A 72,089-nucleotide genomic window follows, 5' to 3' on the forward strand; every position below is an offset into this window, starting at 1 on the left:
AGTTATCATTTATAATTATAATAATATTAATTATTGGATAATTAAATCTTTTTCTCTAATAACCAATAGAGTGTGAGATTATTGGTGGTTTCATGATAATCGTGAGATAAAAGGAAAATTGTTTTCCTAATATTAGTAAGTTTTGAAAAAGTCAATTTGAGATTCTCTCTCGGAAAATAATCTCACAGAGGTTGTCAAGTAAATAGGATTTACTAAGCGACAACTTGGAGTGAGCTAAATGATCGTTTAGTGTTTATAGGTGATAGACACACAGTAAGTGATAAGCTAAACAATCTCTTAGCTTTTGCTAGGCGATCGCTTAGCTTTTGCTAAATGATTGGGCATCGACCTATGCAATAGGTCCAACCTTCTCCCACTTGCTCAATCGTTTACACGATTGTTGTTTCCTCTGTCGTCTACCTCAAACCAAGTCTACACAGAGCCCACCCCTGGATTCTCACACCGAGAATACGAAGATAGCCTTCTTGGTGGTGTCATACTCAACCCGACACCGTCGAGGTTCTGTGGAGGTTTTTCCTACTGTTGGGGTGTTCGTGACCTAGGCGATCGCTGAGTTCTAGTGTGCGGTGTTTGTGTTGTGTAGCGGTCGTGTTGGATGAGCGTTCGAGGTTGTTGTCTTCGAGAGTTCATGATCAAGGAGCGTGGAGATGAGTCTACAAATTTGTGTAGAGTTTCTTTTTTATCATTTGTAGTTTCATGTTGTAGTTTTATGCTGTAATTTCTGTAATGAATGCATAACCATTTGTTTCTGTTTTTTATTGTAATTTGTAAAGTTCATACATGATTATAATTTAGAATGATCTTTCCACTGCTCATGGAAATCCTCGTAATCGATTTTCTTCACAATCAAGAGCCAATTATAAGAATTACAATATAATCGAAGAGAATTCAATGCCAAAACTCAGAAAAACTATATCAGTTCACCATTTTCATATAACTTATGAAAAACACCCACCAAGCCAAAATTAACATGAATTGAGTGCTTAAATGATGCTCTGATACTAATTGTTGGTTTACAGAAACACACAGCAGAAGAAAACAGGATCATTAAATATCCTAATTCCTCAATTATGACTTCAAATTAAGATTGTTCATAGGGTATCAAAAGGGTTTCATTACATATCTTTGAAGACCCTCTTTTTCAACGAAATACAACTACAATCTTCTCCTATTTAGGTCGTGGACCACCACTAGAGCTTTTCTACTATTTTCTAGGCGCCTTAGATTGAGTTTTGAGACTCAAAACAAGCTTGAATTTGGGAATTGAGAGGAAAAAACACATTGATTCAGCACTGTTGAAGAACCTTTCTTCAACCTGAAGAACACAACAAATACCACTTATTTGTATAATCTTTTCTACTCAATCAAGAGTGGTTTTATTCAGGCAATTCATTTAACCAAAATGCATGCATGGATTCCAGCTCCTTCAAAATTGAGCTAGAAAATGTGGTGCAAAGATGACTAAAGTGTAAGCTTGAAAATGGGAAAATCCCACCATTAGATTTTTCTCAATTTTCAATTTCTTTTTTATTTTGAATTTTGATTTTCAAAATCAAACTTTTTCCAATTTTAATTCTTAAATAAAAATTGAAGTTTTATTAATTTTACATTAATTCAATAATCAAAATTTCTAATAAAATTAATAATTAATAATTAGTTAAATAGTTTAATTAATTCTATTAATTTAATATCAAATATTAAATTAATTTATCATCAATTTCATCACCATGAATCCCTATCCATGAAATTAATATTTAAATGATATTTATATACTAATTGATTCTCCAATTATGTTTAATTCCAAAATTAAACATGTAATTATATCACATATAATTACTAATTCCCTTAATTCGAATTTGAACATTTCAAATAAACTTATCACGCTATTCTAAGGCTAATTCTTTTTATGAACTAGTAGGGGGACCTCATGGACCTACAGAACTCCAACAATCCGAAATTAATTGGCTAAACTCTTTACATCGAATTAACCCCCATTTGTTAACTACCAGTCACTCCACTAAAACCCAATAGTTGCACTCCCCTCACTAATATATTGTGTCTACTCGATATAACCATAATTAGTAAGTTAATCCTTTACAGGTTGTTTGTAATAACAGTTTGGTCAAAAGGCTGTTTTACCCCCGAGATTACCTCTTGTTCTTTAAATCCCACTAATCATCTAATGAACAATTGGTTTGTGATTCGATCATTAAACCATGTCCCTCTTAAGCCAATGAGAGGGTGGGCCTCTTGTTCAAGACCTGGAGTCAGTAGTTAAGGGAACAACCTCTCTACTATCCCTGAAAGCAGGTAGGAGTGAGTTCCATCTTTCACCCTATGTCTCCAGCTATCTACTCAGTCTTACCCTTGAAATGAGAGGCTTATTGAGCAGGCGTCGTTGAGCCAATCGTCACCTATACAAATTTAAGGATAATCCCGAATAAACAGAAGTTCATAGTTAGCTCAGGATTAAGGTCAAGTTACGTAGGTCATCACTTTGAAATAGTCAGTCTTAAACAGTAAACAACGTTATAAAGTAAGAGTGACTTAATTCTTGGTCCGATCTCATGCAAACTCATTGCATAGGACGTTCTCGCTCCTCATGTCAATACATGAATGAATGAGGATCACTTCATTTGTAGCACTTTACAAAAAATTGCAACAACTACAGAATGGGCCGCATCCAATAGTGTTATCAGAATAAGGTACCCAACCTTATTTCTATAGTATAGATCATTTTGACTATTTACTCGAACCTGATCCACTCTTATGTCTCCATATAAAGTTCAAGTACTCATGTAATAGTCATGGATCTTTTAGTTTATTGGATTTATTTCTGAAAACGAAATAAGCTATTCATATATTCAATAACAACTTTATCAATTTACAAAATGACTTTATTGTTTACAAACCATGATTGTTACGACATAAAACCCAATACTACTGGGACCAATCAAATGCTTCCGCTCATGTTTTCATTATTTTTCTATGTTTTAATTTCTTAGTTTGACATTTAGAACTCATAGTTTTTGTATTTACATTTTTTACTTTTAAGAAAGTTTTCCAGGTTTGTTTTATAGTTTTTTATATTTGAATTTCAGTTGTTTAATTTATTTACTTATGTTATTTGTTTGGTTTTACTCAGTTATGAAAAGATGTCGCTTTGAATTTCATGCATGCATATCTATAGTAACAGCCTAGCTTGAGTCCTAGGGAGTCGGATCGTTATAAATACAAAGTGTGTAGTCATTGTTTAATATGATGTATTTGCGTCATATGTCAAAATGTGACTTATTTTAATTGTTTATAAGTAGAAGGCATAAACGAGAGTTTGTATAAGAAAAGTTTTAACTGTTTATAGGAAGTAAGTATTTGAAAGTTATTTTTTGTTTACATAAATTTTAATTTCCATGATTATTGTCTTTGTGGGGATACTTTAAATATGATTTGGTGAAAGTATAGGTGGTGGTTGTTTATATACCTGCATTTGGATTTTCTGGCATGGTTGTTGATGGAGTGTTTTTTTTTTTTTTTTTTTTTTTTTTTTAACTCTTTCTTTTAAATTGAGAGATCTTTTTTGGTTATATATTTTTTTTAATCGAAAGATTTTTTTTGTTATATTCTTTTTTATGGAGAATATTTTTTTGTTATAATTTTTAGGAATGAAGCTAGATATTAAGATGATTTTCTAGTATTTTTTAAAGTTAAAGTAGTTAGATAATTAGATTTTGTTTAGGTCAGTAGATTTTATTTTTAAATATATAGGGATAAGATGGGGCATACTTTCAGTTTTTAAATTATGAAATTGACCATAGTCTTTTGGTCATTTTTACAAGTAGAAACTTTGTTGACTATATTATAAAAAGCTCATAAGGATTTGGTCATTTGTCCAAAGATCCCGATTTTCTGCAACATAAATAGTCCTTATTAAAAAAATAAACTCAATTCAACCAAGAAATATTCGAGTTAGGTTGGTTTAGGTTAATCAGATCATTTATTTAAATTTTGGATTCTTTGGATAAATAGCCAAAACAAAATAGACTTTTTAAAAAATGACCACCATATTTTTCTTTGAACAAATGGCCAGATGATTGTTTAAAATTTATAATAGGATTTATCAAATATAAAATATACCACTTAACAAAATATCTAACTAAAATACTAACAAATTTAACATTTAGATAAAAAGAAACTAATCTTTCAAATCAAGGAAGGTTGATGATTTATGTTAGTGAACAACATTTGAAAAAAAAATCCTAAAAACGACTTTTAAAATCAAGCAAAAAAAATTGTTAGTAACAATAGATTAAAAAAGTATCACCTAACATAAGTTAGAAGATAAAAGTTTCAAAAATTGTGAGGATTATAATATCTAATTTTGGATGCAAAAATACTATGTATGTAACGAATACTAATTTGGATTTTCCATCATTAACCATATAAATTCATTTTCTCTACAAACATCCTCAGATATATATTAATTACCTGTTTTCCATAACTAGGGTATTTGTGTTTTGTACTATATTCTCAATTCTTTTACTTCATATCCATAGCATCTCCACATGTATCTCCTACTCGTAAAAGAGCTAGAAATTTTTCACACACATACCTTATACTAAAACTACTTATAATTTTTATTAGACTTTTAATAACGTATACCTAAGACAACTTAAAATCCTATACTAAGTTTTAAACCTTGTAACAACTAAGAAAATACCTTCTAATAGCTAAAATATAACTAAAGTGGGTGATCTAAATATGTCTCTTGTACTAGATTGTACCATGTAAATACCTTGTATTAAAAACAACTAAAATCCAACTTGAACTGGCAGAATGCATAGATGGGGTCATTGAAGCACTAAACTTAAAAATGAAAATTTTGAAGAATTTGTTGGCCTTGAATGTAGAAATTCATGGACCTAACCACAATGGAGATAACGAAGGAAATACATTCGAACTGTTCAAGGTGGATTTATTCAATACATTGTATTTGTTCTTATAAATTATGTTTGTTAAATAGGAGACAACCGACTTCATTAGGGAGTTGGATAAATTGGAGCGAGATCAAGAAAAAAATGAAAAAGAAAAAGAAATTGACGATGGAGATACAAATGACAAGTAATTACAGTTTTAGAAAGACGACAAAAAATGATGATTACCCCAATATGTAACTTCATAGTGAATTGTCGAAAATTGGCATCAATCGAAATATGCAAGCAAGAAACCTTAAAGTTGTTATATTATTTGTTGTCATCCCACACGCCCCCATATAAAATTGTGATCTTTTGAAGAGACATTTGGTTGAAAGATGAATGAAGAACTATAATTACAATGTGGTTGAGATGAACAAACAAATAAAATATGAACAATTCAAAGTACCTATCGCAAAAGAGAAGATTCTATTGTTGTATACCTATGTTTGTTGATTTACCATTCACATCTGTGTTTCTGCATATATAGTGAATATTTAATACACATTTAAATCATAACTGTTGTAATTCTAAACTTTTTCCTATTTTTCTTGTGATTTTACAAGAGGGAGCAACCCTTATATATACAACTATGTTAGCCAACTATAGAAAAATTTATAACGGAAAAAATGTACATATCGTAAGAATAAGAATAAATGCAATTTACAGGGAATAAAATCCAACTGGGTAAGGAAAGTAGAAGGCTTTCCATATTCAACACTCCCCCTCAAGCTGGGCTATATATGTTGATCAAGTCCAGCTTGTTTTTTAAGTCTCCAAACATATTTTTGAATAGGGCCTTTGTAAGTATGTCAGCAATTTGTCTCTTGGTAGGTATGTAGTTGAGAGATTTTAAGTCCACATGTTTTATGCGATCATGATGGACAGGGTATTTGGCGATACTTATAGTAGCTTGATTATCACAGTGTACTTTCATCTGTTCTTTTGTTTTGATTTTAAATTCAGATAGAATGCTTTTGAGCCACATTCCTTCACATATTCCTTGAGCTAGAGCTCTTATGCAGCTTCAGCACTACTCCTAGACACTACAGATTATTTCTTACTTCACCAGGTGACTAAATTCCCCTAAACAAAGGTGCAATATCTGGAAGTTGATCTTCAGTCTATTATTTAGCTTGTCCAATCGGCATCTGTGAAGATCTTAATGTTCCTCCTCCTAGATTTTTTGAAGTATAATCCCTCTCCTGGACATAGCTTGCATATTGTCTTCTGTTGGACTGTTCATAAATTGACTTACAAAGCTGATTGCAAAATAGATATCAGGTCTTGTGTGAGTTAGGTAAATAAATTTTCCAACTAGCCTTTGATACTGATCTTTGTTAACCATTGTGTGATTGTTTTCTTTGATTATGTGATTGTTTGTGTCAATTGAGGTATTAGCGGGCTTGCATCCAAGCATTCCAGTTTCCTTTAACAGGTCAAGGACATATTTTCTTTGAGAAATGCTCAAACCTATTTTTGAGCGGGCCACTTCCATCCCTAGGAAGTATTTAAGGTTGCCTAAGTCTTTTACTTCGAATTCCTTGGCCAAGATAAGCTTTAGATTTCTTATTTCTTCTTCATGGTCTCCTGTAAGGATAATGTCATCTACATACAATGATAATAGCTATTTTACCCGTGTAAGAAAGTTTGACAAAGAGAGTATGGTCAGATTGACATTGTAAGTACTAGTTTTTCTTTACCACTCTTGAAAATTTATCAAACCACGCCCTAGGGGATTGTTTTGGGCCATAAAGGGATTTTTTGAGTTTACATACCTTATTTATGGTTTTAGTAGATTCTATATCAGTAGGTATATCTATATACACTTCTTCTTCTAAGTCTCCATTAAGGAAGACATTTTTTATGTCTAATTGGTGAAGAATCCAATCATTATTCACAGCTAGGGAAAAAAGGACACGAATAGTATTTAATTTTGCCACCGGAGCAAATGTTTCTTGATAGTCAATGCCATACGACTGGGTGAACCCTTTGGCGAGGAGTCTAGCTTTGAATCTATCTATTTCTCCGTTAGCTTTGTATTTGATGGTGAAGATCCATTTGCATCTTATTATTTCTTTCCTGGAGATAGGTATGTTATTTCCCATGTGTTGTTCTTTTCTAAGGCCTTTATTTAGTCTAATACAACTTGCTTCTAATTAATATCCTTGAGGGCTTCATAGACATTGTTTGGAATGTGTACTTGGGATAGTGTAGTTGTGAATGCTTTGAACTTGGGAGAGATATTTTTGTAAGATAGGTAGTTTTGGATGGGATGCATCGTACAGGTTCTTACCCCTTTCCATTTTGCAATGGGAAGATCAATGTCTTCAGTGTGTATTTCTGCTGTGGAGTTGAAGACATGATTTTCCTGTATTTCGATTGGGTTTTGATTGAGTACTGGTTCATGTCCAAGGGTGTTCTTACCGGATATGAGGATCGAGCTAACTTTGCCATTTCATAAGACTCACATTGAAACACCTGAGAGCTTTTATTAAAAATATCTTGAAACATTCGTTTCAAATATAGAAAATTGGGATGTCTTAAACGATTATGCCATAACATTATTGTACTATCATAATTGTCTTTAGAAGCAACAAAAGTAGATGTACTAACATAATTATCTTTATAAGCAACAAAAGTAGATGTACTATCATAATTGTCTTTAGAGATAAAAATAGACTTGTTAAGACCTAACTCCTTGACTTGCGACTTAAGAGCATTTAGTATATAGAGACCCGAGGTTTCCTTAGCATTGCCAATCATTTTTTCCGAATTCAAATCTTGAAATATGCAATTATGTGAGTAAAAAGTTGCATTGCAATTTTTCATAAACGTTAGTTTGCTTATGGAAAGGAGGTTGCATCTAAGATTTAGGACATGCAACACATTCTCTAACACTAGATCTTTAGATACAAACACATTCCCAATTTCCATTACTTTAGAACAGGTACCATCAGCAATCTTTACAGTGATTTGACTATTACATTATATGTAGTTAGTTAAAAGTGAGATGTCACCTATCATGTGATCTGATGCACCAGAATCAATAATCCAAGTACTACAATTTCATTTGGTTGCATAAAAGAAGTTACCTGATTGTGTCATTGTTGCTATACTGGTTTCTGATGTTTTTTTTTAGTAGGTTTCAGTTGGCCAAATATTTTTTGGAGAAAGTCTAACTGCTCCTTAGTAAACACATTATGTTCAGGATTGAAGTTACCTTCTGATGATATACTTGTTTGATAGGCCTTTCCATATCTGTCTCCAGCACATTTGTTGGGCTTCCAATCTGGAGGTTTACCATGAACATCCCAACACACTTCTTTAGTGTATCCTAGGCTTTTACAGTGTTCACACCATGATCTTGGTTTCGTTACCGATTCTCAGTTCCCATGTAGTTCTGGTTTCGATTGTAATGGTTATCATGAGTATTTATACGTACCTCATTACCAAGATTTCGAGCAAGTAAGATTGATCCTTCAGTTTCAAAACTTGCAGTTACTCCTAACATTAGTTTCTTCCTACTTTCTTCTCTTCTTACCACTGCAAACACATCTATGATGTTAGGTAATGGTTTAACAGCTAAGATTCTACCACGTACCTCATCGAGTTCTTTATTAAGGCCAAGCAGAAATTTGAACATTCGTTTTTTTTCAACTATCTTTTTGAATGTAGCTTCATCTGCAGTGCATTCTCACTTATGGCTTTCAAATACATCCAGTTGTTGCCAAAGGTGAGATAGTTGAGTGAAATAGTGAGTGACTTGCATATCCCCTTGCCGAAGCTCATGAATTTTTCCTTCAATTTCAAATAACTCTGCGGTATTTTCTTAGTCAGAATAAGTTTCACGAGCTGCTTCCCAGATTTCGCTTGCAGTTGAGAAGAGTAAAAATCCTTCACCAATCTCTATCGTCATGGAGTTGATTAGCCATGACATAACCATATTATTTTTCGCTTTCCATGTCTTGTATCTTTGATTAGCTTGGTCTGGGATAAGATTTTTGCTTGACAGGTAGTCTTCCTTTCTTTTTCCACATATGAACATCATAACTGATTGTGACCAATGTAGATAATTCCTTCCATTTAATTTGTGATTAGTGATTGGAAGTATGGTTCCTTCAGTATTGTTAGAATTTATGGATGCTATAGAAAAATTATTGATTTGCAATACAAGAAATTAAGGACAAAATAGAAAGAAAAAAAAAGGAAAATTATAAAAAAAAACATTCGAAACCCGAAAAACCGCTCTAGACCCGATCCGAATGGGTTAAAAAACACTTCAGACCCGATTTTGTCAAAGAGTCGCTCCAGACTCGATCTGATTGGGTTAAAAAAGAATCACTACAGATTCGACTCGATCCGATTAGGTTTCTGCCAAAAAATTGCTCCATACCTGATTTTTAACATGATCCGACCCACGGAAAGTTTACCGATTTATTGACCCGGTTCAGCGATCCACATACCAGCAATTGGGCGATCGGCATTCAGCACCTACGATCAGCAAACACCCACGATCGGAGACGATGCTTACGAAAATCGGCACCCACGATCATCAACTTTCGGTTGATGAACGAGCTTCGTGGTCGTTGCTCGAAGAATGGGTTTCTGCCGGGAATGCTTTGATTACTTCGCGATTCACTATTTAAATGCGATTTAATATGTTTCAGCCGACCGTTCGTGATAGTTGGAGTACGAATTTGCTTTGAACGTGAAGCTCCAAGGAATCTATGGAGGTTTCTCTGATGCATTGCTTCAAGGAAAATGGTACATTTGAGATTTCAATGTTCTGTTTTTCTTTTCTAGGGTATCGGACGTGAAACCTATAGAAAAGATTCAGAGAGGGCGCTTTGACACCATGTTGTAATTCTAAACTTTTCTCTTATTTTTCTTGTGATGTTACAAGAGGGAGCAACCTTTATATATACAACTATGTTAGCCAACTATGGAAAAACTTATAACGGAAAAAATGTACATATGGTAAGAATAAGAATAAATGCAATTTACAGAAAATAAAATCCAACTAGGTAAGAAAAGTAGAAGGCTTTCCATATTCAACAATAACTAACCATTCTCAACTAAATCTCCAAAATTTCCCTTCAACAACTTAAATCATGTCGTTATCTTCCTAAAAACCTGGGAGGCATAAAGGGAGAGAATAGATATGGAACGTTGGAACGGGGTAGAATCAGAAAAGGAAATATGAGGTGGGTCTCTACACTTGATGAATTTGGCCATAAATCATACAATTAAAAGAATGACCATTTTTCTAATTGCATATCTGAATTTGGTCATTCTACGCAATTACTTAAATTTTTATTCTAAAAATGAGTACAACATTAATACGTAAAAAAAATTTATTTAATTATTTTCATACATTGAATTAAGATTAACAACGTAGCCTCTTATCATCCCAACGCATGAGCAGCCTTTGTCATGTCAATGCCTGGGTAGCGCCTTATGCCAACACTTAGGCCAACTTGCTTCCATACCTTACAAGCTCACGTGTGGCTGTCCTTGGCTTCAACACTTAATCCCTTACAACCTCTACAAACTTGGCCTCATTAGAGCCTTATGCGTTAATGCTCTCTAACACCAAACACATGGTTTCTTTTTGGCTTTGTACTTAGTTAAATTTTTACTAGTTAAGGGCTCAACTCAAAACTACTAAAAAATATATTCAATACTTAGAATTTTCTTCTCTTCAACATAAGATTTAACTTATACTTGGTTAATTTCCTTAATTACCTACTTAAGTAGGAAAATTGAGATTCGGGTTTCACAATTACTTCCCCCTTAAGAAAATTTTGTCCTCAAAATTTACTTGGACTAAGGTTTCACAACAACCTTTGTCATAAACTCTTATAACTTTGTATTTACTACGCTTCCGATGCGCTACTCTGATGTTAATTTCCTTAATTTGTCCAATGATACTTCTCTTAGCCATCTCTTAGCTAGTCTTGAACCAACTATCTACAAATAACTTTTCTATCTCAAATTCTAATTGAGAATAACTTAATTCATTCTTACCTTCCTCGATGGATCTTCAGGTAACGTTGTGAGTTCCAGCTCAGGTTGTCTGCTAGGTCTGCCACTTCCGCTATTTCTCTTAGTCTCACATTGACTAATTCCTAGGTTTCTCTTTAAACCTATGGAATTTACTGTGCCACACATCTCTCTGGTTTTCCTGAATACAAACTTCAAGTTTCCCAAAAATTTATGCTCTGATACCAACTTGGTGTCGACTCAATCTTTACACTCAACCTTTCGAGGTTTACATAAACCTTTGCTCTGATACCAACTTGTCACTGTTGGGTTTTATGTCCTAAACCTCGCAGTTCGTAAAATGATAAACGTTTTCTATAGTCACTACACTTATTATTGATTTTATAAATTGCATACATAAAAGTCTAAATCCAATAAACTAAGATCCATGGCTATTATATGAATACTTGAACTTTATGTAGAGACATAAAGATGGATCAAGTTCGAGTAAATAGCAAAAACGATCTATAGTACATGATTAAGGTTGGGCACCTTATTCTGGTAACACTATTGGATGCAGCCTACTCTGTAGCTGTTACAAAGAGTAAGTGCTACAAACGAAGTGATCATAATTCGTACATGTTATAACATGAGGAGTGGGGGCATCCTATGCAATGAGTTTGCATAAGATCGGACCAAGAAATAAGTCACTCTTACTTTATAACGTTGTTTACTATATAAGACTGATTATTTCACTTAGATGACCTAGGTAACTCGATCTTAATCCTGAGCTAACTATGAACTCCTGTTTATTTGGGATTATCCTTATATTTTCATAGGTGAGGGTTGGCTCAACAGCGCCGGCTCAATAAGCCTCTCATTTCAGGGGTAAGACTAAATAGATAGTTGGGGACATAGGGTACAAGATGGAGTTCACGCCTACCCAATTTAGGGATAGGAGAAAGGTTGTTCTCTCAAGTACTGAATCCAGGTCATAAACAAAGGGCCCCGCCCTCTCATTGGGCTGAGAGAGTTTTGGTTTAGTGACTGGATCACAAACCAATTGTTCATTAGAGGATCAGTAGAAACTTAAGGAACAAGACGTAATCTCGGGGGTAAAACAGACATTTGAACCAACCCTTATTACGAACAACCTATGAAGGGTAGACTTACTAATTATGGTTAAATCATGTGGACATAATATATCTATAGTGAGAGAAGTGCAACTATGGATTTTAGTGGAGTGACCCATTAGTTAACGAATGAGAGTTAATTTGGCGTATGAGTTTAGCCAATTAATCTCGGATCGTTGGAGCCCATGATCTGTAGCTCCATGAGGTTCCCCTACTAGATAATAAATGACTTAGCTTTAGAGTAGCGTGATAAGTTAATTTGAAATGTTCAAATTAGAATTAAAAGAATTAGTAATTATATGAGATATAATTACACGTTTAATTTTAAGAATTAAACGGAATAGGGGAATTAATATTTAAATATGATTTAAATATATGAACGTGGATTTGTGTAAAATTAATTTAATATTTGATATTAAATTAATTAGAATTATTTAAATTGATTAAATAATTATTTATTAATAAAATTAATTTTATTAATTTTATAAAATTAATAATATTTTCAATTTTAGAAATGAAATTTATTTTTGAAATAATTTTGGAAAAATTGAAAAAGTTTGAAAAACACAAAAATGGAATTTTGGGTTTTTCTATTACACCTTCAAAGTAGCTCACACAAAACCTACTTCATTTGGCTTCAATAACTCCAAGCATGAGTTGCATCTCATGCAACCATCTTCTTTGCATGATAGCCTGCAATATATTGAGAAGATTGGGTGGAATTGGGGCATGCAAATATAGAGTTTTTACTGAAAAATTCGTGTGGAATAAGGTGTTCTTCAAGTGGGTGGTAGCAGTGAGCTATTCTCCAAGTTCCCTTCATTCAAACTTATTTTGAGTCCCATAACTTAATCTAAAGCTCTAAGAAAATAGTGAGAAAGATCTTGAGGTAGTCTACAACAAGATTCAGAGAAGTTTGCAGTTAAGAATCAAGATTTGAAGAAGTTCTACAAAGGTATGACTTGAAACCCACTTGTTACTGTGTTAGCATGCTTTAATTACTATCAAAATTAATGAATTTAGAGTGCTTATTGATCCTTGTTGCTTCTGTTGCTTGTTGATATACTCCATCAGTCACACCCCCTCCTGAGCTCACCTCTAGAACCCGAAAGGAGGCGTGAGGACGGTAGATAGCACCTTTTTGTGATACCTACCTCCCATCTGAACCTTTTTCACTCATTACTCTTTAAGCCAAGGTTATAAACAACAACTGTTTAACTAAACTCATTTTATTACAAACAGTATAACATTTATACAACTTCCAGAGTTAACTATAAAGTTTACATCAACAACTCTAAAACCGGAAGTATGGCTGTGACGTAGTAGACCTTGACCTTAGCAGCACCCTAGAACTCCTCATCTTTCACTACCTGGGAAGAAAAATATGAAAGAAACGAATGAGCTTCAAGAAGCCCCATGAGTGGTAAGAAACTTCTAGAGTCTTTTCCAACTCAAAATAATACAAACATATCATAACTACAAGGTAAACATTCAAACCTCTGCCTCAAATGAGTTTGTTCTCAACCTTACCTACACACACGGTAGATAGTTAAACTGATACTAATCATAAATGCATACTCTCCTATGTTTCCTATATGCACATAGATCCCCACTTATGGGCTCAAAAGCTAGGCCTGTCGGTCCTCTAACTATCCCATACGAGGTTCCTCTCCCAGGCTCAGGAACTAAGCCTTATGGCCCCCTGACCATCCCGTGAGATTTTACTATAGGCTTAGGAACTAGGTCTATTGACCCTCTTACCATCCCGCCCATATATTCTCATTCTCATTCTAATTACTCATTCACAACATAAACATATATCATAAAAGATATTTTTTAAGACCATAAAGGAAATACCACTCACCTTGATTGGCAGAAACTTTTCTCTTTCCAAGTTCTTTGGTTTCCTCGGGCTCCCTTTCGAACCCTAAATTCTAGATTCATTTCGAAGCTCAGATTACTCAACATTCCAAACCTCATTTTGAGATACTTCCTTCTACAAACATGTTCTAAGTTATCTAAGATCTTAGCTCAGAACTCCTCATGGTTTGGTTGGAATCCTCAAATCATCAAGATTGACTCAATCTTACCCGAGAGATTGACCATTTTATCTTTTCGTCACTCTCCAGCTTAATTCCTTTAAGCTTCTTCTTCGGCAGCCCTGCCTTGAAAACTAGACTCTCAAAGCTTTCAAGAGGCTTTGGAATCACTCAAAATGCACGAGAAGTTTGAGAGAACTCCTCATTCTAAGTTGATGCTACTTCATGATCTCACTGTCCAATATCATCTCCTTCTCTTGGAACCACTTGATCAACGCATGGTCTTGTTATCAATGCATGCTCTTCATGATCAATGCAAAACTTCTTCCGAATCTGTCCTCAAACACTCTTCCTAACGTTCTTTGAAGAGGATTTATGTTAAGAACTGAAGAAAAGCCTTGTGGTGGTATCTATAGGCTTTAGGAACCAATCCTCATCATCTCTTGAGGCTTCCAACGCATGACACTTCCTACTTAGAAACTTTTGGAGTGTCTGCTCCTTGCTTTGTCACCACCTACTTCCATACCATTCACCTACTTTCATGCCACCTCCTAAGTTGTCTTCCTCATGCATAAGCCTTCCTTGCATGAAACCCCATTTATCCACCTCCTTCTAACTTAAGCTTAACCTCTTCTCGATTTAGCCACTTATCCGGATGAAACTATTAGCCCATAGCTCTCTCATCACCACATCACTTGTGCCATACTAACCTCAAGGCATCCCAAGTCATTGCTTGGTTACATACCCTTCTCCTCACATGGCTTACCCTTGGCACATGCTTTAACTAGGACTATGACCATCACATTCTTCCGTCGTGTTCTGCTAGCCTTGTCATATATGTGCACATGCCCTTGAATGTCTTTGGCGCATAACTCAGCCTTAACACATAGCATATCATCACCGCATGCCAACCTTTGGGTCAAACTAGGTCTCAAGTCAATACCTCATGGTTTGTCTTACCATTGCCTAGCCTCTTGCTAACGCATACCTTATGACTAATGCAAGCATGCCCTTGTTGATTGCCAATGCCCATAGCCTCGTGCACAAGACAAACGCATTCACCACCTAACCTCGCAAGCCCCATCAACGCATTCAACACATATGCGCCCATCGTAGCTTGACCCATCGCCTAGCTTGTTGCTTGCTGCTTTAGCGCACGTTGTTTTACTCCAGTGCATAGCTCTAGCGCACACCGGGTAGCCAGCACCTTGCACTCAACGACTATGCTGGCCCGCACGCACGCAAAGCCTAAATCGTCTAGCTTTGCATTCATCACATAGCTCATCGTTTAGCACTCTCACTCTTGTTCATCATCTAACGCTCTCATTCACGCTTATTGTCTAGCGCTTGCGCCCATCGTCTAACGATCTCGTTCTCGCTTATCGTCTAGCACTCTCGCTCTTGCTCATACAGGCTCTTATTATCCCAACGCATGAGCATCTTTTGTCATGTCAACGCTTGGGCAGCGCCTCATGCTAACACTTCGGCCAACTTGTGTCCATACCTTACAAGCTTAATGTGTGGCTGTCCCTTCAACACTTAATCCCTTATGACCTCTAAAAACATGGCCTCATTAGAGCCTTATACGTTAATGTTCCCTAACACCAAGCGCATGATTTCTTTTTAGCTTCATACTTGGCCAAATTTTTACTAGTTAAGGCTCACTCAAAGCTACTCAAAAAATCTATTCAATACTTATAATTTTCTTCCCTTCAACATAAGATTTAACTTATACTTGGTTAATTTCTCTAATTACCTGCTTAAGTAGAAAAATTGAGATCCGAGTTTCACATTATAGAATTATATACAAATGTGATCACATAATATAATTAATTTCATATTTTTTTACCACGTTGTTGCATTTTCCATGATTTTTCCTAATTGTTTTAGATAAAAGAGATAAAATAACTTGTATTTCTACAAGTTATCACACGTGCACGCGACTTACCCATAATTTTCACGCAATCGTCATCGTGTTAGTAATTGATGGAAAGTGACGACAGTAACTGACGGCATATCCAATTAGTGCTGCATACTAAATTTTCCCTTAATTAGGTCATATCCGATTGGGCTTTCTATATAGATAGTCTTAATTGTAGGTCAATATTACACTAATGTCTTACTCTCAATTTATTTTACAGCTCAATAGACTAATTTAGGTGTCTATTTACTATTAAGGTCTCATCCATGATTTTCATAAAAATAAATAAATAAATATTTTTAGGGTTTTGCATATCTTTCCCTCATGCGTAGCTAGAGCTTCCTCCACATTGATTTATTTTTTTAAAAAGAAAAAAATTGTTGGTATCCTATATTCTTCCTCCTTCTTTCTTCCAGTTCTTTCTTCCTCCTCCCTTTCTTTTCTTCTTCCTGGCACTGCGAGTTGTAATGGCTGGCGACGGACAACGACAGCGTAGCCATTGAACAAATCCGACACCGGGGGAATCTAGGCGCCGAACGACCATCTGCAATCCTCCCCCCAAAGAAACAAACACAAAAACCTTCAAATCAAACCTTCCATGGGAACGCTGAGAGACTTCTCTGAAGATTTATCGGGAGCTTGTGAATAAAGTACGAGGAAGGAGAAGGCAGCTCAGATCCTTTGTTTTGTGTCGAGGTGTATCAATTTTTTATAGTTAACCTTAGATTTTCTATCAAAGTTGGCAAGCATCTAATGGTTAATTAAATTAAACTCTTCCCAATTTTTTAAATTCAATATTTATTAAGTTTACCCATCTAACCTTGGTTGTGTTTTTAGCAATTTTTCAATATGTACTATGACATATATATTCGTTTTCGATATATATTGTGATATATATCTTCGACCTTTTATTTAGACTTCCTGTTTTATGATATACGCTTATATATATTAATAATTAAGTCCATCTATAATTTATATATTGTGGTAGATAGTTTTATAATCATGAAGTTTTAAAATGAATTTGAATTGGTCATATTAATTGAGAATTGGTGATTTTTGTTAGGGAGCTTATGTTAAATTTTGATTTATTGGGATTTTTTACCACTTAAATTGGAATTTAGTCAATCTTACCGGTGTATTTCATATATTAGTTAGAATATTTGCAAACATCTAAGACAATGTTCTAACGTACATTTAAAAATAAAAATAACCATGAATCTAAACTATGGACCTATGGTATATATGAGATAATAACACAAAACTATGAAACTATGGTATATATGAGATAATAACACAAAATATAAACACACTCAAATAAGTCATATCACCATATAAAAATTGCATTAGAATGACATACATATTAGACATTGGAGGAATATACTACAAGCACACAAACGATATCTAATTAGAAGTGCATATATATCATAATACATGGGATATATATACACCAAATAAACAATGGAATATATTAGGTAAAAATAATAATACTCAACACAAATAATGAAATATATCACATAATATCAAAAATCAAACATGAAAAATGATTAAGGCATTAGAAACCAACAAGTTGTCATGAAATAGAAAATAAAATTATATTAAATGTATTTTCTCCTTTTAATTGAAAATGGAAAAAAATTTATATTAAATGTATTTGCTCTCCCAATCGAAAATAGGAAAAATCATATTAAATGAATTTCTTTCTTCATAATAAATGTATTTTCTCTTTCTATTATAAAGGGAGCTTCCTAAATATGAAAATATATATGATATGAATAAATAGAAAAAAAGGGTAAAATTGTCCAAAATTAACACAGAAAGTCTTCTAGATGATTTTTATGTCATTTATAAGGATATTTAGGTATACAGTAATAATTATTCTATCATTTGAAAAAATAGCAAAAGGTAGGATATTTTTGAATTGTAGTACAACACATGAATGTCACGTGAGTCTAATTTTTGAAAATTTTAAAATGCCCTCATCGTCCCTTTTAATTGTAGTGTAATTAATCCGACATCTTTATTAATGAGACTGTAATTAATTGTTAAAATATATATCCCAGCCGACTTTCAATGTCAACTAAGATCATATAATTTTCCATAAACCTCGAGATTTAATATTTGTTTTGAATTTTCGAATTAGAGTTAATAGTTGTTTTGAATTTTTTTAATCTTGTACATCCACTAATTTTCAAAAGTTGTTCTGAAATTTAAAATATCATATTATATTAATTACCCTAACTGAGATTTGTTATTTAGATTATACTTTTTGTTAATCTTAACCTAGATTCACGAGTTTAAAATTATTTTAACGTGATATTTATTATCCTTTTGTTTCCATCTATCACTACTATATATTTTGTTCCTCATACATTTACAATTTTAGTCACACTGTAACTATCCCTACTTAACATTTTCACATCCCTTTGTTACAACATAAACTGTGGACAAAATATTGCTTTTTAAAATTTGTTCTGTCATGCTCTTTGTGTTTCTATCTTAATGAAGGAGTAAATAATAACACTTTACTTGTTTTTTGTTTTTTGTCATGGAATTTATGAATATAGTTTTTGTTTCCTCAATTGTTTATGTTTTTTCTCATTCATTCAATCATTATGTGTATATGTCGATTGTATTTTTACATAATTTTAAAACGTTGTACAATGTTATAAAATATTGGTTAGCATTCTAAATTCTAATGATACATAGTTATTTGTCGAATCAGATCGTTTACTTTAGTTATCATTTTTTACTAATGGTTATTTATCAAATTCAACTTAATTTCTTATCAATATATGAGAATGACTAGATATGTAAAAAAAATTACACAATTTAGTTTGCTTCATTTATAGAATTAAAAGGAAACAGGATAAAGCAATCATAAAATGCATTAACTGAAAACATAAATTTAGAAGTTCAAATTCTATGAAACGTTAATCCAAAATGGTATATTTACCAGTGATCACTTTCTTTTACACCTGACTCAAGTGAAGTCAAATGATGGGTCATTCTCATCAACATATTATATATATATATATATTTGGCATTTTGCACTTTGCTGCATCAAACCATATGGTATATTTTATAACATCCCTCAATGGGGTTGATTTTGCGACTTAACGTCGATCCATTTCCTTTCTTCCCTTTTCTAGTTCTTCTATAGTCGTCTCTAACTATTAACAATTAATAATTAATTTAGTCGGTGTAATATTGTTATTTGTTGAGTATCACTTGTATAAAATTACACTTTAATTATAAAGACTTACATGTCAAAAGATGATTTGTATTGACTTATTGACTTTCTTCTCACCTTTGATTTTCAACAAATAAAAATTATATATTAATAGGATACAGAATCTTCAAGTTTAATACAATACTCCTATTATAGTTTAGACCAGATCTAATCCAACGCACTGGGAAGACTGGTAATTGCGACTTACAAGTCGACGCGTCGATTTTGAATGGTGACATGTCGTAGACTCGTGGAAAAATAGAAAGGGAAGAGGGGTAGAACGGTCATCTTGTTGTTACATGTTGCGCTCTCTGCCGAACAGAAAAGCGAGCGAAACCACCTGCTCCTGAATTCTACCTTCGAGTTTGAGTCCTGTTTGGCTACCTGTACAATGGTTCTAGTTTTCATTTCAATCATCGAAATTTTCGTACGATCACATCGCCAAATTGATGCGAATGGATTGAGGTATTTCTCTTTATTTCGATCGGTTACCTTTTCTTTGCCAGTAACGTTTTATGATGGAGAATTTTGACTTCTCTTCTTTTGGTCGTTGTTTTACTTCGATGTTCGTCCGTTTTTCTCTTTCGAATGTTGTGAACTTTTATTTTCGCTTCTTGCTCTTTCATTGGCGTGAGTGTTTTCGGCAACTCTCCGGAGGAAAACATCGTTATATGGATTTGATAGGTTGCTAGTGCAACTCTTGAGCGTTCACTAGAGGCTATATGGTTATTTTCGCAGGTGTTTTTTTTATGAGAAGAACGTTGATCGTGAGGTGAGAGTAGTTTATGCGTTTGTTTCCGGTTGTAGGAGGTCGTTTCTTCTTCCATGTAGGATTTACTTGAGGAAGCCGTGTAAAAGGTCATCGTGGAAGTTTCGTCGATGACCTCTGGTTTTCTTTGCAATCACACTTGAGATAATGAGCATTATGATTCAGTAATTCTAGGTTATGGTCATATTTTATTTATTTCTGGTATTTTTTTAGAGTCGCTGAGGCGTTTGATCACGATTGACTTACACAGGTTCATTACGTTCTCAGTATTTAAGGAATAGAATTTTCAAATTATATTTTATTAATGTTTGTTAAACATGAAATAAGATGCTTAGAAAAGGAGATACTCTTCTTTTCCCTTCATTAGTTTCCCTAAGGACAAGGAGACATTGCCAAACCATTTTAAATAGTTTTCACCTTGGTTCTACTTCAATTAAAATTATCACACTTACATTTTTATGTATTCAATTTGTTTTTAGTGAAAAGGTCGCTGTTCTAACCTGTGGCCATTCCTGCAAAATTGTGGTATTTTATCAATTTGTTTAGGAATGGATTTCCAATTGGAAACCTAGTGTTGGAGTATCCCTATATATTTGATATGGAGTTAGGGCATATGATTGTAGAAACTACTAAATGTATGATCGATCTTCTCTTTTTTAATGGTGATTTCAGGTGAATACGTATTGTTCAAAGAAGTTCCATGAATTATTAGCAGAAGAGTGGATTAGAGGGGATTCTGATATTGGTCAGAATGGGGGGTGGGAAATGGCATTGATAAAGTCCTATGGGAGGGTTGATGATGCCTTCAAGGACAAGACTCTGGCACCATACTTGGTTGGATCTACAGCTTTGGTTGTTCTTCTGTCAGCTTGCCAGATAATTGTTGCCAACTGTGGTGACTCTATAGCATTGCTTTGTCTGTCCTGACGGCCGACCACCAGGTTCAATTAGAATTATTTATCTGTCCTGCTTTATGATGCCAAAATCTCATAGTTGGCCACAATTTAATAATTTAACTTCATTGTTAGATAGAATTTTCAATTATCGTACACCATATGCAGTAAATTATTCATCATCAGTTTTTTAGTTCTCCCACTTGTCTCCTCCGAGGAATGGATGAGAAGTTGGAGTCACTCTAGTTGATGGATGCCATTGTAGAGCTTAATGTCCTTACCCTTTACGAAGTGTTTTATTATGTATAAATCTGTTGACATGTTCTCTATCTTTGACATGCTCATACCCAATTGAGTTATAGCCTCATTTCTGAAATTGGTAGGTGAGAGTAATGTCTGAAGCTTTGGAAGGATCAAATTGTATACAAACTGGGTATACCAGATTATGTTTCTTTTCCATTCAAGTTTTCATTTGTTGATCGCACTTGTAGTTATTAAACCATGAAGGTTCTTGATTTTGTATCCTATTGCAGATGATGGTTGTCAAACGCTTTAGGCTCCTAAGTTTAGTATTTTCTCAATAGCGATTGTGCCTTTATTTAAATTATGCTTTGTAATCTTTTTATTCAAATTAAGTAAAGGCCAATCATACGTATGCTTTCGGTGCACAAATTTGCACAATATTTTTAGCTGATATTACAGGTCTCGTATTTCCCATCTCTGATGCAGATCAGTAGGTCAGACGAATATGATAGACTTGTAAAGGGAGGAGCGAGAATTTTGTTTGTGGGCTGCCCTAGGGTTGACGGAGTACTGACTCTGACCAGAGCAATAGGTTGCTTCTAACCTAGAGAATCATATTATCCCATCTAATCCTAATTAATTGGGGTTCTGTTTATTTTCTGACACTGAACACTTTGAAGAGTCAAGTTAATAATGGTTCTAGTTATCATCGACCAAGTCTTGCAAGCTTCTGATAAATAGCATTTAAACTAGCTAGGAAGAAATATGTTATGTTGCCCTGTGATTCCAAGTTTTATTACTATTTTAATGGGTTCCAGGTTCTGTTCTTGTTGAACACAATCATTGTTCACTAAGCTCATCTTCCTTCTACTCATATAGTATCTTTCACCGTTGTCAAATATTGCTATTACTTATTTTTATTGTTGCCAGTCTATCCCATACTATTCTTATTTCGAATATGTTTCTGCATCAGGTGATCATTACTTAAACTATGGGTTATGTTGGAGCCGGAGGTCACATTTATGTCAAGGACTAAAGAAGATGAATGTTTGATTGTGGCAAATGATGGAGTAGGGGATGTCTTGTCTAATGAAGATGTGATGAAGATGGCGTGTGGCATACTAAGGAGGCGACGCAGGAAGTTGGTGTTTGGTGGAACTCGCATGATCCAATTTCTCCAGCACAATATGCTGCAAATCAAATTAGTAAGGTAGCCTGTCATTTGAGTGGTGACAATTCAGTTATTGTAATTGACCTGAAGCACCAAATGAAGGAGCGGTTACCTGAACTGTGAGTGCAGTATCACCGGCAGACCGCAGAAGCATGGTGATCTTTTCTAGAAACTGGACATAGACTTGGGCTGTAGTTAAATAATTGTACAAACTTTGCAGCCCCTTTACCCTATTTATTCTAGTTTGCTAGAGAGAGATGCTTTGTATTTTCTGACATACCTAGTTCCAACCTTGTATACTATTTTTGTATGCAATTATGCATCAACCTTACCCAAGTTCTCTTTGCCTTGGAAAACCCTCATCAAAGCCGCAAATTCATCATTTTTTTTTTCTCTTTACAATACAGAGCATCTTTCAGTTTCGTTCTATATGCAATCGAACGTGTGTAGCTAATCAACATACAAGTGACGCCGCAATCATAGTTTCAAGTTATTTGGTGTTAAATTTTTTATCCAAAGGTTATTGGGAGTTAAATTATTTGTCCAACTTTGGATCAGCTCGATGAACAGGTAGTACTTAGATTCTTTCTGTTTTAGGTTACTACGAGGACTTGGATGGGCTTATTTGGATAACACTTTGGCGAATGGAGCAAAAGCTACTCATAGTGGAGAATGCTGCTTTCAATAATTTCATATTTCCAAGGAAGGGATTCTTATGAGGATGAACAGAATTGATGCTGCAAAAGAAGGAATATCTGCGTAAAGCTCACTGAGAAAGCAACCTTAAAGGTAAGCTTCTATATGATTGCAACCAACACGCATAAGTTTGGATTATTCTCAATGAACACATTCTCGATTAGGAAAGGTACAAAAGGATTCTCTTTTTCATCACATCCGCTCTCGCTCTCTTGAGGTCCATTAAGCAACTAATCCTCTTAGGTGGCAATGTTTATGCTTTCTTTAATATGGACGATGGCATCAAAGCCAGATTTTTAAATTATATTTGTTCCTTTCTTGTCATATAGTTGATGTAAGCTCGATCTTGATGTTCCTAATTTTTTATTTATTTATTTATTTATTATTATTATTTTTTTTTAAGTTTAACAAAATGTAGTTATGTGGAGATATAAGGTGCTAGTTTGAGCTTTTTACTTTTTTAGTTGATAGATATGAAGTCTTAATTAGTTGAGCTATGGTATGGTTGTTTGAGTGAGTTTTCTTATTACTAATCAAAATTTTCCCATTGTAATGTTGTTTTTAGTCTGAAATCCTAATTTAGAAAAATAATCTTTAGTCTTAGTACTTTTAGTAACTTTTTATAATAAATTTAAAATACTGGACATTTCAATGAGTTTATGGCTATAATTATTCGGAAAAGGGTTAAGAATGTATGATTAAACAACACATTACATGGTTCAATTTCTAGTATGAAACCTGGTTTTAGAAACAACTTACTCTGAGACAAGATTATTTTTATTTTCATAAATTAAGTATCTTAGTTTTGAACACATTGTATCTCCTTTGAGATTATTGTTAATGTTTGATCTCATGTTCTCGTAAATGTTGTTTTCTCTCTTATTTTTCAAAATATAATTTTATGTAAGAAAACAATAGCAATGTCTATTCTACCTTTCTTTTTTTTTTTTCTTGGAAAATTATTAGGGGTGTGTAAACTAGGGAATTGAGAATAAGAGTTGTGGTGGAATTGTGAACTCCACTCAAAGAGTTTGTGGATCACACAACTAAGAAAACGACAATTTTATGTCTTATTAACTCCTTACACTATGGATTCCAGTATGGATCCATACTGAGTTCACGACTTTTCAGACTTCTCAACTCCACTCTTTGTCCTAGACACCCCCTAAATCCTTTTAATTGGGATTGATAATTTTCAAACTCTTGCGGAAAGAGCCCTGAGCCAATATGAAAAAGGAGAATTCAAAGAGAGATGGGTATTAGATATGTAAGCCATTAAAGGGGTGTTTAAGGTAAAGAGGGGAAGAATAAGCCTCAAAAAATTATGAATCTAGGGAGTTATGAACTGACCCACCATATAAGGAGTTGATAAGGTATAAAATTGATTTTTTTTAACTCTTTGGGCCAAATAAGAAGTGAAGTTCCCAACTTCCACTTCTAAACTTCTTGAACCAAATACATCCTGAGGGTTTAGAAGTTACAAGTTTTTTAAAGTTAACCATCGTTATAATAAAGTTGTGAAATTCAACATTGAGATTAGGAGATGAAATTAGAAATCCATGGTTACTCGACTTTCTTTAGATTCATGAGGCTTATTTTTGTGGATGGTGCAATGGTTTGCTTGTGGGAAGATTATTCTTGGGTGGGGGAGTGGTCGTATTTGCCTTGCTTTCCGTAATTTTCTCCCTTAAAGTTTGCTTTGGTGGCTTCTTTCCTTCCTTCCTTCTGGTCCTCTCCCACCTACAATTTTTATTTTTCCATCTCGGGCACCTTTTGTCTGATTGACAGTCTTTTGATGTCTCTTTGAATGCTGATTTATGTTAGTACCTGGGGTTAGGAATGCTTGTCTAATGACCTTAATCCACAAGGGGTGCTTTCCTGTAGCTCATTTTCTCTATTGCATGGGTATCACCTCCTTTTCGTTTTCCTCGATTTGGAAGGTGAGACTTTTCAAGAAGGTTCGGTTCATCATCTGTTGGGTCCCGATAATAGAGGATTTAACACCGTTAATTCTTATTTAAAGATCATTTAAGAATAAAAAGAAAAAAAAACAAATAATTCAGGGGTCTTAATGGTGCAACATTTGTGAGAGTACCTCATCTAGAGCGCGTGTTCCGTTGGAGTGTTTGCAAGTATGATTTGATACAGTATTTCGTAGGCTTTTGGAGTGCATAAGCGGTCTTGTTTGGTCGTGGGTGGTGGTGTTTCATCCTCCTATCTAAGATAGGGGTATTAGATAACACGGATTCTATCTCAAAATTGATTGGCAAGGAGAGGAGTGATCTATGTATCCTGGAAACTTTGTGAGATCCATTGATTTGTTCAATTTGGGATCCTCAATATGTATCTTCGGGATGATGTCTTTTTGGGTTCACTTTTGATCAAATATCCACTTGGGTTTACGGACTCTAATACAATATTAGATAACTTGGGGTTCCATCTTAAAACCAATTGTAAGAAGAGTGACCCAGGTATCGTATAAACTTTGTGAGGTTCCTTGATTATTTAATGAGATCCTCAATCAGAGTAACTCTGTTGTCTTATTTTGTAGTATTAGGAATCTTTAGCTCAGAGACAAATAGGAGAGATGTTAAAAGTGTGGAGAGTTTTAGGAGGAGTTATGTTATGACCCTTAGGCTCAATGCCTCGCTTTAAGAATAGTGATGATCGCTCCTATCTTCTGATTATTATTATTATTTTATCTCTCTGGAGTTTATTCTGTAATTTCTGTAGTTAGCTTTTTATTATGACTTTTTCCCCTTTTTCTGTTGCGGGACTTTTCGTTAAAATTTTCTTAAAATATGGAAAGAGTTTTATCGGGAGTATTTTTACGATTTCTCCTTATTCCTTTTTCACTCTTTTAGTCATTCAAAACTTTTGACATAGAAGTAGAACTGAGAACTAGATAGTTACAGATTTGTGTGCACGTTGTCATACTTTATAAACCTTTTTCATAACAATTTGAATGAACAACAGCGAAGATTGATAATACAAGGAAGAGATTGATGATTGTCCAGGGTGGGATTCTTATCGACATAGGAGGGACAGTGATAGAAAAAGAGAATCACAATCTATGCCACGAAAAAAGGAAATATATATATATATTATAAACACATAGCCTTATTCTGATCCCACTTCACCCACCACACCCACATATATCGCTAGCTTTTTCCTGTTAACTCTTTTAACAAAGCATTTGATGTGACCAAGCATTTGAGAGAGAGATAAAGAGGTTGGTGTCTAGCTCAGCTGCGAGAGAGCACTGCATAAAAACACCTTTCTGCTATATATGCATTTCTTATCTCACTTGGTATTTATGGCAGAGGAATGTAAAGGTGGAATCTCTTCCCCTGAACACTTGACATTTTCCACTTTTTAACATTACATCTGTCTAAACATACAGGTGAGAGAAGGAAGAGTAAAAGACATGACAAGGACCATTGCCTGCGATTGTACTGAGCTCCTCATGTCAATCATTGGTGGGATTTCTTCTGCCTTTAGGGATCATTTCTCCCTTTTGCTCAACTTATTGATTCTCCCCTTCATGGTGATGCTTGCTCCTCGACCCATATTAATTATTCTCCACTCACCAGCTCTTAACTTTTCATTAAATCCTTCCCTTCTATTAATTCTCTCTTTTATTTTTTATTTTTTCTCAATAAATGCTAGGGGTTGAAAATCAACCCTTCAACCAATCTTAAAACAAGATAATAAATCTTGTATTCACTAAAAAGAAAAGTAATAAAATATACTATCCATGATGCTAGGTTGAAGGAAAATTAGGATGGACGGTTCTATTTTCTGCTTCATTAGTTTGTGGCTCTTGATATATATATATTTTTCAAATTTGTATATAGAAAATTTTATTTCTATTAAAAATTTCCTGCGGGTTTATTTTTTTTACAAATAAAAAATATTAAGTGTTGGTCGGGTTGTATCTTTCTATCTTGGTATAACTCACTAGTTGACCAATTAAAATTTGTTATGTGGCAAGTAATTTTTTTAATTAAATTGTTATTTTTGTGTTGCGTAATATATGAGGGCTTCATGAAAATAGGTGCAGCTTAGGTTACATCTAATCATGACCATTTTTAGAAATTCCAAATTATGTACAATTTGTAGATGTACGTTTTCACTTGATATATTTAAAAATATATAGGTAGTGGTTGGATTGCACAAAAATTGTAGCCCACCCAGATAATTAAATTTTCTATGTGGTAAATATTTTTCTTTTTCTAAAAAAAAAAAATTGAATTATTATTAATTATATATTTTTTACCATGTAACAAAAGAGAGTTGCTTGAGATATACACCTAATCATTACCTCTACAACAATATCTCGAGTGGGTGGTGGGTTTGAATCTCTAATCTTTTGGTGAATAATATATACTCTATGTCACTTAAACTATGTTCATTTAGTGTGATATTGCACTACCTATATATTTATTTATTTATTAAGTAAGCACCACCTAACCACTTGGGCACTATATATATTTATTTATTGAGTAAGCACTATATATATGGAGGCCTATAAGATGCAGTGAATTGATAATTAATATGATAAATATACTAACCAACCTTCGTTGGACATAGGTAGTAAAGACTTGGTAGGGTTGTAGGCTTCTCCAACGGATTATTAATATGAAGTATCGCAAACTTTATAGGATACCTATCAAGACTGGTTCAGCTTAATTTTAGATGGGAAAAGGTAGAGTCAACTTGAACTATTAATACGAGAACCACCCAAATAGACCAAAGCTAAAGTTGACTCAATTTAAATTAGTTTAATTTCATTGTTTAAAAAGTTGTGGCATTAACTAGATTTCTTTTGACTTTTTTTTTTTTTCAGGTTTATAAGGCAGGGATTTATCACTTTCGATTAACATTGCCATAGTTGATGCAGTTATCAAGGTATTTTATCCAGAAGATCGAGGCGCACGAAGACTTGTCTCAAATGAAGTGGAGATTTCTCGATTAGATGGAGAATAAGAAAGGAAGCGAGGAAAATTCTCTCTCCGTTGACTAAACGAAGACGGGGACAGGGAACACTGCCCACCCCCATTTCCGCCCCGTGTGTGTGGGGTGGGGGGTGGTACTGTGAGTCCTATAACTCACAAATTTTGTATGTATACCATGAGTTATATATAACTCACTTTCACACACATATAGTTTTGGAATTTTTTTTAGTTTTTACCGATTAGTCTTCTCTTAATTATCATTCTAACTTTTTCATATTTTGAATGTATTTTTAAGATAGATATATTTTAATATCGAGAACTTTCTTATATTGTAATGCTTAAGTTGAAGGCTAGACAGCTATATTGTGATATTTAAATTTAAACTTAAAAAAATATTGAATAATTTAATTATATCTTTGCACATAAAATACTATTGTTTTTATAGGACAAATTTGTAGTATTTTATCTTGAATAAAAATGTATTGAAAATGACCCATTTAATATAAAACATTTTTAAAAATTTATGTGGTTGAGAATAAATTTAAAATTTTGTTAAGTAATGAATAAATTTTAAAAAAAAACTAACACAGAAATTTTCTTCGCGGGGAATCCGATCCCCACAAATTTTCCACGGAAAATCTCTGTCCCGATCCTTGTGAGGAATTTTGCGGGGATGAGAAATGAAATAGGGGGACGGGGATGGGGAAGGTTTCCCTATCCCCGCCTTGTGGACATCTCTAATTCTAATTATCGATCTCTTGGTCATTATTACGTTTTGTATGTCAGTTGAGCTATGTTCGTTTTGGCTATACTCTTCAATCTTTTTGATACATCATTAACAAGTCTAGAATTTAAATCCCCTAATAAGACTTAATTGTTTTCTATATATTAAAAAAAAAACCCATAGATTAGCTTAATATTTGAAAATGGGTTGTAAACAATGAATGATTTGGAGACGGAGATAATGAGTTAAGTCGTGATCTACTCAGAAATAGTTGAGGTGCACAAATCTATATTGGCCACATACCTAGGAATTAATTTCCTATGAATTTCCTTGATATCTAAAATATTGTTGTTGTTCCGTAAGATTAGTCGAGGTGCGCGTATTGGCCACAATAACCCTACGCTATATGAGCAAATGCAACGAGTCAACGACGCTGCTTTGATTGAAGTCGGATAATTCTATGGACATGCTAATCGCATTAACATCCTGCCGGATAAACACCATTATATTGCCACGCAAGTCTAATTGAATTCATAAATGATCTCTCACGTCCACTAATGCAATTTGTGTTAGATAATTATTATAATTTGTATATATGGTATCACCATGTAATATACATATGTATATTTTTAAGACTAACTTCATTTGATTTCAATAAATTGTCGTTTAACATTCATCCATATCACATTTTAAAATTTTAAAGCTTTTTTTTTTTCCATTTCAACGAATATGGTAGAGATTTAAACAGCTAATCTCACGGAACGAGTAGATACCTCAACCATTGAGTTTTTTTTTTGCCAAAATCTGAAGTGTAACATATTCTTTTGATTTGATATATCTCTCCACCACAGAATATGTCATGCTCATTTTCTTCGGTTGGATAGGTTCAATTTGGAAAGATGACAGAAGGAGAGAAATGATTGGCCAAATAGAGTAAATTAAACAAAGTGAAGTGATTCATGTTCTTCTTACCTTAGGTAGAAAATATCTTAGGAAAAGTCGAATTTCAGATTGGAATAGCAAGAGTGATGTGTTTTATTTATTTATCAAATTGGTGGTGCATATATGGAATGGACACTTGGGGTGGGATAAATTCTTTGTCTAGTACGAATGCAGATAAACTTTATATTATCATTTAGGTGCTTGGGAACAGGACAGATTTTGTTTTGAGCATAAAACGTGTTGGGCAACATCTTTTTTTTTTTCCTTTGGGAGAATTTTTTTAACTTCGAAAAAGATTTTGAAGGAAACAATAGAGTCATGAACAGTAGAAATAAGAACAAATTTAGGCATCCATGAATGTTAGGAATTTCCTTTTAAATGCTGTTTTATGGAAAAGTACAAAAAAGTTAGCTAATAAGGAAAAAAATCCAAGTACTAATTTAATCATTCTTTATTTGCCGCCAAATTACTCTGGTTATATTTCTATTACGAGTAATGCGGTTGCTTCATATACAGCTTTTCTTTATCCAAGCTTATTATATACGTAAGGATATAGAAAAGCAAAATAGAATTTGATGTGTGTCTCTTTGCATCAAATCTAGATTATTTTATTTTGTTTTGTTACATATATTTTTTTAAATTCATTGATTGCAGTAGCTTTGGAGAATCTATTTTAAAATGTTAGTTTTCTCATATATTCGTCATTAAAAATGATATTTAATGAGATTTAAGAAATTTTAATCTTTTTAAAGATGGAATCTGTCTAAATTATTATTATTATTTTTTTTAAAAAAAAAAAAATACCATTTAAAAAATTCGTGCAATACTTCCTGATTGTCATTGATTCTCAAGTATACTACATCTTATCAACCTACAAATATGTCTTTCAGATAACTTGACAGTAAAATTAAAGTGCGAATGCAAACAAATACTTAATAGGGCATTATAACATCATCAAGAATATTTCTAGAAGAGAAAGGACTTCTCCTCTTATTGGAATTAGGCACCCAAAAATCCTGTTGTCACTGTCAGAAAAATCTTAATCAATGATTAGAAGGGCATACCAAGACAAAATTGAATTGGCCACAGTGGTAAGCAGAATTTCTCGTCTTTTCTTTCTTTTTTTTAACCCATAAACCATTTTATGTGCTGCTTTTGGCAACCTAGAGTCCCATGACAGAGGGGTGCCTTTCAGGATTGGAGCTCAAAAGAAAGCAGATTTACCATATATTACGTCATAAGTGTTTATGGATCATTATTTGCTTTTAGAATATAAAATACATTTCAATCTATGTAGCCTCGTTACTCCTCGAGTAGGTGGTTTATAAAATAACAATTTTTCTTCGTTTCTGCATCTTACGAAAACCATCTTATGTTCACTTTAATTGCTAACATTGCTTCTAATGATTTTTCAGTATGTGAATAGTACTCTTATGTGTCTTAAATAATTAAAAATATTTATCATTTTATTTTTCTTTTTTAAAGTGTTTGGCTGCATGTAAAACAATGGTGAAAATACTTTATATAATTTTTTAAAGTTCTAATAAAAGAAATACGTCTCATTTCAAAATACTGTAGTGTATAAACACTATATATTACTAGTAACCTTTCACGAGATGTATAGCAACAGCATAATTCTAAAGAAAAATTTGAACTTTTTTGAGTGTTTCAAGTAGAATCTGCATACAAGGCTAACAAGCTGCATAGATCATCAAGATTATATATAAATTATGTGACATCGTATTTTTCTTTCACATTATATTATACTTTTTTCTGTTTGTATTTATGTGGAAGAATCATATAGCCGAGATTTATACCTTTAACCCTTGTAATTTAAAATGGATGCTCAACAAGTTCCCTTGTTCTTTCACTCTCTTTTCCAAAGCAGTCTGGTCCACACATCACATACTTGCATTGTCATGATCTTCTGTTCCCTTATCACACGGCTATCCCATCTTCCTTTTCCTTCATTATATAAACTCCCTTCCAACCCTTTCTTAGGGGTATACCTCAACCGGCTCGAACTCTTTGTTTCCTTTTCTTTGTTTCAACCTCATAAAGCTTGATTTTTCTGTCATTTCACTTCCTGAAATGGAGAAAACACAGTTGCGTAGGCAGCTTGCTAACATTAGGCAGTCCCTCTTTGATCAGGTAATGTTCACATTACACTCAGCCAGTTTAAAGGGTTTTTGAAGATGGTATTAATTTAACGAGATATCATAGTAGGTAGTGGGAAGTCTTAATTAAGTTTTAATTCCTACAATGACATTCCCTTCGATTTCATGTGTTCTAGCCTGTGTGTTTTGTTCATATGTGAACTCGAAGAGAAGTGTAATGACTATATATACTGAAGATATTTTATATATATTGAGCGATTGATCTTTTCAGTTTTGCGTGGTACTTTTAACAATCTCCTTGAAAATGATTCATTTCACGTTTTTATGTGTCAGTGTATCAAATGCTTTGTTCTGTATTTCCTTTCCAGTTTAAATAAACATTTTTTTAGCAAGGGGAGATTTGACATCAAATTTGGTTGGCCATTTTTCAGGGGTATCTTGATGAACAGTTTGTGCAGTTGGAGGAACTGCAGGATGATGCTAACCCAAACTTTGTCGAAGAAATTGTTACATTGTACTACAGAGACTCATCCAGATTGATCCTCAGCATAGAGCAAGCACTGTAAGCTTCTTTTTCTGTTTTCTAAATTTTTGAACGTTTTTGTTAATTAATCTCCAAATTTTCATAAATGCAGGCAGAAGAGCCCTTTGGACTTCAATAAGTTGGATGCCCTTATGCACCAGTTTAAAGGAAGTAGCTCAAGGTATAGCCCAAATATTTGAACGGGCAACTATTATATAATGTTTCTTCAAAATAACATAACGTTTTTCAAAAACTAAAATGTGAAATAGAGATTGAGATTGAGATTGAGGTGGCTATGGAGTATATACTCTGATGGGCTCTAAATGTAGCTAAACAAAATGTCACTGTTGAAAAAACATTCATGTTCTTTTGTAATGGGTGCAGTATTGGAGCCAAAAAGGTGAAAGCTGAGTGCACACAGTTGAGGGAATATTGCAAGGCAGGAAGTGGAGAAGGGTAAATATCTATCATACATATCTTTCTTGTTATTCCCTTCAACGTGGACGGCTGAGATTGATCGAACATGAATTTGATCCCTTACTCTGCTCCTGCATTTAAGTATATCTATATTATCTTTTTCTTCCAGATATTAGTTTTTAAATTATCAAAATAGAAAGTAACATGGGCTTTTTGATGTATGGTTCAGTTTTGCATGCATGCAATTGAAACAATGACACTAGGAACTATTATAATTATTATTATTACATCACATGCTCCCAAAGTACATGAAGAAAAAGCACCAACTTTTTGAACTAATTAAAAATATTTTCCTTAATTTTTTCTATTAATCTGGTTTTATACTATATATATATATATATATATATATTATAATTGTTTTAAAATTTTCTTAGAAAGTGATATTGACAAAGTTTCATGTTATTCCTAACTTTTTAAAAGGGTTTATTAAATAAAATGTTATTCTAAAAGTTACATGTAATCTACTAGGGGGTTTAAAAAAAAGGTAAACTACTAACCGGTTTGGTTTGAAGTCCCAAATGTTAATTTAAGATCATTTTTTTAAGTTAAAAACACTTTTTAAGCATCTAAAAAATCAATTCAGAAATATTTTTAGACGGGCCAAAGAGTTTGTATCGTATCATCAGCTATTAATTTCTCATTTGGTTAATTATTTACCAAAAACAAATATTTCTTTTTTGGAGTAGGGTTTAGTTGATAGTTTATTTATCAATTTATGTGATGATAACAGATGCTTGAGGACATTCCAACAACTGAAGAAAGAATATACAACTCTGAGAAAGAAGCTTGAAGCCTATTTTCAGGTTCTTGTAAAGCTCCATTCTTTGGTTTCCTTTGTTACTTTTCAATCCAATATAATATTAATCTATAATCTGTAAACTAAGGTAACACTGAACTTTTGTGGTCTAATCAGCTCGCAAGACAAGCTGGGCCCATTGAATCTGCCTGTCGGCCCAAGTAAGTAATCATACGTGGATGACAAATGGACTACAAAGCTGATGTGGCAAGATGTGATTGGAAATTTATGTGTTTCCTAAATTATGTAAGCTCCAATTATGGATTGGAGCAGCCTGTGGGGCTAATAGGTTGCTTTTGTTTTGTTTTGGTTCATGAATGCAATTTTAATTGAAGTTTTGGTTCCTTTATGATGATTGTTTGGGCCTTCCGACCCGTAACTTAACGTATCCATTTTCGGGCCCATTATTTACTTTGGGCCGTCCAAATCGCATAAGGCCACTAATGATGTCGAGAGGCATGGCCTGCACTATTTCTTTTATTTTTGGACCGAGTAGATAAATAACAAAATTTAAGTTTTCATTTCGATAAATACTAAAAAATTAAAAATTAAAATTAAAATTGTAAAAATAGTAAAATGGATATAAAATTTAAAAATAATTATTAACCATTGTCAAAACTACCCCACATGGAATGTAATTCTAAAGGTGTGAGAGTTTTAGAGCTGTTTGATAACAACAAATACACCCTACCTAGATAACTGTTACACACTAAACAATGTATTCTGACAAAGTGAGTGTACAAGAAATAATACACACTACCTAAACAACTGTTACACACTAAACAATGTATTCTGACAAAGTGAGTGTACAAGAAATAAACTAACTATTTTCTTCAATACAGACTTGCTCCTAAAAAGTAAACCTACTTTAGTGGGAATAAAAGATTGAAATGAATCGAAATCTTGGAAATCAATGATTTCAGTGTTGCCCTCACAAGGTTGGGAAGAATAATCAATGTCTGCTAATTCATTATTCAAATACAATGTATTTTCAGTGTTCAGGGCATGGTCAACTATTACACATAAATCAATTTGGGGGACTTTGATAAAACCAACATCAACCACAAAATATCTTTATCTCCAACGGAAGGAAAAAGTTTACCTTAGATATATTCCAAAAATTGTTGGAACCATGAATCTGATGAAATATGCACCTCAAAATTTTCAAAATCATGGTAGTGAGAATTCTCATCCCATCGACCATTAAAGAGGAGTAATTCGTTATAAAGCCATAGTAATAGCTTGTTAAATAAACCACAACAAAACCTAAATCGATGAACACCTATGTGAGTAACAAAAGTTATGACCATTTTTTTACGAAATGATATTTCTTTTTTCCAAATCGTTAAAATAATAGTAAAAACAATATATAAAACTAATTTATTAAGAATATGAGAATGTACAACTAATTTATTAAGAATGTATGTATAAAATTATGAAAAATAATTAAAAGATTTAAATAAAATTGAATAAAGCAATGAAAAACCATTTAAAGATTTGAATAAAATACATGGATAAAATAAAATTTAATAATATATGGATGTTTAAAATATAAATTTGATAAAAAAAAAATATAGATATTTAATTAATGTGAGATTAATTCGAAAAGTCGTTAAACATAATCTCAAATAATGATAAAATATGGAGATTATGTTAAGAGCAAAATTAGGACAATAGTTGTTGTTAAGGAATATCAAAAATTATCTTGTATTCATAACTCGACCTTGTTTTTTATTCTACGATTACCTGGTATTCGTAGTTTCATCAATTTGGGGGACTCTGATAAAACCGACATCAACAACAAAATATCTTTATCTTCGACAATATTCGAATTGGCAGAACATATCTGGTACATTGTCATTACCAAAATTTCGAAAATCATGGTAGTGAGAACTCTCATTCCATCGACTATCAAGGAAGAGTCTAATCTATTGTAAAGTCATAACAAAAACAATAGCTTGTTAAAGAAATAATAGCAAAAACAAAATATAAAACTAATTTATTAAGAATATGAGAATGTACAACTAATTTATAAAGAATGTATGTATAAAATTATGAACAATTCAAATATTTGAATAAAATTGAAAACATATAAAGTAATGAAAAACCATTCAAAGATTTGAATAAAATATATGGATAAAATAAAATTTAATAATATATGGATATTTAAAATATAAATTTTGTAGAAAAATCTGGATATTTAATTAAGGTGAGATTAATTTGAAAAGTGATTAAACATAATCTAAAATAATAATAAAATATGGAGATTATGTTAATAAAATTAGGAAGACAATTGTTGTTAAGGAATATCATCAATTCGGAGACTCTATAAAACTGACATCAACCACAAAATATCTTTATCTTCAACAATAACCAATCTAGTACATTGTCAAACGAAATATAGTTAAGGAAAAAATTTTACCTTGGCTATATTTCACAAATTGTTGGAATGATGAATTTGATGGAATATATGCCTCAAATTTTCAAAAATCATGATAGTGACAATTCTCTTCCCATCGACCATGAGTCCTAATCCGTTGTAAAGTCATAGCAAAAACAGTAGTTTGTTAAAGCAATCACAACAAAACCTAAATCGATAAATAGTATGAGTAACAAAGCTAATTTATTAAGAATATGAGAATATGCAACTAATTTATTAAGAATGTATATAAAAAATTACGAAAACAATTGAAAGATTTGAATAAAATTGAATACGTATAAAGTAATGAAAAACCATTTAAAGATTTGAATAAAATATATGGATAAAATTAAAGTTAATAATATATGGATATTTAAAATATAATTTGGTAGAAAAATTTAGATATTTAATTAAGGTGAGATCAATTCGAAAAGTAGTTAAACAAAATCTAAAATAATAATAATATATGGAGATTATGTTAACTACATGAGCAAAATTAGGAAGGTAAATATACCTAATTCGACCCTGTTTTTTATTCTAGGAATTTGTGGCCATGTGCATGTCACGTGACTTGCCATAAATCTTATTCCTTGGTGTTTTTGCCATTTTTCAGAACGAAAGCTTAAATTTTGCAATGCGCTCTAATTCCCCTTTATTTTTTCAGATCAAAATGGATTCAAACCCTCTAATCTATTAGTCAAGAAAATATATGTTTTCATCCATTGATAGAGAAGATACATGTTCCCATTCATTGAGGAACTCAAACATTAGTCTTAAATCACAGCAAATAGTTAAACAAGACAAATGAAACGATTTCAAATTTTATTTTTAGTAACTAGGTAGAAAAAACAAACAATTATTGTATCTGTATTTCATTTAATAGGTCAAATATTTAAATCTATTCTTCTCCATATTGTTTAATAATTTAATGGAGAAAATACTAAAAAATGGAGAAAAAAATACTAAGGGAGTGTTTGGTGCATGATAAAAGCTGATAGTTGAGTTGAGTTGGTAATTATTATCTGGAGAGTTAAATTATCTGGGTAGTTAAATTGTCTGTGTTTGTTGTGCAGAGTTGAGTTGAGTTGGTAATTATTGTTTGTGTTTGGTGTACTGAGTTGAGTTTGGAAGTTTGTGTTTGAGTGTAGAGTTGAGTTGAGTTGAGTTGGAGTGTCTGATGCAGTTTTTTGTGAATGAAATTAGTTCTATTTTTTTTTTTCTGTTTGTTTTTTATTTCATTTTTTATTTTTTAATTTTATGCTTTGCTATCGTTGATTAATTTTCAACTATACACCTATTTTCTCAAATCATTTATGACATAAACTGGACAATCTCAATTTTTTATCTCAATTTGTAGAACATTATAGATTATTTTCCGTATATTCTTTTCAAAAATTGTAATAATTCTAATTCTCTTCAATCTGTAAAACATACCACCAAAATACATTTCATATTGCTGTTTAATTAATTGGTATATTGAATATTGTATGTATATATATTGAAGATAATTATCCGAATTACTAATAAATTGGTATATTATATGTATATATATTGAATCTTGCTAACTTAACATTATTATTTCACATATTGTACATTGGATAATTTAACAATTTATTTTTATATAATATGGAAAGTATATCTGGAACTGAAATTGTACATAGGATAATTACCTTCCATTTGATTATGATGTTAAGAATGTGATGTAGTACATTAACATTTTTCAGAAGATCACAAAAACAATATCAATCGACCAAACATGTGGCCATTTCCAAAAAAATCCACAAAATATATGTGTTTTGGGGTTGAAATATTAGGTGATCAGTCTAGTGGGTCCGAGCAAGTATGAATGTACAGTACCGTAATCGTTTGTCTTATGATACAACTAGGAATAGGTTTGCTTTTTGTATGTCTATGCCAATGATATCAATCAAGTCACATCTATCATCCTCAGTGAGCTCTTCAATACCAAATATGGCCTGAACTACCTTTTGCCAACGTCCAAATTCCATCTCATATTTCTCAGCTTGCCACGCAACGAGTCTACCCATGTGCGCTGACTACATATCAACGATTGATCGCATGATGTCGATCATTTCATTCTAAAAGGTGAGTCATTTCCTCTTACTCCCTCTAGATGGCTCTCCTGATACACTCGCTCTGCTGGTGGAAATATCTGGTACACCTGCTCTCCTCGTGGACATATCTCTTTGATTTTCTTTCATGGCATCCTCAGGCAGTTGAGTTTGTTCATTATCAGGGGTAAGATATTCTTGTGACCCTAGCCGAATCTCATCTTCCATTTTCCAGAACAAATTTGACGCCATCACCACTGGTGGCTCGCAATAGTGCCTGGTTGCCCTATTCTTCCCAAACACACTTGATAGTTAATCGTAATGAGGGAATGGATTTTTCCACAATCCCTTCGCATTAGGATGACTTTGCATTTGTATATGGGAGCAATATTAGAAATTATAAAAAAAAAAAAAAGTTTGATGTACATTGTTTAATATTTTAAAAAACTTACTCGAACCTAGACGTCGAAGATCTCCCTATCCATATGAACGCATTTAAACTCCTCGTTTCATCCGAACCCTGATTGATTTAACATCTCCGTTGCTACCGAATATTGTTTCTTTAGACTTCTAATCTTACATTTATAGTGTTCTAGTTTAGGCCACAGCCTGAAAAATTCTCCTCCATTATGCATTTCAAGTGTTGTAGATATCCTGGTCGGAAGGTCCTATTGTTAGACTTCCAATAGGACTCAATTAGGACATTGACCAACCTAGCGTCCTTAGCTTTTGTCCACGTGTGTTTCGATCTTTTTCCATCGCCTGCCATTCTAATTCATCCATGCATACATCGTAAAGACATTACTGACAATTAAACAGCTTCGTGTGACACGTTATAAAATAAAAAACTAAAACCATGGATTGAAATAGTCGAATTAAAAATGTTCATGAGATAAATGAAGCATAGGAATATTGTTCAACAAATAGATAGTATGTCTTTCTTAAAAAAAAAATTAATCATGATCTTTGCCATTGAGAAAATATTTCGACAGCCAAATCATCTCTAAATTTGGTCCATTCATCTGAGGTCTCAATAAATTCAATATTCTCTCCCTCCGCAACAGCAGATGCAAGATTCTCGTACGACGAATCATCAAGTGAAGTATCGATCTCCATCTCCCTTGTGATTAAGTTGTAAATCAGGCAACACGCAGTTATCGTTTGACATTGGACTTGTACTGGATAGAAGGATTTGCCCATCGGTTCAAAAGTTCAAATGCTTGCTCAATAATATTTCTTGCTGACGAGTGCTTCATGTTGAAAAATTCTCTCGGTGTTGTCAATGTGTTGCTTGCTCCATGCCAGTCTGAGAGATGGTAACACTCCCCTCTATATAGAGCCACAAATCCTTCAGCATTAGGGTAGCCAGCATCGCACAGATAGTAGTACCCTGTACCATTTCTTGGATTGTAATACATGTCTATTAATGGAGTAACTAAATATTGCTTATGTACATGAGTGATTTTTATATCCTTTGGAACCCTCAATCAATGCGATCACGCAACTGCATCCCTCAGAACCCAAGAGTCGGCGACCGAGCCCTCCCAACCTAGCATAACGAAGATGAATTCTCCATTTTTGTCACACACCGCAAAAACGTTCGTGGCGAATTCCCCCTTCCTCATCCTATATCGTGGTCGATCTACGAAACTGACATTCACTTTCACGTACATGTTGTCCAATGCACCCAGACAATTCTGTTGAAATTATTTATTCATATAATTCGAGAAGATGTCAGCACAATTTATTTCAGATGCATTTATAGAACAGTACTGAAACTTTTTTCTACCTTAAACCATTTTCATCGTCCATCGGTATATGCACTTGCAACTGGTTCGGGGGTTTTCAACAACACCGTGTATAGTTGTATTACTGCTTTGAGAACTACATTGAAATATCTCGAAACTGTCTTGCCAGATCTCAAAAAATATGTGTGTACTACTATATTCTTCATATCATGCGCAAGAATATGTAGAAAAATTGCCCCCATCTCTTTAATACCAACAGATCTACCTGGCTCCAAACAATTCATCGTTCTAATCATGTTGCATAAAATCATGAACGTCCTTCTATCCATCCGAGTATTCTCACGACATGCCAAGTCACTCTCGTAAATGAGGCGGAAGAACGTCAATTGCCGAATGTAGTGTCTAACATTCGCTGGTTGTTGTTTTATCCTTCTATTATTGTTAAGCATAGTTGCCAAAGTGAAAAATAATTGTCTTTGAGACTCAATAATACTTGTTATGATTTTAAACAGCTCATGAAGAGTCTCAATCTTACTAGGGCAATGAGGGAAGTATGTAGATCCTGAAAAGATGATTACACTTATAATCAGTGAACTTCAATTTAGTTACAAAATGTTAAGTCGTGACAACCTAGTACATCACTCATATCCGACTATCCCGAGCCAAGTATACATTACGATCATCCCAAAAATGAAGCCTATTACAACTGCAATAATTGTAATACATTGTCTTACACCCTAATCACTAACTTGTCCAATGTGTGTTGTACTGTAAGACTTATACGCGTGCTCCGCTGCATTGAATGTTTCATAGGACTTGTATAATGCCCCCTTGTACCCACTGACTTGTCCATGACATTCGTGCCAGGATAGGTAAATCCCTGGAATACAACCAACAAAAATGACATAGAATTTGTGTTTTCCCATCTACCTATAATTTTAGGACATGGGTAGTCAATACGTTGAAGTGAGTATTTTTTTTTTTTTTTGGGGAGTTAGGATGTAGAGGTTACGGTATAAGTGCCCCCTCATACAACCCATTACTACCTATAAAAAACTAAAGTGTGCAACTAGGTATAGTAGTTGACACATTATAAATGTCTCAAACGTAATAGTGACATAAGTCGACATAAGTATTATAGTACTTGACATATTTGGATTTTCATGTGCCTAGTTAATTTTCAAATTTTGATTGTAAAACCTTTTTCATTTTATTTAACTTTAAAAGTGTATAAATAAAAACATCACCATAAATAAAAGTATAGTTATTTCACTATTAATAAATAATATGTTTTTATATTGCAAACGTTTAATGTACTATAAATAAAAGTATAGTTTTAAACTTATAAACTTATTTCAGTTTGTACATTTTTAACTTAGTTCACTGTTAATAAAACTTTTATCTCAAATTTTTATTTCAAAATTTTATTTCACTAATAATAAATAATATGTTTGTACATTTCAAACGTTTATTGCACTATAAATAAAAGTATAGTTTCAAACTTATAAACTTATTTCAGTTTGTACATTTTTAACTTATTTCACTATTAATAAAACTTTTATTTTAACTTTATTTCACTATTAATAAAAGTATACTTATTCCACCATTAATAAATAATATATTTGTACATTTCAAACTTTTATTTCACTATTAATAAAAATATAGTTTCAAACTTATAAACTTATTTCAGTTTGTACATTTTAAACCATAATATAAAAATGACTTCTTATAAGTGTATTATTTAATACTTCTTAGACTTATTTTAAAAATCACTCAAAACACATAATTATATTTAATTAATAAAGTGAACAATTAGAATTAATGTTGGATTAATATTTGAAAACATCAGAATTAATTAACAAAGTTATAAGTTCTAATGGAAGTAATTAACAAAGTTCTAAGTTCAAATTCATTTGTTTGTGAAAATGTAGGGATTTAATTAACAAAATCATAAGTTTGATACTATGTTCATAATTTAATATACTTTTGATAATAATAGAAGATGCAAATGAAATAAGACTAACCATTTCGTGGTCTGGTCTTATACAAACTCTTTGTATAGCATACTCCCGCTCACATGTCTCCACATGAATGATCAGGATTAGATCATTTGTAGCACTTTACAACACTTGTAACATCTACAAAGCGGGTCATATCTATAATGTCATCAGAATAAGGTAACCAACCTTATCCATCTACTACAAACCGTTTATGTTATTATTTAAATAAGATCCACATGTATGTCTCTACACACTTGTTTAAATTACATAAAATAACCTAGGATCTCAGTTAATTGGATTGAGTGTATCCTCATAAAATAATAATTATTTTATTAAAAACAAATTGTTTATACAATGTTTACAAACTACGAGAACACAAGAGAGAATTAGGATACTAATCCCAACAGATTTGACAATGATATTACTTTGCTTGTTATGTATGTTGATGATTTCGTTATCACTGGTGATATATCAAGTATATCTTCTCTCAAAACTTTTCTTCAAGGTTAATTTCATACTAAAGATTTGAGACAATTGAAGTATTTCTTGGGCATTGAAGTAATGAAAAGCAAGAAAGGTATTTATCTGTCACAATAGAAATATATACTTGATTTGTTGTCTGGGACTAGAAAACTAAGAGTCAAACCATGTAATACTTCGATGATACCAAATTTGAAACTTGCTAAAGAAGGAGAATTATTTAAAGACCATGAGAGATATAGAAGATTAGTTGGAAAGAACTATTTAACAGTGACACGACCAGATATTGTTTATTCTTTGAGCATTGTGAGTCAGTTTATGTCTTCTCCTATAGTGGATCATTGGGCTGTAATAGAACAAATTCTACATTATCTAAAAGTTTCACTTAGACGTAAGATCTTATATAAAGTGATAGAATAAACATGTATAAAATAGAAGTTAACAGAATTACTAAGCACTCTAATTACACTTAATTTTAGTATAAAGCATGCTAAAAAACGTTTTAACAAAAAGGGTTTTAGAAATGTACAACCTTTGTAGATTCACTTCAAATCCTTGTAATCTCTACAAATTAGATCTCCAAAACTTCAGTAGACCACCAAGAGGATCTTCTTTACTATTTTTAACCTTGGATTAACTCAGAACTGAGAGCAATTGGAGATGGGATTGGAAAGGGTTTTAGAGAGCAAGTAAATTTCAGAATTCCTGTAAAATTCTAGATTGCATGAAAAAATAATCTGAAATTTGAAGTATTTATTAGTTCAAACGTACAATCACTAACTAATTCAGATGATTGACACTTCAATTAGCACTTTAGTCAGTGAGATAGGTGTTAATTTGGTGGATTAATCCACTAGCAAAGAGTGAATTAAGAAAAACCCACTTTCACATTTAAAAATAATTTTAATTTGATTTTTAATCTAATTTAATTTTACTTTAAAATCAAATTAGACAAAATCTAAGAAATCAATTCTGAAATTAAATTTTAAATTAAAAAATGATTTATTTAAATAAATAATTAATTAAAACATTCAATTAATCAAATAATAATTTAATATCAAATATTAAATTAATAAAACACCTAATTCAAACATGAATTCTATTCATGTAATCAATATTTAAAACATCTTTTAAATATTTTGAACTCTCCAATTATGTTTATATTTCAATAAATTTAAACATTAATTATATCAAATATAATTATCCAACCCCTAAATGAATTTGAACATTTCAAATTCCAAACTCTAATTTTGATTTTGAACGTTTCAAATTCATTCAATATTTTAATCCAAGGTGTAATCTTTTACGAGCTAGTAGAGAGACCTTATGAACTTACAGATCATGAGATCCAACGATTTGAGATTAATTGGCTAAACTCTTTAAACTAAATTAATCAATATTCATTAACTACCGAGACATACCACTATAGCTCAGTAGTTGCACTCTTCTCACTATAGATGTATTCAGTCCACTCGATTTAACCATAATCAGTAAGTCGATCCTTCACAGGTCGTTTGTATTTACAGCTAGGTCAAAATTATCGTTTTATCCCTGTAAATCTTGCTCCTTAAGTCACCATTAATCATCTTTTGAACAATTGGTTTATAGTCCAACTAATAAACCATGTCTCTCTCTATCATGAGAGGTCCCTTTGTTTAAGACTAGGAATCAATACTTAAGGGAACAACCTATCTGTTAACCTTAAATTGGGTAGGAGTAAATTTCATCTTGCAGGACTATGTTCACAGCTATCTATGCAGTTTTATCCTGAAAATGAGAGGCTTATTAAGCAGAAACTAAAAAACTGAACCTCAACAACGATTTTGAGCAGAAGCTGAAAAACTGGAATAACCTCGACCTTCTTTACTTGTTTCTTCAATTACATCTTAATTTCAACTCCAATGACTCCAAATAAATTATAAACTCTTGATAACACATAAAAGCTCATCAAACAAGAGCCAATTATAAATTTAAATGAGAAATTAAATAGAATTAAAATTCCAAAACTCAGAAAACCATATCAGTGCATCAGTTTCGTATAACTCATATAAAACACCCACCAAACCAAAAGTTTACCGAATTGAATGCTTATATGATGCTCTAATACTAATTGTAGGAATGTATCAACAACAACTAAAGCAACAAGGATCATTTATGTACTCTAATTCATTAATTTTGGCAAAATATAAAGCATGCTCTTGCAAAAAACAAATGAGTTTCATGACATACCTTTGTAGAACTTCTTCAAAGCTCGAGCTCTAGCTGCAATCTTCTCCAAATCTTATTGCAAAACACCTCAAGATCTTCCCCACTATTACCTTGGTACTCTAGATTGAGTTGTGGGACTCAAAATAAGCTTGAATCAAGGGATTAAGGAGAATTATTCACAATAGCAATCTTGGTGAAGAACCTTTTCTTTATCACGAATTTTCTCTAAAATTCTTTCTTGATTACATGCTTGAAATTCACTCCAATCTATTCAATATATTGCAGATCATCATGCAAGGAAGAGAGTTGTATGAGTTGCAGCTCATGCTTGGAGTAATACAAAGGCAATAATGATGGCTTTTGTGTGAGCAAGTAGAAGATGGATAATGGAAAAACATGTTTTTCCATTTGTGTATTATTTTTTCTATTTTCCAATTTTATCTTAAAATCAAAATTTGATATTTCTAAAATCCATTTTGATTTTAAAAACTGAAAATTAAAATTAATTTCATAAATTAATTTTTAAATAAAACTTAATTAATTTAATATCAAATATTAAATTAATTTTTACACACATCCATCTTTATATATTTAAATCATATTTAAATATAATTTCTCCTATTCCGTTTAATTCTCAAATTAAACACGTATTTATATCTCATATAATTACTAATTCCCTTAATTCTAATTTGAACATTTCAAATTAACTTATCACGATATTCTAGAGCTAGTCCATTACGAGCTAGTAGGGGGACCCCGTGAACCTATAGATCATGGGCTCCAACGATCTGAAATTAATTGGCTAAACTCATTAGACCAAATTAATCCCCATTTGTTAACTAATGGGTCACTCCACTAAAGCCCATAGTTGCACTCCTCTCACTGTAGATATATTATGTCCACATGATTTAACCATAATCAGAAAGTCGACCCTTCACAGGTTTTTCGTAATAACGGCTGGGTCAAATATTTGTTTTACCCCGAGATTACGTCTTATTCCTCAAGTTTCTACTGATCCTCTAATGAACAATTTGTTTGTGATCCAATCACTAAACCAAACTCTCTCGGCCCAGTGAGAGGGTGGAGTCCCTTATTCAAGACCCGGATTCAGTACTTGAGAGAACAACATTTCTTCTATCCCTAAATCGGGTAGGCGTGAACTCCATCTTGCACCCTATGTCCCCATCTATCTATTAGGTCTTACCCCTGAAATGGGAGTCTTATTGAGCCGGCATTGTTGAGCCAACTCTCACCTATACAAATCTAAGGGTAATCTCGAATAAACAGGAGTTCATAGTTAGCCCAGGATTAAGATCGAGTTACCTAGGCCATCTAGGTGAAATAGTCAGTCTTATACAGTAAACAGCGTTATAAAGCAAGAATGACTTATTTCTTGGTGCAATCTTTTGCCCCCACTCCTCATATCATAACATATACGAATTAGGATCACATCGTATGTAGCACTTTACAACTCTTTGTAACAACTACAGAGTAGGTCGCATCCAATAGTGTTACCAAAATAAGGTACCCAATCTTATTCATGTAACATAGATCATTTTGACTATTTACTCGAACCTAATCCACTCTTATGTCTCCATACAAAGTTCAAGTACTCATGCAATAGTCATGGATCTTAGTTTATTGGATTTAGACTTTCATACAATTTATGAAATCAATAATAAGTTTATTAATTATAGAAAATGTTTATCATTTTACAAACTGTGAGTTTTAGGACATAAAATCCAACAATACTCCCACTTGAACTAAAACTCCAGTGGATCAATATATACAATGTTGAGTTTACATGGAGAGAATAAAATGTACAAATACAATAAACTAGGGCATTACATACCCATAAATTCTCCCACTTGTCCTAGTGATACAAAACTCGTAGACCTAGTCCTACTAGGTGATCCTTAGCCAAGAAGGCCTTTGTAAATGGATCAGCTAAGTTGTCTTGGGAAGCAATCTGGGTGATGATGACATCACCTCGGTGTACAATCTCTCTGATGAGATGGTACTTTCGTTCGATATGCTTTCCTCTTTTATGGCTTCGTGGTTCCTTTGAATTTGCAATTGCTCCACTGTTGTCACAATAGAGAGTGACAGACAGGTGCATATTTGGAACTACTTCTAGATCTGTCAGGAACTTTCTGAGCCATACTGCTTCTTTTACTACTTCACTAGCAGCTATATACTCAGCTTCCATTGTGAAGTCAGCAACACAACTCTACTTGATGCTTCTCCATACAACTGCTCCTCCGTTTAGAGTAAATATTGACCCCGAAGTTGATTTTCTCGAATCAATATCGGTCTGAAAGTCAGAACCAGTGTATCCAGTAAGAATCAGATCCTTAGCATCATACACGAGCATATAATCTCTCGTTCTCTGAAGATACTTGAGAATGTTTTTAACAGCAATCTAATAATCATGTCCAGGATTGGATTGAAATCTGCTGACTATTCCTACGGCATAGCATATATCGGGACGAGTACACAACATTGAATACATTAAACTCCCTACTGCTGATGCATATGGAATTCAATTAATCTTCTCAATCTCTTGAGGTAGGACTCTATTCTTTAGACAGGTGAATTCCATGCCTGAAACGTAAAAGTCCTTTCTTGGAATTTTGTTATACCTAGATAACATCTTGCCTATATAAGATGCTTAAAATAATGTTAATGTTCCGTTCTTGTGATTCCGAACTATTTGGATTCCAAGAACATACTGTGCTTCTCCCATCTTTCATTTGAAATTGCAAAGCCAACTATCTCTTAATGTCAGCTAGATATTCTACCTCATTCCCAATAAGTAGAATATCATAAACATACAACACCAGAAAAGCGACAGTTTTGTTAACGATTTTCTTGTATACACAGGGTTCATCAACATTTTGTTCAAAGCCATAAGATCTGATTGCAGTGTCAAATCTCATATTTCAAGATCTAGAAGCTTGTTTCAATCCATAAATGGATCGATTAAGTTTGCAAACCTTTTGCTCTTGACCCTGCTGTATAAACCTTTTTGGTTGAGACATATAGATACCCTCTTCAAGATAGCCATTCAAAAAAGCTGTTTTGACATCCATGTGCCATATTTCATAATCATAAAATGTGGCTATGGACAATAGTATTCTAATAGACTTTATCATGGTAACTGGAGAGAAGATTTCTTCATAATCTACCTCCTCTCTTTGGGTAAATCCTTTTGTCACAAGTCTAATTTTGTAGGTCTGTACCTTACCAGCTTGGTCTCGTTTTCTCTTGTAGATCCATTACAACCAATGGATCTTACCCCTTCAGGTTGATCTACAAGATCCCAGACAGAATTGAAATACATAGATTCCATTTCAAGGTCCATGACTTTGATCCATTGGTTTTTATTCACATCATTCATTGCTTGGTTGAAAGACAATGGATCCTCTAAACCATCATCTGGTATAATGACTTGAGTTTCAGTTAAACCCATGTACTGGTCAAGCTGTTACACAACCTTCCCACTACGACGAGGCATTCTCAACTCTTGAGAAGGATGTGAAGTCTTAGTTTCATCAACAACTCTTGTTGATGGACCTACTCTATCGACAACTCCTGTTGAAGGACGTGCTCTATCAACAACTCTTGTTGATACATTTTTTATTTCTCTATGAAGGATCTCGTATTTAAGAGTTCCATGAGCGTGTTCGGATCGCTCCGATCTCACAGTGACCAAAATATAAATATATACAATCAACACATATAGTTATGCAAATAAATCTTAATTATCGGCATGCCACGAACAAGATAAACAACAAGGGAGAGAGTTTCATACCAGTTAAAGACAGTCTTCACACTTTAGAACTCCAACGCAGCAAAAAACCTCCACGAGATCTACCAACGCACAGCAGCAGCGTCAAAATTGCAGCACAAACGACCGCGAACACGAATGTCGTGGGGACGACACCACGACTAAAGAGCCCCGGGTATTCTCGGAGTGAAAACCAAAAGAGTGGGCTTTGGTGAATTTGGTAGAGGAAGAAGGAAACACGAATCATGTAGGCGATAAGAAAGTGGGAGGGAAAAAAACACTATTGATAACGGGTAGAAATGCACGTTATCATAGTTCTAAGTTCTTAAACAATGCTGGCCTACATTGATAAAACATGTTAAATTGCATCCAAAAAGCATCAAATTCATAATATTGAAGTCGCATGCGTTCATCGCATAGGAACAATTAATTTTTGTATTTTTATGCAGAAAATGCATTGACGCAAGGCGAAAATTGCGATCATAAGAAATCATTGGTCGAGCGCAGCATTATCGCAAGGCTTTGCGGTGATTGTGTTCGCAAACATTTGTTCAAGAAGGATTGCCACAACTTGGTTGACGCAACATGGTGGGCGCATCTGGGTGAAAGGCATAATTAATCAAGATGGGACAGAAAGCTGATGACAGTCGAATCCGAATTAAATTGATAGCCGCTAATGATAACAAATACATTCAGCTTTTCGGTGACAAATATTTGGCGCATCAGTCAGGAATTAAAGTCATCCCATCTGTGCAATCATGAAAGAGAAGCCAACTTTCACCCTGGAAGTTCTATAAATACCAAAGGCATCCTTCAGAAAAGGGGTTCAGCTGTTTTTACGAGTTCACAGTTATGTTGATAGTTTAGCCTTATTCTTAGATTTTCTTTCATTTTAAGGTGGATGCGAAAGAAGAAGTTTGTGCCGAAAGATTGTTCCGATAAGCTTGGGAGAGCGCCAGAAGCTTCTAGGACAGAGAGGGGGTCGACGCCTGCGGAAGCAGGAATATCTTTCGAACCGAATAGAGATTTACAGTGTAAAAGCCTCGGTTAACAAGGAATTTCTACCAAGCTCCCTACCTTTAACTTCCATTGTTATTTTGTACTCAACTCATTTATCGAAATGGAATTTACTTCTCTATATCTGTTCACTCTTTGTTATTTACGCATGAGTAGCTAAATTTTTTGAATGGTTTGAGAAGCATTTAGCTAGCACAACTGGGAATCTTCATTTTATGCGATTATCTTATATTATGTATGCTTCATTCGTCCATTAGAGATACTCGGGAGGGTAGTCTAAGGATAGGATCTAGGCTTGAGAAAGTCAGGTTAGAATCTAGGCTCGGGAGAGTTAGATTAGAACGCATAATCAAGAGATAGAAGCTTAGGAATAAGCATTGTTTGCTATTAACGCATCGCATGCATCCTAGAGATAGGATATGATTGTGTGCGGTACCTTGCCTTTAAACATCTTGCATCATCGCATAGGACAAGAGTAGAGACTTAGGAATAAGCTCTATGGACACTTTTGCATTCAACACATGCGTCCTAGACTTAGGAGCATCGCATTTTCATTGAAGAATGACATGTTGTGCATGGTTGTAGCATGATCGCATAATCTGATGCATTCCCAAGTAACGCTAGCTAAAGGCCTTCTCAACCCGTTCATCCGCATACTCAGTGCATCTATCACAGAATTCGACTTTTCTCAAATCTGCCGCATTTATTTATTTTTCATCACTGCAAACAACAACTTCAACAACAAACGATTTATTTGGTTACCGCAAAGTTTTCCGAAAAATTACCACCGCAACCTATTTTCACAAGTTCCTGAGTTCGACCCTGAACTTACTAGGAAACTCCATGGAGTTTACACTTGGACTCTGCTGAGGAAACTTGAGTGCTCAATGAAATTTCACCATCACATTTCATCCACATTTTGACATCATAAAATAACGCATCAAGTTTTTGGCACCGTTGCCGGGGACTTCGGCAAAATAGTGTCCTAACGGTAATTTTTCTAATTTCTTTGTAGACTCTCAATCTCTGGCGAATTACAACCCAGAGATTGAGAGAACATTCAGATAGAGATTAAGAGACTGCCAACAACAACAGTCAGATAAAGAAGAGATGGGAGAGCAGCTTGGAAACGGAGCACCCAACGAAAACAACGTCATGGCGAATCCAATCCTTCTGGCTAACGATCGTAATAGACCCATTAGTGACTATGCATCGCCAAACCTCTATGATTTCTCTTCAGGTATCATGAGGCTTGCCCTTAATGGAAGCAGATTCGAAATGAAACCGGTGATGCTGCAGATGATCCAGACTACAGGATAATTCGGAGGACGGCGTGGCAAGCCCCGCACGCCCACCTCTGTAGCTTTATCGAAATCTGCAATACTTTTGTGTTCCCGAACATTTTTGCCGAAGAAGTTCGACTAACTTTGTTCCCATTTTCTCTTTGTGATCAAGCAAGGAAATGGGCGTATTCCCTCGAATCGGGAGAGATCACTTCATGGGAACAGGTCGTAGAGAAATTTATGAAGAAATATTTTCTGCCTATTGAGACTGCTAGACGAAGGAAACTCATAACAAATTTTGAACAAGACATGGACAAATTGCTTAGCGATGCTTGGGAAAGGTTTAAGAGGTTGGTCCGGGACTATCCACACAATGGTTTGCCAGACTTCCTTCATATGAAAATCTTTTATCATGGTTTGAATCCCGCTTCGCAGACCTCTGCCAATGCGGCAGCTGCTAATGGTCTGCTTGACAAAAATTATGACGAGGCTAAGAATATCTTGGATCACATCTCTAAGAACTACGAAGATTGGAGGGAGAGTAATCAAAGACTGAGAATTAAGGATAACAATGCAAGTAATGGTGCTATTACTTCACTACAAAATCAGATGACCTCAATGATGAACTTAATTCAGGGAATTGCGATCAGTAACCCAACACTGCAAAATGGGCAAATCAACGCAATTAGTCAAAACACCGTAAGGTGTGCGACTTGCGATGATGGGCACGCAATGGAAGAATGCCCACAGAATCCACAGTCTATTTACTTTGTGAAAAATAATTCCTTTTCGAATACCTACAACCCCGGGTGGAGAAACCACCCCAATTTTACATGGAAGAATCAATTTCCAACCTGTGGCACAGAAAGAAGGGCCACCTGGATTCTTCCTGCGCAATAACGGTCAGACAAGCAATCAAGCCAGTAGCTCACAACCGCTGCAATCTTTTTCCCTAGAAAGACTATTGAAGCAATATATAGAGAAAAACAAAACGGTGCTTCAAAGTCAGGCTACATCCATCTGCAATCTATAATTACAGATAGGCCAGATTGCAAATGAGCTGAAAAACAGACCGCAAGGGGCTCTGCTGAGTTCAATAGAACTCTTAAGCAACCTAGGGGGGATCAGGTAAAGAGCAATGTCAGGTTGTGACATTGCAAAGTGGAAAAACTGTGGAGGGAGAAAGAATGGAGCCGAGCAGGACTACTCCCATTGCGGTGGAACCTGAAATTGCAGTGACACAAGAAGAAAAAGGAGAAAAAGAAGCAATAGAGCCAGAAGTTGCATCGACCTCAAAGCCACAGAGACGGGGACTGTGAGAGTGCAGTTACTACCCTTCCCGCAGAGACTGAGAAAGAAAAAGAACGAAGAGGTATAGTAGCAACACTTTTTGTCTATGTTAAAAAAATTACATATTAATATTCCATTCAGTGAAGCGATTGAAGAAATGCCTACCTACGCAAAGTTTCTGAAGGATATGATAACCAAGAAGAGAGGAGCTGGTAAGTTTGCCACGATGGCTTTAACGCAAAGTTCGAAATCAATCATTCCACCGAAGATGAGCAATCCTGGGAGTTTTACGATACCTTGATCCATAGGAGGACTGTACATCGAGCAAGCCTTGTGTGACCTTAGAGCCAGCATCAATTTGATGCCTCTGTCGATCTTTCAACAACTGAATGTGGGGAAATTTGTGCCCACAACCGTGACTCTCCAACTGGCCGATAGATCTCTTGTGCATCCAGAGGGAAAAGTGAAGGACGTGCAAATCACCATTGACATATTTATCCTACCAGCCGACTTCATCATATTGGATTATGAAGCCGATGAAGATGTGCCCATCATTCTAGGGTGACCATTTTTATCAACAGGTCGTGCCCAGATTGATGTGCATAAAGGGAAAATCACTTTGAGCATAAACGAACAGAAGCTCAAGTTCAACATAATCCGTGCCATGAAGTTTTCTGACGGAGAAGACCTGCATGACTCAGACGACAACCAGATTTTGATGGAAGAAGAAAAGTTTGAAGAAGAGAATGAAGAAGAGGATGCAAACGTATCCGTTGCTGCCTGTAATGCGATCATAGAAAAAATAAGCAAGGAAGAAGAGATGATCGCAAACCAAAAAGAAGAGCCAACAGAAAAAGAAGAAAGAAAAACAATGCAGTCATCCCTAGTAGAACCACCAATATTGGAATTAAAGACCCTGCCGAATCATTTAAAGTACGCGTTTTTGGGGCGGAACGAGAAGCTGCCAGTTATTATTTCCTCTGAGTTTAATAAAGACCAGGAGAATGCGTTGATGAGCATTATGAGGAAACATGTGCGAACAATTGGCTGAACGCTCGCCGACATCAGAGGAATTAGCCCTGCGTACTGTATATACCATATTCGTCTCGAAGAAGACCACAGGCAACGATCGAACATCAACGCAAACTCAACCCTGTGATAAAAGAAGTCGTTAAAAAGGAGATCATTAAATGGTTAGATGCGGGCATTATTTATCCTATAGCAGAACCTTGGTCAGCCCCGTGCAGTGTGTGCCGAAAAAAGGTGGCATGACGGTAGTCTCGAACAAAAACAATGAACTAATACCGCAAAGGACCGTCACTGGGTGGCACATTTGCATGGACTACCGCAAGCTGAATGCGGCCACAAAGAAAGATCATTTTCCCTTACCATTTATTGATCAAATGCTAGACTGTCTAGCTGGAAATGACTTTTACTGCTTTCTGGATGGCTATGCCAAGTATAACCAGATTATGATAGCTCTAGAAGGCCAAGACAATACCACATTCACCTGCCTATATGGGACCTTTGCTTTCCGCCGCATGCCGTTTGGCCTCTGCAATGCGCCAAGCACGTTCCATAGGTGCATGATGGCCATCTTTTCAGACTATCTTGAGAACTGTTGAAATCTTTATGGATGAATTCTCTGTTTATGGGGACACCTATGAAGTCTATCTAGCCAACCTGGAAAAGATACTGAAGAGATGCGAGGAGACGAATCTGATGTTTAACTGGGAAAAATGCCATTTTATGGTTAAGGAGGGCATAGTGTTGGGGCACAAGGTTTCCCGGGGTGGGTTGGAGGTGGATAAAGCAAAAATCGAAGCAATTGAAAAACTTCCACCTCCAACAGCATGAAAGCTGTACGAAGTTTCTTGGGGCACGTTAGATTCTACAGACGCTTTGTCAAAGACTTCTCGAAAATAGCACGACCACTGAGTGCATTGTTGGAGGCTGACAGAAAATTTGATTTTGACGATAATTGCCTCAACGCATTCAGAATTTTGAAGAATGCGCTGATTACCGCACCCGTGTTAATTGCACCTGACTGGACACTTCTTTTTGAAATAATGTGCGATGCAAGCGGGTATGCAATGGGAGCAACTTTGACACAGAAGAGAAAAACAATCTTACATCCCATCGCATATGCGAGTAAGACGTTAAATCCTGCTCAAACCAATTATACCACCACAGAGAAAGAGCTTCTTGTGGTAATTTTTGCGTTGGAAAAATTTCAAGCATATCTGCTGGGAACGAAGGTACTCATCCATACAGATCATTCGACGATAAAGTACTTAATGACAAAGAAGGACACAAAACCGAGGTTGATCAGATGGGTTCTTCTCCTTCAAGAATTTGATATAGAAATAATTTATCAAAAGGGGATGGAGAACCAAGTTGCGGATAACTTGTCTAGATTGGAAAACCCTGAAATTGACCGCAATGAATCAAAGGTGAGTGCAGTGTTCCCGGATGAGCAGCTGTTCCATATTGAAGAATTGCCTTGGTATGCTGACATAGTTAACTATCTGGTTTGCGAGCAATTTCCTGAAGATTATACCTACCACCAACAGAGGAAGCTCACACATGAATGCATATATTATTACTGGGATGAGCCGAATTTGTACAAAAGGGGGGCAGACCAGATTCTGCGACTATGCGTACCAAATGCTGATCAACAACGCATATTATCGCAATGTCATGACTCACCATATGGTGGGCACTTCGGAGGACAGTACGCCGCAGCCAAGGGTTTACAGAGTGAATTCTTTTGGCCAACATTGTTTAAGGATGCAGCTGACTACGCCAGGAAGTGTGATCGGTGCCAACGCATAGGTAACATTTCATGGAAACATGCAATGCCAATGAACACCATTTTGGAGCTTGAATTGTTCGACGTGTGAGGTATTGATTTCATGGGACCATTCCCTCCCTCGAATGGTAAACACTATGTTTTATTAGCCGTCGACTATGTATCCAAGTGAGTAGAGGCAATAGCATGCGCCGTAAACGATGTGGCAGTAGTCTCCCAATTCCTAAAGAAAAACATTTTCACTCGTTTTGGCACCCCGCGTGCCATAATAAGTGATGAGGGGTCTCACTTTATCAATCATACTGTCAAGGAGCTGCTGCGCAAATATAACATTCTCCACAAAGTGGCCACCGCATACCATCCATAGACGAATGGTCAGGCCGAGGTGTCCAATCGAGAGATTAAGCTGATACTTGAGAAGGTAGTAAGGCCTTCACGAACAGATTAGGCAATAAATCTCGACGATGCGTTGTGGGCATACCGAACTGCATTTAAAACACCCATAGGTATGTCCCCTTATGCGTTGGTATTTGGTAAGGCATGTCATTTGCGTCTAGAGCTGGAATATAAGGCACTGTGGGTGATAAAGAAGCTAAACTTTGATTTGAAGAAAGCAGGAGAAGCGCGAAAAATGCAACTGGTCGAGCTAGAAGAATGGAAGATTAACGCATATGAGAACGCAAAAATTTACAAAGAGCGCACAAAGCACTGGCACGACAAACACATATGCGGTAAGAATCTCCAAGTCGGGTAGAGGGTCCTACTATTCAACTCACGACTACGGCTCTTCCCAGGAAAATTAAAATCGCTCTGGTCTGAACCCTTCATCATTAAAGAGATATTCCAACATGGTGCGATGGAGCTGATCACTGAGGATGGAAGCCGTACATTTAAGGTTAATGGATAGCGAGTTAAGGCATATTGTGGGGTGATTTTTAGCCAGAAAAGACCTCTGTGGATCTGAGAAACCCGGAATATCCTTTGTTTGGTTTTTGAACTCTCATTCCTTCGACACTTTAATCATTAATTATCTATCTGCATTTTACTTATTATTATTCATTCAAAAAAATTGTGTTAAAAGAATGTTGTTTTGTTTAAAATTATTTGACCCTTACTGTTTTTGGTGCAACGATCGAGGCATAGGATTACGGATGTGTTTCACGAAGAAGCTTCTCATCTTACTTCATCACCGCAATCCAAAGAAGATAGATCACTGCAAAGAATGATATATCAATACATAATGCGGGCGACAACGCAATTTTAGGGGTTTTATTCTTCCTTCACTCTATTTCAAATTTTGCGTTATCGCATCGCATTTTAGTCTTAAAAGTTTTATCATTGCATCCTCTTTGATTATCGCAATCATTTAATATTGATAAATTTAGTAAGTTACCGCATACTGTCTCTTTGCCAATTATGATTTGAATGATGAAAAATATGCTTTTATTTCTTTCATATATACTAGAGTCAACTTAACTTTAAGATAGTCACCTCATGAAATATTTCTAGAAGTTAGGGGTTTGCTAGATTTCTTTCAAACTCCCTTTACGAAGCTTTCTAAGAACATCGCATGACTTATTTCAATCTTTTGGCAATGAGGACATTGCCACATTTTAAATTTGGGGGTGAGGTATTTATTTTCGACCTTGCTATTTTGAAAGAAAAAAATTGAGAATAACAACTCCACTATCAATGCAATGGGAAACCCATGTTGATAAGAGTTAAGTTGTGAAGGGCACTTATCCATAGTTAGATGTCCGCATGACACATGTGAAGGCAAGCCAAAACAAAAGTAAGTCACCAGGATCAACGCATAAATAAATGACCGCAACTCCACTGCCAAGTAGGTATGATTTTAGTCTGAGGAAGAGGACATTACTCGTAGTTGGATGTCCGCATGACACACGTGGGAGCAGACCAAAACGAAGGCAAGGCACTTGGATCAGCGCAAGGTCAGAAAAAAAAATAACAATGTCATGAAATATGCAAGGATAAAATCATTTGATACCCCGATAGAAAATTTTTCTTTTTGAAATAAATCATGCGATGTCCCGGAAGTTAGTAAAGTTCTTTTGAAGGCTAAGTTTGCAATCCCTAGGTCTTAGAAATATTTTAAGAGGAGACTTGAATAAGACTTAAGGAAACTTTGGTATATAGGATTTGAATGAAGTATCCTTGAGAAATCTAGGAAAAGAACATTGCGGTCGACTTGCTAAAGGAAATCTTTAGCTTATGCTTGAGGACAAGAATTGTTTAAATTTGGGTTTGTGATAACAGGCAGAAATGCACATTATCATAGTGCTAAGTTCTTAAACAATGCTAGCTTGCGTTGATAAAACATGTTAAATTGCATCCAAAAAGCATCAAATTCATAATATTGCAGTCGCATGCGTTTATCGCATAGGAATAGTTGATTTTTGTATTTTTATGCAGAAAATGTGTTGACGCAAGGCAGAAATTGCGATCATAAGAAATCATTGGTCGAGCGCAGCATTACCGCAAGAATTTACGGTGATTATATTTGCAAACATTTGCTCAAGAAGGATTGCTGCAACTTGGTGGGCGTAACATGGTGGGTGCATCTGGTTGAAAGGCATAATCAATCACAATGGGATAGAAAGCTGATGACAGTCGAATCCGAATTAAGTTGACAGCCGCTAACGATAACAAGTACATTCAACTTTTCGGTGACAAATATTCGGCGCATCAATCAGGAATTAAAGTCGTCCCACCTGTGCAATCATAAGAGTGAAGCCGCCTTTCACCCTGAAAATTTTATAAATACCAAAGGCATCCTTCAGAAAAGAGGTTCAGCTGTTTTAACGAGTTCACAGTTCTATTGATAGTTTAGCCTTGTTCTTAGATTTTCTTTCATTTTAAGGTGGATGCGAGAGAAGGAGGTTGTGCCGACAGATCGTTTTGGTAAGCTTGGGAGAGCGCCAGAAGCTTCTAGGACAGAGAGAGGGTCGACGCCTGCGGAAGCAGGAATATCTTTCGAACCGAATAGAGATTTACAGTGTAAAAGCCTTGGTCAGCAATGAATTGCTACCAGGCTCTCTACCTTTAACTTCCATTGTTATTTTGTACTCAACTCATTTATCAAAATGGAATTTACTTCTCTATATCTGTTCACTCTCTGTTATTTACGCATAAGTAGCTAAATCTGTTGAATGGGTTGAGAAGCATTTAGCTAGCACAACTGAGAATCTTCATTCTATGCGATTATCTTGTATTATATATGCTTCATTCGTCCATTAGAGATACTCAGGAGGGTAGTCTAAGGACAGGATCTAGGCTTGAGAAAGTCAGGTTAGAATCTAGGTTCGTGAGAGTCAGATTAGAACGCATAATCAAGAGATAGGAGCTTAGGAATAAGCAATGTTTGCTATTAACACATCGTATGCATCCTAGAAATAGGATATGATTGTGTGCGGTCACCTTGCCTTTATGCATCTTGCATCATTGCATAGGATAAGACTTAGGAATAAGTCTATGGACACTTTTCATTCAACACATGCGTCCTAGACTTAGGAGCATTGCATTTGCATTGAAAAATGACAGGTTATGCATGGTTGTAGCATGGTCGAATAGTCTGACGCATTCCCAAGTAACGCTAGCTAAAGACCTTCTCAACCTGTTCATCTACATACTCAATGCATCTATCATGGAATCCGACTTTTCTCAAATCTGCCGCATTTATTTATTTTTCATCATCGCAAACAACAACCTTAACAACTATCGATTTATTTGGTTATCACAATGTTTTCCTAAAAATTATCACCGCAACCTATTTTCACAAGTTCCTGAGTTCGACCCTGGACTTACCAGGAAACTCAGTGGAGTTTACACTTGGATTCTGCTGAGGAAACTTGAGTGCTCAACGCAATTTCACCATCACATTTCATCCACATTTCCACATCATAAAATAATGCATTAGCTATCGCATAGTAGACTGCTTATCATTTAGGAGGAGCTACACGATCGTGTAGGATTTACTGAACGATCGTTTAGGAAAAGGTACACGATCGTATAGTAAAATTGGCACACTATACGATCATTTAGAAAAGCTATCCGATCGTGTAGGTAGTGTGCGATCGTTTAGCGCGCGGTGGACGATCGTTTAGGCCGAGAAGAGCTATCGTATAGTCTCTTGATTTTGTTAAGCGATTGCTTATAACAACACTAGGGCGCTCTTGAAATCTTTTGGGCAATTGACGAACGGGGCCATAAAAAATGAAATGATTTCATTTTTTATTTCATCGGTTACAATAATCGACTCATTCCCACTAACCCACGTCCAAACGTGAAAATTGGCTTAATTATCATATAATTATCCAATTAATTAATTAATAAATATAATCATATTATATTTTTATCCTATAGTTTGATATCACATATCTACTATAGTATTTTCTCCTCTACTTGATATAAATCATATTTATATCTAATTTCCTCCAAAATAATGTATCTCATACATTTAGCCAATTATATCATATATAATTAACCAATCCAATTATATCATATATAATTGAATTTCCTCTTGTTAATTTGAACATTTCAAATTAATCCAAATACTGGTTCTCGACTTTATCCAAGCTACCTAGGGGACCTAATGAACCTGTGGCTCGAAGCTCCAACGGTCTGTGAATAGCTGACTAAACTCTTTAGCCACGAGATCCACCATCCGTTAACTGTCAGGCATTCCACTAAAGACCAATAGCTGAACTCTTCTTACCACAGATATATTTCTGTGTCCATCGAATATAACCAATCATGAGTACGATCACCCTTCACAGATGCTCGTAAGTACAGCTGGGCCATATTACCATTTTTCCCTTGTAGTTACATCTCACTCCTTATGTATCACTGATTCCTCTAATGAATAATACAACGTAGTCCAACTATGTGTGAACACCTCTCGGACCAAGAGAAAGTGTGCGACGCCACATCTTTCAAGCCCCTGAATCAACTCTTAAGGAAGCTATCTATCTACTTACCCCTGCCTCGGGGAATGAGTGAATTCCATTTTGTGTAGCTAAGTTCCCAGCTCCCAAATCAGACGAATCTCCAAAATCGTAGGTTTGAATAGGCAACCTGGCCACTTGCACCCATAAAAATCAAAGGACCGCCCTCAACGGCAGGAGTTCCCAACTCACTCAGGATTGAGGTCATGTTACCTATGGTCATCCTAGTGAAGTGAAGTCTCTGTCATGAACGGTGTTATATAACGAGACGTTAACACTTCGTGGTCAGGTCTTATACAAACTCTTTGTATAAGACGCCCCCGCTTGTATGTCCCTAACACGAATGATCAAGATCAGACCATCTGTGACAAGTCACAACACTTGTGACCATTCCACAAAGCGGGCCGTATCTGTAGCGTTACCAGGATAAGGTTTCCCTCCTATATCCATATACTACAAACCATTTTAGTTATCTCTCAAGACATGATCCACTTGTATGTCACCACATACATGCTTGAGTCACATACAGATAACCAAGGATTTTATGTTTATTGGTTTGTGGTAAAGCAAATAAAACAAGTAACTAAGCAAAAATACAAGATGTGAAGTAAATATCATATATTAACAACACAAGCGTTCATACAAACTATTTACAAACTACAGGACACGAGACTTTAGGGCATCAACCCCAACACTCTGAACATTTCTTCTATTACTAGCTTACTGCAAGGTTGATGATTCTTGATATAGTCTTCCTCCAGGAAGATTGCATTTGTTGAAACAAATACCTTATCTTCCTAAGGATCATAAAAAATACCACCTTTTATTTCTTTTGGGTAGCCTACAAATAGATATACTTTTGAACGGTGTTTCAACTTTTTAGGTTTTTGCACCAACACATGTATTGGACAACCCCAAAACCTAAAGTGATATAAATTTCCTTTACGTCTTCTCCAGAGCTCGTAAGGTGTTTAAAAAACATTTTTCGAGGGAACCAAGTTCAAAATATACACTACAGTCTCAACTGCGTGTCCCCAAAAAGAATTTGATAAATGAGTGTAACTCATTATGGAACGAACCATGTCCAACAAGGTTCTGTTTCTTCTTTCTGTCACACCGTTTTGCTGAGGTATGCCAGGGGCTGTAAGTTGAGACTGAACTCCATGTTCTATCAAATAGTTCTAGAATTCTAAGTTCATATACTCACCACCTCGATCTGATTGAAGTGTTTTAATCTTTTTACCTAATTGGTTTTCAACCTCAACCTTATACTCTTTCAACTTTTCAAAAGTTTTAGAATTTTGGTGCATTAGGTAAACATGCCCATACCTAGAATAATCATCTATAAAACTGATGAAATATTCATACCCTCTTCTTGCTCTAACATTTAGAGGCCCACAAAGGTCTGAGTGAATCAGCTCTAGGGGTTCTTTGGCTTTAAGACCTTTTCTAGAAAAAGATCTTTTTGTCATTTTACCCTCGAGACAAGACTCATACGGTGGTAATGAACTGTCTTCCAACTTATTAGATGACCGCTCTTAACCAATCTCTCAATCTTGTTGAGATTTATGTGACCCAGTCTCAAGTGTCAAAGATAAGCATTTGGAGAAATCTTCCTTTTCTTATGAGTCCCAGCAGTTTTAAACATCTCTATGTTTAATACGGCTTTGACCTCAGTTGGATTTAACATATACAAGTTATTTTCTAATTTTGCAGAGCAAATCTGTTTACTTTCTATATTGATGAACACTTCATCATTTTCGAAATAAACTTTATAATTTTGTTCTAGCAAACAAGAGATAGATATTAGATTCCTTTTCATAGAAGGAATATAATATACATTTTTCAAATAAATGTACTTATCTCCTATAAATAACTTCATATCTCCCACTACTTTAGCTGAAACAATCTCCCCGGTCCCTACCTTAAAGATTGTTTTACCTTCTATCAACTGTCTCCAGGAACTTGTTTCCTGTGAGATAGTACAACATGATTAGCGGCACCTGAATCAATTATCCAGATTTTATCGTTTTCCACTAAACATGCTTCGATAACAAGTAAATCATATTTAACTTGTTGTTCAAACTCTGCACTCTCATCTACATAATTTAAAATTTCAGATGAGTTGGGAGATAGAGGACAATCCTAAGTTAAAACTCTTTTGGTGTAATCAATCACTAATAATTTGTTTGTTGATTTGATTTTACTGTTATTTAAATTGGAAGTGAGTATTCTAGAACATGCTGATAAAATTCAAACAAATTCTAATTAGCAAATTGTAACTAAATCCAAAATCAAGTTTTAGCAAAAAAGTAATAATGTACCCATAACCATTATTTATTTGCAACGATACTTTAGTGAGTCAGAATATGTGCTACCAATGGGCAGTCGGATATTCCTTCACTAAAGCAAATAATTTTGACCAAACACTATCTCTAGAATAACTCTTATTCCTATAGTCGTTTAGTTATCGTTTTCGGTCAAGATCTTTACTAACAAATTAGTAACTTGTAAGTGTGACCTGCCATTTTCAGATCTTATAGGACGATATGAATTTACCTCCAAAATAGAAGACAATATCCAAGATGGAGCTATAAGACCCTATTCATTTTACTGAAGCCTGGGTTGTTTCGAATCCTATGTTACAACCCTCCGAGGGGATAGTCGTCGCTAAACGACTAGCAAAGGGCCGCCTAAAGCAAACCAGCAAGCGCAACATAGAAATCTCACGATTCAGACTAATGGCGGAGACCGTAGGATATATTGACACATATCTTTCACCCACTTACTATGAACTATTTCCTCCATTTACCTTGATATTGACTCATACAAAACACTTTCCGAATGGAGGTCATTCCCAGGGTGACACGAAGCGTCATATGAATCTCACGGTGTAAACTATGTGGAGACGTGGCAATTAAAATCTAAATATTGTATAATAGACTTATGTTTGAACAACTTCCCCTTACTCACCGCAATCTAGATTTAAGCTAAAAAATACTTTCCAAATGGAGGTCACTCCCAAGGTGACACGAAGTACTGCTTAAATCTGGATTGTGAACTCTTAGAGACGTGAGAGCTAAAAATAACGTATTGTATATGTTATTAATCTCCCACTAAAGTTTTTTAATAACTCTATCATATAGAAGTTATTAAACTGCCACTGAAGTGTTCTATTAGGTAGATTTATATTTAGGTTCTTTTCGGCTAATAAAACAACCCTAAGTCTATGTGGTTTATCCAAGTATAACTCTTATAATTGGATTTTAACCTACGATGTCTAGGTGATAAACCATTTTATTACCTCACACCGCTCACATATGCTCATAAAATTGGTTACCAACGCTCAATAATTTGGCCATAATCCCCAGGTAGAAAGTGTTCCGTAAACCGTCAACTTAAGTACCCCCAGCCTTAGACAGGATTATATACCGGTTGAGTTTGTAACCTGGGTTTTATAAGTTTTAACTATTAAAATAGGTGGTCAACCTACGTGAGCATGCAACTGTTGTTTATGGATTTTAAATGTCTAACCCAATTTTATAACAACTTATAAAACTTTAGACATGCTAAACATCTATAACATATATAAAGGCATTCAATATTTAATATAACACTTATATTAAATACTAGAAACCCTAACATGCATACTATATATTATAAAAAATTATAACATACTTTCGATGCATGTAACATGCTTCCTATAGTGGGATTTTAAATCTAAATGGCATACTATATGCACATACAAGATTTATTTAATTATAACATACATCAAATGCATAAATAATTAAACACATACTGATATGGTTTTAGTTTTAGCATAAACAAGCAAACAAAACTCTAACTATTACAAACAGCTTCAAAACCATCTTTGAACTTCTCGAACCGGTCCAAACCGAACCAAGCATCTTGAACCGGACTAGATAAGTCTGAACTAGACCAACAAAGTTTGAACCGAATTGGATCTTGAGAAAACCGGTCGAACCGGCTGCTCTCGGTCCAACCTCAAAGTCTTGCTAAAGCCAATCATGTAGCGCTGAAGGCAATCATCTAACTCCATCGCCTTGTGTTGAGAAAAAGTACACGATCGCTTAGTGTCTGCCGTAGCTAAACGATCACTTAGCTCTATCGTATAGAACTACACGATCGCTTAACACCATCGTCTAGCGCTTCATGTCATCTTTTAGTGTTCGTCGTAGCTAAACGATCACTTAGCTCTATCTTATAGAACTACACGATCGCTTAACACCATCGCCTAGCGCTTCATGTCATCTTTTAGTGTCGTCGTAGCTAAATGATTGCTTAGCTCTATCGTATATAACTACATCGCGTCGTTCAGCATCATAGCTAAACGATCGTTTAGTTCCATCGTATAGAAACTTCAATGCAGTGCTTAGCAATGCAATTACACAATCACTCAGCGACGCATCTAAACGATTGCATAGCACTTCATTGCATCACTTAGCACGCGCCACAACTACATGATCGTGTAGTGCCATCGTATAGCAAATCCAACGTATTGTTTAGTTCCCACGCAAAAAGCTAAATGATCGCATAGCAATTTGAACGCATCGTTTAGCTCCTGCAGGTACATGATCGTTTAGCGTTCAACATCATAACGACCAGTGTCCATTGCTATACGATCGTCTAGCTTTTCTTCACATTGTGTAATGCCTGAAACTAGACGATCACTTAGAAACTAAAATCTCAACAACGATTTTTTAGCAGAAGCTGAAAAACTGGAACAACAGCTTGACCTTTTTCACTTGTTTCTTCAATTACATCTTACGTTCAACTCTAATGACTCCAAATAAATTACAGACTCTTGCTAAAATATAAAAGCTCATCAAACAAGAGCCAATTACAAATTTAAATGAGAAATTAAAGAGAATTAAAATGCCAAAACTCATAAAACCATATTTGTGCATCAGTTTCATATAACTCATATAAAACACTCATCAAACCAAAATTAAACAGAATTGAATGCTTTTATGATGCTTTGATACTAATTGTAGAAATGTATCAGCCACAACGGAAGCAACAAGAATCATTTAAGCACTCTAATTCATTAATTTTGGCAAATATAAAGCATGCTCTTGCAGAAAACAAGTGAGTTTCATGACATACCTTTGTAAAACTTCTTCAAAGCTCGAGCTCCAGCTGCAATCTTCTCCTAATCTTGTTGTAGGCGACCTCAAGATCTTTTCCACTATTCTCTTGGTGCTCTAGATTGAGTTATAGGACTCAAAATAAGCTTGAATCAAGGAATTAAGGAGAATTGTTCACAGTAGCAATCTTGGTGAAGAACCCTTTCTTTAGCACGAATTTTCTCTAAAATTCTCTCTTGATTGCATGCTCAAAATTCACTCCAATCTATTCAATATATTGTAGATCATCATGCAAGAAAGAGAGTTGTATGAGTTGCAGCTCATGCTTGGAGTAACATAAGGCAATAGCGATGGCTTTTGTGTGAGCAAGTAGAAGATGGATAATGGAAAAACATGTTTTTCCATTTGTGTATTATTTTTCCAATTTTCCAATTTTATCTTAAAATCAAAATTTGATATTTCCAAAATCCATTTTGGTTTTAAAAACTGAAAAATAAAATCAATTTCATAAATTAATTTTTAAATAAGACTTAATTAATTTAATATCAAATATTAAATTAATTTTTACACACATCCATCTTTATATATTTAAATCATATTTAAATATAAATTCTCCTATTCCATTTAATTCTCAAATTAAACACATATTTATATCTCATATAATTATTAATTCTCTTAATTCTAATTTGAACGTTTCAAAATTAACTTATCACGCTATTCTAGAGCTAGTCTATTACGAGCTAGTAGGGGGACCTCGCGGACCTACAGATCATCAGCTTTAACGATCAGAGATTAATTGGCTAAACTCGTTAGATCATATTAATCCCCATTCGTCAACTAATGGGTCACTCCACTAAAGCTCATAGTTGCACTCCCCTCGCTATAGATATATTATGTCCACATGATTTAACCATAATCAGCAAGTCGGCCATTCACAGGTTGTTTGTAATAATGGTTGGGTCAAATATTTGTTTTAACCCGAGATTACGTATTATTCCTTAAGTTCCTACTGATCCTCTAATGAACAACTTGTTTGTGATCCAATCACTAAACTAAACTCTCTCAGCCTAGTGAGAAGGTGGAGCCCCTTGTTCAAGACTTGGATTCAGTACTTGAGAAAACAACTTTTCTCTAATCGGGTAGCCGTGAACTCCGTCTTACACCCTATGTCCCCAACCATCTATTAAGTCTTACCTCTGAAATGGGAGTCTTATTGAGACGGCGCTGTTGAGCCAACCCTCACCTATACAAATCTAAGGGTAATCCTGAATAAACAGGAGTTCATAGTTAACTCAGGATTAAGATCGAGTTACCTAGGTCATCTAGGTGAAATATTTAATCTATACAGTAAACAACGTTATAAAGTAAGAGTGACTTATTTCTTAGTCCAATCTTATGCAAACTCATTGCATAGGACGCCCCCACTCCTCATGTCATAATATGTACGAATTAAGATCACATCGTATGTAGCATTTTACAACTCTTTGTAATAACTACAGAGTAGGCCGCATCCAATGGTGTTACCAGAATAAGGTTCCCAACCTTATTCATGTACCATAGATAATTTTGACTATTTACCTCAAACCTGATCCACTCTTATGTCTCCACACAAAATTCAAGTACTCATGCAATAATCATGGGTCTTAGTTTATTGGATTTAGACTTTCATACAATTTATGAAATCAATATTAAGTTTATTGATTATAGAAAATATTTATCATTTTACAAACTACGAGTTTTAGGACATAAAACCCAACACTCTCAACTGCTGATGCATAAAGAATTCTTTTCATTTCCTCAACTTCTTGAGGTGTCTTAGGACACTGTTCCTTAGACAAATGAATTTCGTGCCTAAATGGTAGCATACCCTTTTTAGAATTTTGCATGTTATATCTTGACAACATTTTATTAATATAAGATGCTTGAGATAGCATTAGCGTTTATTTCTTGCGATTCCAAACAATTTAGATTCCAAAAATATATTGTACTTCTCCCAAATCTTTCATTTGAAATTGCATTGCTAGTCATTTCTTTATGTCAGCAAAGAATCTTGTCTCATTCCCAATGAGCAAGATATCATCAACATAAAGTACCAAGAAAGTTACAGTCTTGTTAACTATTTTCTTGTAAACACAAAGTTCGTCAACATTCTGCTCAAAGTCATAAGATTTTATCGTAGTGTCAAATCTTATATTCCAGGATCGAGATGCTTGTTTTAATCCATAGATGGATCTATTAAGCTTGCAAACCTTTTTCTCTTGACCCTGTTCAATATATCCTTCTGGTTGAGACATATAAATACTTTTGTCAAGATGACCATTAAAAAAGGTTGTCTTGATATCTATTTGCCAGATTTCATAATCATAGAAAGCAACAATGGATAAAAGTGTTCTAATGGATTTAATCATGTCAACAGGAGAGAAGGTTTCTTCATAGTCTACCCCCTCTCTTTGGGTAAAACCTTTTGCCACGAGTCCAACTTTGTAGGTTTGCATCTTACCAGTTTGGTCTCGCTTTCTCTTGTAGGTCTATTTGCAACCAATAGGTTTTAATCTATTTGGTTGATCTACAAGCTCCTAAATAGAATTGGAGTACATCGACTCCATTTCTAGGTCCATGGCTTTTATCCATTGATCTCTATCTACATCTTTCATTGTTTGTTTAAGGGTCAATGGATCCTCTAAGCCATCATTAGGTATGATGATTTAAGTTTTTATTAAACCCATATAGCGATTAGGCTATTGAACAATCCTCCAACTACATCGAGACATTCTCAACCCATGAGAAGGATATGATGTATGAACAACTTTTGTTGAAGAACCAGCTTGATCAACAACTTTTGTTGATTTATTTGTAGATTCTTTGGACATCTCATCTAATACGAGTTTACTGCGAGGTTGATGATTTCTTATGTGATTTTCCTCTAATAATGTAGAATTTATCGATACAAATACTTTATCTTCTTGAGGATCATAAAATAGACCACATTTTGTTTCTTTAAGGAATCCTACAAATAGGCATATTTTGTAACGCCGTTCCAATTTGTTAGGATTTTGCACCAACACAAGTGTCACGCATCCCTAAATTTTGAAGTGACAAAAACTACCTTTATGTCCTCTCCAAAACTCATATGGTGATTCTTAAATACTTTTTGAGGGAACGATGTTCAGTATATGTGCAACAACTTGTACTGCATACCCTCAAAAGAACTGAGGTAACTGGACAAAATTCATCATTGAACAAACCATGTCTAACAAGGCTCGATTTCTCCTTTCTGCTACATCATTCTATTGTTGTATACCAGATGCTGTGAATTGGGATTGAATTCCATGTTCTACTAAATAGTTATGGAATTGTAAATCCATATACTCACCACCCTGATCTGATCGAAGTATTTTAATCCTTTTACCTAATAGGTTCCCAACCTCAGTCTTATACTCTTTGAACTTTTAAAGAGTCTTAGACTTATGATGCATTAGATAAACATAGCCATATCTGGGATAATCATCAATAAAACTAACATAATATTCAAATCCTCCTCGAGCTTTAACATTCATCAGACCACAAAGGTCTGAGTGTATAAGTTTTAGAGGTTCTTTGGCTCTAAGACCTTTTCCTTGAAAAGATATTTTAGTCATTTTTCCCTCAAGACATGATTCACATGAAGGTAAAGATCTATCTTCTAACTGATTTAGATGACCATTCTTTATCAATCTCTCAATCTTGTTGACATTTATGTGACCAAGTCTTAAGTCCCAAAAATAGGCGTTAGGAGAAAACTTTCTTTTCTTATTTTGAGTTTCTGTTGTTTTAAACATCTCTATATATAAAATGGTTTTTGCCTCAGTTGGTTTTAACACATACAAGTAATTTTCAAGTTTAGTTGTACACATTTGAACACCTTTTGAACTAATGGACACTTCATTTACATCAAAAGTGACTTTATACATATGTTCCAATAAATAAGATACACAGATTAAGTTCCTTTTCATTTTAGGTACAAAATATACATTTTCTAGTAAAATGTAAGAATCTCAAAAATATAACTTGATGTCTCCCACTGCTTCTGCTAAAATGACTTCACCTATTTCACACCTTGAAAGTTATTTCATTTTCTGATAGTTGCTTCTAGGAACTAGTTTTCTTAATGAAAGTGCAAATATGATTAGCGACACCTGAATCTAATATCCTGGTTAAGTGAGAACTTTCCACTAAACATGTTTCTATTACAAGTAAATCAAATTTATATTGATTTGACTTCTCAACTTTCTTCTCTACAAGACGCTTAGGGCAATTACATTTCCAATGCACGTCGATGTTACAATTAAAATATTTTCCTTTTGTAACTTATGTCTTGCTCTTAGTAGCAGGAGTCTGTTTCTTCCCTTTTCCTTTTTTTCTTTATTTGGATACTTTTATTCTTTGAAGATCCCAACTTCTTTTCAGACGGTTTTGTACTAGATGAAGCACCCTGTTGAAATTTCCTTTGGGAAACAACATTTTCTTACCCTTCTTTATTTTTCATTAAGGATTGATAAGTCTGGAGTTCATTCAGGATAGATGTCAAGTTGTAATCAATCTTATTCATTACAGCGTTGTAGGAAAGGTTGGAAAACTCTTCGAAAGAGATTTCATTATCATACTAACTTGACTTCTCTCATCTATGGAAACACCATTTGCTTCCGCTATGTTGAAGTGGATCATCATATCCAGGATATGTTCTCTAATAGAGGTTCCCTCTTTCTTACGCGAATTGTAAATGTATTTAATAGTATCACGTCGTGTCGATGAGGACAACTGTCCAAACATCCCTTGCAACGCTTCCATGATCTCTCTAGTAGTGACCATGATTTCATGTTTTTTAATAAGCACATTAGATATGCTAAAATATAGGCTCTGGATTTTTCATTAGCCCGAACCCATCTGTCATAGGCATCCTGAACATTTCGAGTTGCATTGAGATTGGGAAGAGGAGGACGTTCCTCCATTAAAATGAATCTCAGGTCATCAACTACTAATATCGTGTTTATGGTTGACTTCCAATTTGAATAACCCTCTCCATTGAACTTCTCGAAGGCTAAGAGTTGTATAATCGAGTTCGACATGCTGAAACATAAACAAATTCTATGAGAAATTTTCATCTAAATCCAATTTTAGCAAAAGTAATAAAGTACCCATATTTCTTTCTTTATTTGCAACGATACTTTAGTGAGTCATAATAAATGCTACTAAACGGCAGTCAAATACGCTTTCACTAAAGCAAAACATTCTTAACTAAATACTATATCCAGAATAACTCTTATTCCTATAATCATTTAGTTACCATTTTCGGTCAAGAACTTACTAACACTTAGTAACTCTTGTAAGTGTGACCCTCCATCTTCAGATTTCATAGAACGAGATGAATATTCTCCCGAATTTGAAGACAATGTTCAAGTCGAAACTAAGAAACCCTATTTATTTATGAAATTTAGGTAAATAATATTTCATTCTGGTTGTTGCCACCAAGTCTCTTGCTCCTATGAAGCTCAGCCTTAGTTCTGAATCCTATGTTACAACCCTCCGAGGGGATCATCGTAAAAACGACTAGCTAGTGTTGCCTAAAAACGACAACAGGAGCAACATAAGAATCTCACGGTTCAAACTAATGGAAGAGACCGTAGGATATGCTGACACATTTCCTACACCCACTTATTATGAACTACTTCCCCTATTCACCTTGTTATTGACCCATGTAAATACTTTCCAAATGGAGTAGTCATGGTAAAAGCGGCACAAATCCGAGCATGGATCTCACGGTGAGAACTCTTAGAGACGTGGGAGCTAAAAATAATATATCGTATATACTATTAATCTCCCACTGAAGTGTTCTAATTATTTGGATATCTCTTGTATTTAGGCATATTTTGGCTAATAAACACTCTAAATCTATGTGGTTTATCCAAGTATAACATTTATATTTGGATTTAACCTACAATGTCTAAGTGATAAAACAATTTTATTACCTCGCACCACTCATACATGCTCATAAAATTGGTTGACAACGCTCAACATTTCAGCTATAATCCCTAAGTAGGAGGTGTTACGTAAATCGTCAACTTAAATACCTCCAGCCTTAGACAGGATCATAGACTGATTGAGTTTGTAACTGTGTTTTATAAGATAACAACCTATTTTAACTATTAAAACAAGTTGTTATTAAACTTAAGTGAGCATGCATCAAATCTGTGTTATAAATTTTAAATCTCTAATTCATTTTATAGCTCTTATAAAATTATAGATAGGTTATAACGCATACTTAATCATTCGATACATTAATATAACAATTATATTGAACTTTTGAAACCCTAATCATGCACACTATATATTGAAGGAAATCTAAATAGACATCCTTTGAGTGGAAGCAGATCGCTCCAAATCCCATTGAGAAATAACACAAACACAATATAGTCTAAACAAAAACGATTATGCATAATCAGAAATTATAGCATGCTATTTTAAGGAACAAATAGGGATAGAGTATGCAAATCTTTGAAGAACCTTTCTTCAAGTATCCCCCGATCGTTCAGCAAATCGTTCAATCAGCACGAACTCAAACGCAACGATCAAAACTCGATCTCAACGAACGTCTAAATGAACCTTGATCCCAATCAAGTCCAACTCGATCCTCAAACGGAACTAAAACACCACCACAATGGTTATCTTGGTATTCTCGGTGTGAGAATCCAGGAGTTGTGGGTTCTGTATGATTTTGGATTAAGAAAAAGAGGAGTTAGACAGTCGAGTAAGTGGGAGATGAATACTGACTATCATATAGACGACATACTCGATCGTTTAAAAGATGAAGCCTATCGTATAGACTTTGCTACTCGATCGTGTAGCAACGAGTAAGTGAGTAACTATCGTATAGTAAACTTATAACTCAAACGTGTATGCTCTCTATGCTTTCACTTAAGAAAACACTTTTACTTGATAGCCTTTTTTTGTGAGATTATTCCGAATGAATCATCATCTAATTTTGGAAAACCATTTTCCTTTTTATCTCACAGTTACCATAAAACTTCCAATAACCTCCCATTCACTTCAGTTATTAGAGAAAAAGAATAACTAATTATCATATAATTAATATGTTATAAATAAATATAATAACCAACTTATCATATTCTATTTATAACATATAGTTTTAATATTTCATCATATGAAACATATAACCGTAGTTCTTTTTTCTATTTTATGATATTTAATATAAATCATATTTATATTAATTAATGTATCTAATATATCATATCAA

The 72,089-nt window shown here is 34.4% G+C and overlaps 2 protein-coding genes and 1 long non-coding RNA gene across 5 annotated transcripts; 2 read left to right on the forward strand and 1 right to left on the reverse strand.

Annotated features, from left to right (window-relative positions):
• Window positions 1-19,433: 19,433 nt before the first annotated feature.
• LOC120084520 (uncharacterized) lies at window positions 19,434-28,363 on the forward strand. Of its 3 annotated transcripts, none has more exons than XR_016531672.1 (5): window positions 19,434-19,763; window positions 20,740-21,795; window positions 22,177-23,163; window positions 26,474-26,549; window positions 27,920-28,363. It is a non-coding gene; the product is annotated as an uncharacterized LOC120084520 (long non-coding RNA). The 3 variants fall into 3 exon arrangements; XR_016531673.1 differs by lacking the exon at window positions 27,920-28,363 and having other exon boundaries at window positions 20,740-21,008; window positions 21,690-21,795; window positions 26,474-26,488; XR_016531674.1 differs by lacking the exons at window positions 19,434-19,763; window positions 27,920-28,363 and adding an exon at window positions 19,797-20,070 and having other exon boundaries at window positions 26,474-26,488.
• Window positions 28,364-31,452: 3,089 nt separating this feature from the next.
• AHP4 (HPT phosphotransmitter 4) lies at window positions 31,453-33,956 on the forward strand. The gene is made up of 6 exons (XM_039043319.2): window positions 31,453-31,845; window positions 32,243-32,373; window positions 32,447-32,515; window positions 32,719-32,790; window positions 33,542-33,614; window positions 33,725-33,956. The coding sequence occupies exons 1-6, from the start codon at window positions 31,786-31,788 to the stop codon at window positions 33,770-33,772; spliced, it is 453 nt and encodes a 150-aa protein (XP_038899247.1). The 5' UTR covers window positions 31,453-31,785; the 3' UTR covers window positions 33,773-33,956.
• A 5,943-nt stretch (window positions 33,957-39,899) lies between these two features.
• Window positions 39,900-40,295, reverse strand: LOC150033566 (uncharacterized). Its single transcript, XM_090317923.1, has one exon. It carries the CDS (start codon window positions 40,293-40,295, stop codon window positions 39,900-39,902), a length of 396 nt encoding a protein of 131 aa, XP_090174049.1.
• Between the last annotated feature and the right edge of the window lie 31,794 nt (window positions 40,296-72,089).

This window comes from Benincasa hispida, chromosome 9 (genome assembly GCF_027475165.1).
Source record: "Benincasa hispida cultivar pf3 chromosome 9, pf3_genome.v1.1, whole genome shotgun sequence".
NCBI classification, from domain to species: Eukaryota; Viridiplantae; Streptophyta; class Magnoliopsida; order Cucurbitales; family Cucurbitaceae; genus Benincasa; species Benincasa hispida.

Bases quoted from the DNA above. Each gene is read 5' to 3' on its own strand.
- AHP4 (XM_039043319.2), top strand. From the start codon at position 31,786: ATGGAGAAAACACAGTTGCGTAGGCAGCTTGCTAACATTAGGCAGTCC. The intron at 32,516-32,718 runs GTATAGCCCAAA...TAATGGGTGCAG, and splicing joins TTTAAAGGAAGTAGCTCAAG to TATTGGAGCCAAAAAGGTGA. The intron at 33,615-33,724 runs GTTCTTGTAAAG...TGGTCTAATCAG, and splicing joins AGCTTGAAGCCTATTTTCAG to CTCGCAAGACAAGCTGGGCC.
- LOC150033566 (XM_090317923.1), bottom strand. From the start codon at position 40,295: ATGCTTAACAATAATAGAAGGATAAAACAACAACCAGCGAATGTTAGA.